Source organism: Teleopsis dalmanni, chromosome X, assembly GCF_002237135.1.
Source record: "Teleopsis dalmanni isolate 2A chromosome X, ASM223713v2, whole genome shotgun sequence".
Lineage (NCBI taxonomy): Eukaryota > Metazoa > Arthropoda > Insecta > Diptera > Diopsidae > Teleopsis > Teleopsis dalmanni.
The window spans coordinates 1,263,613-1,335,701 of NC_051848.1; the positions used below are offsets into that span (position 1 = coordinate 1,263,613).

Genomic DNA, 72,089 nt, shown 5'->3' on the forward strand with positions numbered 1-72,089 from the left:
AAGAGGAAGGTTAACAAAACATATTCTGTATTTATTATCATTTAAAATTATTCGAGCATAATTGAACACTTAAGATTTTAAGGGTATTAAAATATGTTTTAGGTAAAAATCAGCTGTGTAAATAATTTGACACAATATCTTTCGACAATGCGAAGTGACATCTCACTACTCTGTCACTACGCAGATCTTGTCGGAAAGCCTTTATCTATTTCAGGATCCCTCAACTTCAAGTGCCAAACTTGTTTCCCGGTATGATATACGTCTTCTTAGGAGAGCTAGTATGAGTTCCCGGAATTTTGGAATCTAAATAAGTCCACGCACGGAACGTACTTTGAAAGAAAAATCTACTCTGGAGACTGACAACATTGTTATGATAAGAGAGATAACTGAGCTTTGTAGTTTTTAACATCTTTTTTAGTGAGTAAAATAATTGTTTACTGGATTGCCAAATATTAATTCAGTTAATAATTATCTTTTCCACCAATCCAAATAAAATAACAGCAAATTTTTCGTTTGGCATCGTCTTTAGTCGTAGGAGTTACATTTTTCTTAATAAAGCAGATAACATTTGCTGTTATGCAGTGGTACTTCTTGAGATACTACTATTAAAGATGGTGTGTTTAATAAACTAGCTTTATGTAAATGACATAGGCATCATATTGTTAAACATATATATCTATATATCTATCTATCTAGTTAGATTTCTCTTCGTTCATACATTGTGTTATTACTGAACGGCTTTAACCGCTACATATTTTTCTAAAGCTTTTACTTGTTCCATTTAGCCTTTATACGACTCTTAATAAAATAATGAATTTGAATGACAACAATACCTTATATGGAAAATAAATGCAATAAATTTGAAGTGCCATGATATTAGTCACATAAATGTATTTATATATCTGAAAAGCTTTTATTGGTATATTTGTATACATTCTATACCATATATCAAATATTTTTCCAGATTCAAGTTTTGTTTTCTCACAGGTAAAAACAAAATGTGCAGTCATTTAAAACATTTCGTTGGTTACAGAGATTTCTTTATTTTTATTTAATAATATATTATAATATCGAAAACTTCAAAATGTGCACATATCAAATGAAATGCAAAATTAGCAGTTTCTAAATATATATTAACAAAATCACACTCACTTGAATTCAGCATGTTTGATGTAAATTTGGATAAATTTTTTAATTTAATCCACATATCCTACCAATAAAATATTTGCTCTTGAAAGTTTTTCTCATACTAATAAATACTAAAATAAAAACTTGAACTGCGGATCGCGCTATTTTACTAGTACAGGTAAGTAGGAAAAAAAGTCAGAAATATTAATCTCTTTATCATCTTCACCACCTTTGTCTTTATTTTCAGGGGTTAGTATTTTGTCCTTTCGGTTCCCTGAATCCAATTCATTTCTCTTAACCTGCTGAAAGTAAATTAATTCACAAAACATATTATATGTGTTTGCCGTAAAACAATTTACTTGTGTACCTCTTCTTGTTTCTCCCCCTTATTTCCTTCTATAACCTTTTTAATTGTGCCATTGTTGATACTTAATAATTTTTGACGTTCATCTGCATTAATCAATGGAGTTTGACTTGCTTTTCCATAACGCTTTTTATCATTTTCAACTGACGTTCTTGCAGTTTGATTTTTTTTGCAAATGTCCTCATTGACATTTTCAACATCGCAGTCTAGCTGGTTCTTTTGAATTTCTTCTTCCTCGTGCTAAAAAAAAAGTTCATTGCATTTTAATATTAATAAAATATTTTTTGTTATTACTTCTTGTTTTTCTCCCTTATTTTTATCTAGAATCTCCTCTTTCATTGTGCCGTTTTGGATCTTTAATAATTCTTGACGTACATCTGTAGTGATTTTTGGATCCGTATTCCCATGCGCCTTTTTGTCGTTTCCCACTCTCATTGCTGTTACTGGACATTTTTTTGCGAATGCCTTCTTTGACTTTTTCAGCCTCTAAGTTCAATTGGTTCTCCTGAATGCCTTCCTAAATAAGGTTTACATGAAAAATTTTACAAATTATATCATTCATAGTGATTGTTATAAAATATTTACTTTATGTACTTTATGTACTTTATGTTTCTCCCAGAGTTTTAACATATTTGCGTACCCATGAGCGGCTCATTTTGGTTCATTCTGCTCACGGCTCATGAGCCGGCAAAATACTCTTTTCATACGATGGCTCACGCTCACGAGCGAGCCCAACTACAGAGCTCATGCTTACGAGCAAGAGCCGTCATTAAGTTATAAATGGGCTTACGCTCGTGAGCAAGAGTATGAGCCCAATTTAAGATTTTATTATTATTTTGTTTTTGTGAAAACGTCATTAGAAAAGATTTAAAATATTAATAACCTTGAACTAATTATAATATGGAAATAATCAAAGTTCTTATAATAAACAATAAATATATTTGTATTGTTTATTTGTGGAAAATAATATTTTATAAATTTGTTTTTCAAATTGAAATGATTGTTTTAATATAAATAATAATAAGCTAAGTTAATTTCAAATTATATATTTTCACATATAACGTTTATAAAAATAAATAAAGCAAATAAACTAATAAATCGCTTTTTATTAAACAGTTGAGCTCGTGAGACCTCATGAGCAGCTCTTCAATATGAGCAACTTGAAGGCTCACGCTGGTGGGCAGCTCTTCAATAAGAGCCAATTTTGGGCTTACGCTCATGAGCCAATTTTGGGCTCACATAAGAATTGGGTCTTGCTCATGACCTTGAGCAGCTCAAGCTCAAGTACGAACCCTGGTTTCATCTCCTCATATGCTCTTAAAATTATATTAAATTTCACATTACCGAATACTACCTGATGTATGTCAATACTGACCTTTGGTGCTTGCTGAGACTTTGCGTGTGCCTTTTTATCACTTACCTTTTCAAGTTTCTCATGAACATTCCCTTTGACTTCTCCGATCTTTGCACCCAACTGGACTTTTTTTGTTTGTCCCTCATGTTGCTTAAATTAAAATAAATCACAAAATATATCATTATATATTGATTGTCATAAAATATTTTTATTTTGTACCTCTGCTTCTTTATTCTCTTTAATTCCAACTAAGTCCTTCCCATCAGCAAATCATTTTCGACGTACATTTTTGGTGATCCTTGCTTTTTGTCGCTCTGTGCTGTAGTTCGACGGACAAAAAAATTTTTGTTTTAAAATGAACTGGTTACCTATTTTTACAAACTTCGAATTATTCTATAACATACTTGATTCTAATAAAAAGATAATTAAATTAATAATGTTTTTTACTCCACATTATTATTCTAAATACTGTACATTAATATAATACGTATATAACAATAAATACATACATTTGACAAAAATGTAGACTATAATTTTCAAGAATTTTGTTCGAGCAATTCTGTTCAGTGGTGTGTGTAAGGCATTTTAGGCATATCATGGGTTTAGCTTTTGTTATATTTTTTCTATTTCATGCGGGGTTGCCAACAGTAGGATTTTAAGTGATATAAACGATCACTTCAAACATATACTTCCTTAAGTTTTTTTTCTATGTACAAAATTAAATTTATTTTGGATTTGTGACGCTAATGCCTTTTTGCTCTTGACTTCTACTTGGGTTACCTTTTTTTCGTTGATTTTAGTGCCTATTTTAAGTACAAATTCGCATTTCCAGCTGTGGTTTAATGTATGCGAGTACAAATAATAAATATATACTGCGAAATTATTATCAACACAGTGTTAAAATTATTCAAAATCTTATGGAGCAGAAAATAGAAAGTAGAAAACTGATAGCAGAAAGCGGGAAACAGAGAGTAGAGAGTAAAAAGCATTAAGAAAAAATTTGCTTAAGCTCCCGTTTCGCTGTCAATATATCGCAAAGACTACGAATAATTTATTAAATTCACAATATTTTGACAAATTTTTTTGCTGGAGCAGTGAGCGCTGCATGATATGCCATGCCCCTCCTCATACTCTTTGTCAGTTTGGTTGTGTTCCGTACTTAGTTTGCTCGCTTGGTTTGAAATTTGATTTTGTTGCAATTTCATTTTATACTTTTGTGCTGTTTTAAAACGTAAAATAAAATAAAAAAGAATATAAAGACATAAGCAAAAAGCTTAAAATTTTAATTTTTTGTGTCAAATTGTTTTGTATTTTTTTTCGGTTTCTGTTTTTGCTTCTGAATTGAAAATTATTGGAATGAAATTTGAAATTTGTTTGCGTTTTAATTTTTAACATTTATTAATTATGTTATTAATAATAATTTATGGCCTTAATTGTCATAAATTTGCTAAAGAGCAACAACAACGAATTTGCCTGAAAATATGCAGGATTTAAATTCATTAGTTGTGTTGATCTAAAATGCCTTCGCGAAGTCTCGTCTCGTTGTTTGCCCCTGTTTACTACATATGTACGCAATATATTTAAAGATATATATATATATATATATATATATGATAACGTGTGCCTATGTGCATGGGCATGTATGGTGATTGAGTAAAGTTTGCCGTGTGTGTCAATGCAATTAAATTGCGCCTAAGTGCAGGCAAAATAAATTGCAAATTCATGTTTTGCATATTCAATTTCAATTTGAAATTCAAATTCAATTTTGTAGAATAATTTGCATATAATGAAATCGATTTTCGAGCGATTGCAGGAACAATTATTAAAAATAATTTCATTTTATCAATGCATAATTAATGCTGCTGAGCAAATAAAAGGAATAGCAAAACAACAACAACAATAAATACAAAAATAATATTTGTTATTTCTATAACCGAAAAATTTTTAAATGAAAGGAAAAACTGAATGGCAAATAAAAAAAAATGTATTTAAAAATTGAAACATTATTTAGTATTTATGCTGGCGAGTTTTAAAAGCAAATTAGCAATTGATAACCTTTTTTCAACATTCGTTTTTGAGAGAGATGACCTTTTTTATTAAGAAATTGTGCCTAGTTTGCACAATTTACGCTAAAGTTAATACATGGCAAAAAGCTAAGTTGTTGTATTGTACAATCAACAATTGAAAGTCAACAATAATTGGCTGTTGTTAATCCGGTTGTGATAAAAGTGTTAAAAAAAGTGATTTCCCTGAAAATTACTGAAATATAGTAAAAATTTTTTACAAAATTTTTTATCTATAAATAAAGTGTCAATAAACCATTGAGAGTATAAAGGAGGGTTAAAATTCAATTCAACATTTGTGTATAAACTTAAATTACTTTTAATTTTTATTTTGAAGTGTGGTCACTGAAGCACCTAAAAAAAAGCAGTGAAATATACACATGATTAACAAATAATTTAAGTAATATATAAAATAAAGTATAGAAACTATAATATCTGTGTTAAACAATAATTAAACTATTTGGTTAGCGCTACAGCTACAAGAACAATTATTAAGCAAAAGCGCTCAAAAGTAGACTATATTTATTTTATTTAATTTTTGTTAACTTTTTATTTAAAATCAAGTTAAAATAAAAATATATAAATTCATTTTTTTGCGTTCCTGTGGAATGGGCGGTAGAAGTAGCAAAAGAAACATTTTGTTAACTTCTCCAGAAACTACAAACATCGCCAAAAAAGCTATGCCGAATACTAACAATAATTCAGTATCACAAGATGTCTTCTGATGGACTGTTTTTGACGAGCGCTTGGAAAGTATTTTGGATAACAAACTTGAGAACGTTGTTAAGAAAGATGATCTACAATTATTGAGAGAAAAAATCAACTCATTAAAGCAAGAAAATACTTTACTTAAATAAGAATTATGTTGTAAAAGGCTTATCGGGTGACACTGCTATCGTATGTCTACTGAAAAGGAAATTCAAAAACTGTGCAGTAATGTGCTGAAAGCAAATGTATCTGTGTGAACTGTAAAAAACTACCTGGTAATGGCATTTTTATTGGAATACTTGGGTCAAAATCGCAGGCTACAGATTTTATCCTCTAGGACGAAATTAAATGGTATAAATATTTACATTAATAGAGATTTCACAGTGGAAGAACGGTCCTAAATCTGCGCGCAGTATTTAATGAGCTTGAAAGACTGCATCCTGGTGTTCCATTAGGTCATTACTCGCTTTTTGTTAACAACAAATCTTTCACTTGGAGAGAAAACAAAGTTATTGCTGCTACAACAGGAGATGCGAAAATGATTAACGACTTGCTTATGACAACAATGTTTTAGTGCGATACAAAACAAAATATAAGTATCGTCAGCTGATGGATATCAACCCAGCAAGAAATACCCTGGTCTACACTGCAGGAGACGTTGCCTTGCCGGTGAACTCTAATTAGCAATTATCAGTGTGCCAGGTGCTTTCTTATAACAGAGCTGATTTAAAAAGTAAATTTAATCATAAGAATTTTTTCACTTTTGTTTAACGTACCTATATGATATATTTTTTCTATTTGAAACACATGTACTGGTCGAAAACAAAAATAACTTTACTTATTTCTTTCAAGATTATATATTGTGCTGGGTGGGAGCGTCTAAAATTCATAAGGCTGGCAGAGTGAGTGATGGTTGTCTTTATGGTTATAAAAAATGTTTGGAGAAAATACATTCCTTTAAATGTCTAAACTTTGGTGATAATGTTGTGCTATATTCTTGTGCTAACAAAGTTAACTGTTTCTTCATTCCACGTTATTTAAATTGCACAAAATTGGAGGAAGTTCTTTTAAACTGGAACAATTTTTATACGATTTTAATAAACTTGTTTACTGTATTGTTGGCGACTTAAATGCTCATGTAGTAGATAATCCAGTAAATGATCGTAATTTATTATCTGATTGCCCACTTATTGAGGTAAGAAGAGTATCAAAAGATGTGAAGCCTGACATTAAGAGAAGAAAACTTCTAGGCTTGCTGGAGGACATCGGTGGAGTTATAATTAACGGCAGGTATCAAGGTGATGAATATGGGGAATTTACATATGTGGGATCAAATGGATCAACTGTTGTTGATTTCTGTGTCTGTTCATTTCAGTTACTTACATACTTAAGCTCCTACTGATCACATACTGCTGGTTATTGAGTTTCGTTTTCCATAAAGTTTAAAAGTAATTCCGAATAACGTACAAGCTCCGAAAAAAATGCGTTGGAAAGAATATTGTACAGGTAGATACATAGAACGTGTAGACAACTTGTTCTGATTATATTAGTACTAATATGCAGATTGATTTTAAATTGGATGTATTTCTTGAAAAAGTTCGCGATGCGTGGGGAAATTAGGCATTGAATAAGCATTTTGGACTCAAAAATGAATGGTTTCCAGCGTACTTCTTACTTTGCACTCAGATCTTGATATGTATACCTCTGCCGTAATAAAAAACTTCAAAGGCAATTAAAAAATATTGAAGCACTTAATACTGTTAAAAATGCTTCTGAATGGTGGAATCTAGCAAAAAATTTGAACAACAGTCCCCTCAAAGTAGCTACTTCTCTACAATGTGAAGACTTTTGTATTCACTGATTGTCCCTGCTTACATGTAATTCCGACCTTCCATATATCTCTTGGTGTCTTCTGCCTTTTTTTAATTCTCTCCTCGACTTTCCTTATGAACTTCGTAAACTCCACCTTTTGCTTGCAAACACCAAATCTAATAAAGCTCCAGGTAATCACAGCATTCTTTATGAGTTCTAAATAAACGATTCTCCTGGTTTCCTCAACAAGTAACTTACGCTATATAATTATATATTTCTTCAAGGTGTCATAATATTTACTGGTATACTACTTTCGCGTATGAATAGCTGGGTGGGGCTCAATAATATCTTAAATGAATACCAAGCTGGATTTCGCAGATCTTACTCAACTGTTGATAACATTTTTAGTCTGACCTTTATATACACTAAAATTTAAGTAACAATAACCAATATATGCCTTTTTTGTGAATTTTTGATGTGCATTTGACACTATACCTAGGAAAGCCTTATTTTTCAAATTAGCTATTATAGGTTTGTCTCATAAGTTTTTGACCACGCTAATGAAATTAAACTCGAACACAGGCAGTTGCGTAAGGGACGGTAATCTTGTGTCTTCTTCATTGAACATTAGTCAAGGTCTGCTCAGCCTGATTTTGTTCTCTCTATACTTAAATGATCTGCATGACTTTTTAACGGGTGGATTACCTATTAATTTAACACATATAAAAGTGCTTTTGTATGCTAACGAAGTGGTTCTACTTGCGGACTCACCTGATATATTGCAAATTATGATGGATGATCTATTGAGGTATTGTTCACAATGGGGTCTTATTGCGAACTAGATAAATCTAAGATAATGACTTTCAGAAAAGGTCATGGAGTAAGTAATTCGTTGTCGTGGAAATTTAGGGAAAGGCAAGTAGAAATTGTCAATGAATATAAATACTTTGGAATATTAATTACGTATAACCTTTCCTACAATAAACGTTTGATCTCTAAACTCTCTTTAGGTAAAAGTCAATTAACTCCACGTGGCCAAAGTACTTGTCTAATCTTAAAATAACTTTCATAAATAAATTGAAATTTTTATACGCGGCAGCACGTTCGATTGTACTTTATGGTGTCCAAGTTTGGGGTTATAAACACTATAATTAAGTGGAAAAACTTTTTAGATTTTTTATAAAAAAGATACTAGTTCTATCCACTAATACCACAAACTATATGCTCCACATAGAAACGGGTTTGCCGACGCAGTTCTTAAACACAATACAAACACATTTCGCCTATGTAAGAAAATCTTCTTAATCTCCGCTCCACAAGGTTTCCTTGAATATTAGCTGAATTTATAATTAGTAAAAGCATATATTGGGCCAAAGATTGGGAAAATATATGTTTAGAACTAGGTATTTCAATAACAGGTTTTCGGAGACTGAATCTTGAACTATTGCACAATAATATTATAACTTTATACAAACGGAGTGAACACAACTTCTTTGTTGTGAATGCTAGGTCGGCATCTCATGACATGTCATGATGACATGTACCCACAACAAATGGCATTATGCATAATTTTTATTTCGAAAACACTCAGCACATATTGAGCCTACTTTTTAAATGTAGAGGCGATCTTTTTAATCTAAACGGTAGATAATTTAATATATCTGAACGTGATTGTTATTTGTGTAATCGTCATAAAATAGAAAATATATGTCATATTATTAGTGAGTATCCAATTTTCAGAGAACATATTATTTTTTTTGATAAAGCACTTCTTTCCCAAGAAGAAGTGAAAGTCTTGTTAAATAATAGCAATATTTATAACCTGTACAAATTTCAAGTTAAAGAAGATTAATTATTGATCGACTTATATAAATAATAATGTTAATAGTATGCACCACTTTTTGTATACCAATCTGACGCACAACAAATATAACATATTATTGTCAATTTAGATTTTAAGTACAATTCTTTAATTTTTATAAGCGCTGTATGAATGTTTTTGAATCAATAAATAATAATAAAATAATAATAATAATAAATTAACAATAATAACAAAAATAAATAAAATTGCGCAAAAAGTATTATTTCACAGGATATTAAAATGATATCCTGACATGTGTACGAGCAAACATGGCAAACACAGCAAATATTGTTAGCAATAATCAGTATTTGCGTAACAGATTAAATGATATCCTTCACATAAAACACTCGTACATTTAAAAAAAAAATCAAATTTAAAAAAAAATACTACGTATATAAAAAATAAATGGAACTATTGCACTAACAAAATATATTGAAAAAAAATTATGAAAAATATATAAGTGAAGTTTTAATTCATGACATGTAACTGCAAATATGCGAATTCATATGTTGCTCGGAGGGCTTCAGGCTGATAAAACCAGCGTCAAGCATCGAAAGTGTTTAACAAATTGAAATAAAGCTGACAATAAATTCATAATTCCCAGCAATTTTGCCATTGGGAAAACAATTACCGACTTTAGAAGGACCGATATGCACAAGCAGAAATATTTTCAAATCGAATTGAATTGCACTCATACAATGCCGTGAGTCAATATTTAAAATAAATACGATAATAATGGAAACTGCTGAGGATGTGCATAGCATTTTAAGTCAGTATAGTAAAATCGTTGCTAATTAGAGTCAATAGTTATTTAATTCTGTGTATAAAATTCATTAAAAATATTAAAGCAATCAAGCAGAAAGATTCTGTGTTAGAAGTATCCGGAGTTTATTATTTAAAGAACATTAGAAAGCATAAAGTATATTGCTTATCCATGTTAAGTAGTATTATGTTGTTTCTTCTTCTGGTATAAAAAAGTTCGGTGTTAATTTATATATATACATGTACATGTTCTCAGGTTTTCTACGGAAGATGGCAATTGTAGCGATTTCTATGTGCTAAACAGTTTGAGACGGAAGACAATGTTTGCACAAAATGGGATATACATATGTCTGTCATTGCCACCTTTAATTATTATATTGATATTTGACTTCGACAATCCTTCCAATGATTTAGTAAGACTTTTATTAATTAAATATTTATGTCATCCACAACATATTCGATCTAAACTCCTTTTATATTACATTATACATTTTTCTCATTAAAATTTCGAAAACTAATTTCAGCTCTGAAAAAGATTTTTTTAAAAACAATAAACAAATTTTTATGTAATTTTTGTACCGTTTGTTGAAATAAGCGGATTATAACACAAATCTTTTTAAACCTAAGTATTATAGTTCAGGTACTTAAAGAAATACACCAAATTTAATTTTTCTATTTATTATAGTTTTTGAGATATTTAAAAAAAATGTGAAACTAAAAAAAAAATTTTGACTATATTTGGACCCAAATTTGAAAAAGTTTCCGTAAGCCGTTTGGGCTGCTACATTCAAATATGTTATATGGGTCATTCTTTTACAAACCGGACACCTTTTTGACCTCATCACCTCCGAGAGAAAAATAAGAGAATATAAAAAAGTCTATGCTTGGACTACTTTGTTTACAGAAAAAAGTTGACTATAAGTAAAAGAAACTATAAACAGCTTAAGTAAAAAATGTTCTAAATATGTATATATAAAAAATAAAAAAATATTAGTTTCCGTAAAAAAACTTTCGTTACATTCTTCGTTATAGGAACGTTAGCTACAGAGGAATCTTCGCTACAAGAGCGTTGCACAGTGTGCCAGAATTAAAATTTTGTCGATTCAAATGCGATTTTTTAGAACCAGAAGAGATATTCAAATAAAATTTTTCTTTAATGCAGTTTCTGAGAAAAACTGCATATGGGTCATTCTTTTACAAACCGGACGGATTTTGGCAAAAAATGACCTCATCACCTCCGATTTGGCTGAGCTCCTTTCATAAAATAAGAAGACCCGTATCTCGGGAAAAAATTTTGTAATTTTTTTCCTAGGAGATATGGACCCATGGGGTTTTGAGAATTGGCATTGTAGACACATTTTCAAATGGCTATATTTCAAGTTCTATAAAAAGTAGAAACTTGAAATTTATTGCGTTTTAAAGATAATTGGTTGAACTTTTAAGAAATTGTTTAAACAATTAAGATTGTTTATATTTAAGTACTAATATTAACCGTTAAATTTCAAAAAAAAAGATATCTCAAAACGGTACGCAACATTTTTCATTTTTTATATTTTATTTGAATTCAGTTTTAAATTTTACTAAGAAATAAAAATTTTCATGATGGCACCGATTTTTATAAATTTTTTAAATTTTTTTTTTCTCATAAAACACATCAAACACATGCGTGCTATATTTACATTGAATGAATTTTCAAAAAATATACCACAAATATTCTTATATAATATTTTTGATTTCTATTAGTAATAAAATTGTACATAAAACTCAAAAATTTCAGGACGATATTGTCGTTGGAAGTACTTTTAAAAAATTTATTTATCCTTCACATCACACGATTTTTCAGTAAAAAAAAAACAGAGGAATACGTCAATTTTTCATTTTTACTTTTAATTCCGATTAAACAATAAATTCTTCTTCGAAAATAAATATTTCCAGTGTGATATTGCTTCCAGAAGTAATTTAAAAAAAATTAATTTATCAGCTAGTGTGGAACTAATTAATTTTTAAACTCATCAATATAAGAAAAAGTTCATAAAACGGTTTAATTATGTTAAAATTCATAATTTAAAAATAGAGATGATGCGGAACTAATTTAAAATGTGAATATTGTGTCACTTTTCTTGGAAAATTGATTCAAGGGTATTATGGTGCGTATGAGTAACATGAAGGACACCTGAAAAATTAATTTTTTTAAATTACTTCTGGAAGCAATATCACACTGGAAATATTTATTTTCGAAGAAGAATTTATTGTTTAATCGGAATTAAAAGTAAAAATGAAAAATTTGTGTGACGTATTCCTCTGTTTTTTTTTTACTGAAAAATCGTGTGATGTGAAGGATAAATAAATTTTTTAAAAGTACTTCCAACGACAATATCGTCCTGAAATTTTTGAGTTTTATGTACAATTTTATTACTAATTGAAATCAAAAATATTATATAAGAATATTTGTGGTATATTTTTTGAAAATTCATTCAATGTAAATATAGCACGCATGTGTTTGATGTGTTTTATGAGAAAAAAAAAAATTTAAAAAATTTATAAAAATCGGTGCCATCATGAAAATTTTTATTTCTTAGTAAAATTTAAAACTAAATTCAAATAAAATATAAAAAATGAAAAATGTTGCGTACCGTTTTGAGATATCTTTTTTTTTGAAATTTAACGGTTAATATTAGTACTTAAATATAAACAATCTTAATTGTTTAAACAATTTCTTAAAAGTTCAACCAATTATCTTTAAAACGCAATAAATTTCAAGTTTCTACTTTTTATAGAACTTGAAATATAGCCATTTGAAAATGTGTCTACAATGCCAATTCTCAAAACCCCATGGGTCCATATCTCCTAGGAAAAAAATTACAAAATTTTTTCCCGAGATACGGGTCTTCTTATTTTATGAAAGGAGCTCAGCCAAATCGGAGGTGATGAGGTCATTTTTTGCCAAAATCCGTCCGGTTTGTAAAAGAATGACCCATATGCAGTTTTTCTCAGAAACTGCATTAAAGAAAAATTTTATTTGAATATCTCTTCTGGTTCTAAAAAATCGCATTTGAATCGACAAAATTTTAATTCTGGCACACTGTGCAACGCTCTTGTAGCGAAGATTCCTCTGTAGCTAACGTTCCTATAACGAAGAATGTAACGAAAGTTTTTTTACGGAAACTAATATTTTTTTATTTTTTATATATACATATTTAGAACATTTTTTACTTAAGCTGTTTATAGTTTCTTTTACTTATAGTCAACTTTTTTCTGTAAACAAAGTAGTCCAAGCATAGACTTTTTTATATTCTCTTATTTTTCTCTCTTATTTGTACTGAGCTCTTTTCTGTAAATGAAGTTCTCCAAGCATAGACTTTTTTTATAAATAATAAATTTTAATAATAATTAGAAGTTATTAAAACAATAAATTATTTTAATAACTTTTTTTCAATGAATTTAATTAAGTTAAATGTATTTTTTGAAAATAAATTATTTGTCCTATATATATTTTTAATATATACTCCAAATATGAATTACATGTTCATTACATATTACATATTAACATAATAATTTAGTAAGTAATATTAACAATATAAAAATATTATTCAAGATCACTGTATACCAACGCAAATCGCACTGCGGTATAGAAAATATTCAAGCCTTTGCAAGAACCCACAATAATATTTTGTAAAAATAAAATATCTTTCAGTTTCTCTAAATCTGAACAGAGAGAGAGAGAGTATAATTAAAACCAAACAACCTCCTTTCAAAATTAATTTATATATTTACGACTATATGCACATGCATAAGCCACTTCTTAATCAAGTTTTAATTATTGTATGACAGAGTTTCTTAATCGATTTTAATTACTTATATTAAGTGATAATGTGTATACTTAGTGAAAGAGCTCACATCTTATCTGAGTGCGCCCGTTACGCATTGTTAGCATCCTGTACTTCATTTTAGGATACACAATGCACATGTGCTAATATTATGCGTACTGCATATCCTTCATATATATTATTAGAGGACATGCAGTACAGTTTAAATTGCTATTTATTTTCTTAGTTATACCCAACATTAAATCGCTACAGTCGAGTCATTGCTGATGTTGAAAGGGTATTGAGCAATATCGTTAAAGACAATAATACAAAAAAGGTGTTCACGAACTGGCGTAATGTCCTATTTGTATTTTAATAGAAGTTTATAAAAATAATTAATAAGATATACCTTCACAAATCTTTATGTACGCTTGGCTGTCTGAGAAGATTAAAACTGCATGGATCAGGACCCATTTTGCTGCATAATAAACTGCCACTCTGTTTGTCTGAAAGACTGCAATTGTCAATTTGTCGGTAAAAAGCAAGCTATTTAAGCATCACAAAATAATTGGTTTATTTAGTACACTTACTTCCTTTAAAGGCAGTTGCTAATCAATTGGGATGGTTATAATATCCCAATACTCTACATTGGGATATGTTTTGTGAATGTTGTTATTTTATTTCTCACAAGTTTTCGATATTGTTCTACCAAAAATGCTACTGTTTGTTACACTTATGGATTTTTAAAATCCAATTAACGAAAAGTCCAGCTGCTATTCAGTTGATTTTATATCAAAATGTGCTTATATATTTTATATTGAGTTTATATTGAGCTGCATTTATCTACAAACAGATGAATGCTTAGATAACAGATCCTTGCTTAGAACAGCGTTTTATGAAAATCGACTTTCATGTAAAACTTATGTTCTTATAACTTTAAACAAATATAACGTTCTGAACTTCAATTTCTTATATTCTTTTTAAACTTGAAATTACTTAATAAAAATAATGGAAATTATAAGTTCAGAGTACTTAAGGCGCTTTTACATTACAGTTTACAAGACATGGAATGAAAAGAATTGGAAAAATAAAAATTGCATCGAATTAAAACCAGTAAATAAATAAAAATTCAGGGGTTCAAACCTCTCAAATGTAAGAAAATATCAAAGAAAATATTAAGCACACACACGGATATATAAAAAATAAGTGAACTCACATGTATTTTTAAAACTATACATAAGATATTCGTTTTAACATGTACATATACAAAATATTTATGTATGAACATATATGGTAGAATAATATCATTATATATCACACGGAATTCTATGAAAGTAGAAAAGTTCGTTTCGTAGATTTACTCGTTGAAATTTATGCCATTTTAGGCAATTGGATTGATAAAAAATTCCATTTAGAAACGTAATGTATACGTTTCAACATTATCTTTAAGCAGCCTTGATATGCTTCACTTAACCTTATTTATGGGAAACGGAAATACTTGTAAATACCCACATCAATGTCGTATGCGGCACGATAACCCCTCCTCCGTCGTTGATATTCAAGGTGAAAACTTTTTTTCCGGTACGCGTAACAGGGAGGCATGGGAAATGCTTTCGCAGATGAAACACAAAATTCGAAATACAAAATCAATGAAAAATAAAATTAATATTTAAACATTATTAATATTACAAGTATAAATATATAATATGAAGAGGCGAATTTCTAAAAAAAACCCAACAAAAGACGCAAATGCTTGAGAAGCTATCATGTGGATTTGAACCCTCATAAAATAGAGTAAAAACTAATAAAAAAACTTTAAATGAAGTATTAGGGTAAAAGCAACCTTTTTTAAAATTATTTATTTTATCTTGAAATATAAAAAAACATAAAATTAAAATTAAAATTAAAAGAAAATTGTTCCATCACCGGAAACAGTCGAAGTTCAATCAAGCACGAAATTCTTTCTGCACTTGAGACGCTTTTCACCAAAACCCTTCGGCAATAATCATTTAAGGATCCTACAATTGTTTTCTTAAATATCCGAAATATTCGCAGTTTTTGTCACTAAACAAAATTAAAATAAAAAAGCAAAAAAAATGTATTTGACGTTTGTCCGAATTATATTAACATTTTGTATTCAGCTTAGGACTCATTAAAATTGCAATAACAGGGGAGGGCTGCTATAGGTGAACAACAACCATTACTGTTTTTTATTATGACTTTCATAATTACAATATTTTTAGCTTTTGAGTAATAACGATAATCTATTTTCGATGCTAATTAAATATTTGATTTGTATTTATAATTAACGTAGTATTAAGTTTTTATCAGCATTTAAAACTTGTGGTTGATCATAACGAAACTGGGATGCGCTATTTTCTTTACAATACAGATTATCATTAAATCATTGCAAAAACAAAAAAAAGTAGAAAATTTAATTATGTATTCATATGTGAACAAAGTAGTGGAAGCGAATAGTATCCTAAACGTGTTAAAAATATAGATCAAGAACCCACCATTTAGCCAGAATCACTCAGTATTAGCTATTAAAACAGTTATATAGTTATTATAAAAATAATATAGAAAATACATGTGCAGTTTCAGTTTTGAAATAATTTTTTGATTTGACTATTTTTAAATAATTTTAATAAACACTAGCTTCATAAGCAATGCATAAGGTCTCATTGATTGATTAATTATTACTTGCTCTTGTTTTATTATTATTATTACTTTATCTTGTTATCAAAATCAAACGTTTTAGGGTTTTTTAAAGAATTCAGAAGAATTGATCTTCTTTTATTTTTACTATCTTAAAAATACATATATTTTATAGAGAGAGTATGGAATTCCTCTACTACTAGAGAGTATAGTAAGAAGGCATGGTATTATGCCCTTAGTAAAATTGATTTACTGTTGGATACTTATTTGATTATTGCTACCATTACCTCTACACTGGCGAAAATATTCAACTAGAAGTATAACTTAGTTCCTGACTTTGCGTGGAAGACAAATGTTTTCTACTAACCTGATAGAAACACTTTGCAACTGAGCAATAGTACTCCATCGCAATTGCCGAAACTGTTTGCATGGTAGTTCGGCAGTGCTCGGAAGGACTTGTACTCTATTAAACACGCTAATTACTGGTTTTTAAATAAGACCCAATAATTCTGAATAACTTCTACAGAAGAATATTTCAATTAAAATTCCGTAGCAATATTCTTTAGTGTATTACTCTATTTTATGTGCAATACTAAGTATATGATCCAAAAAATAAATTATTTGGAAAGCCATTACTTTTCATTTTATAAATACGCTTAAGTGGATTATAATCGCTAAGGATATTTTCTTTGGTCTTGTTAAATCAATGTTAGAAGATTTGGGGTTTTTTAAAGAAGTTCACAACTTTCGCTACCTTAAGAATACATATATTCCATAGAAAGAGTGAGGAATTCTTATACTACTACTAAAAAGTAGTAGTATTCTTCTACTTTTAAGAACATAATATTCAAACTGTTTTTTTTGATATTTCTTGGTGTTTATATTAAAATCATGAAAGTAAAGATTATATTATGTGTCTCTTCCAGTGAATTTTATATAAAAGTCTAAACTTTTCTGATTACAATATAAGATACCGATACCAATCTCTTCAAAAAATGAAACTCCAAATACAGTAATAAGTCGAAGCTTAAAAAAAATTAAACTAATCTCAACGAAAATTAGAAAAAACAGAAGAGATACCATCACATGCTATAATTGTTAAAGATCTTTATTAAAAAATTTTCTGATTTTAAAAATCTTGATTTGAGAAGATTATTAATATTAAGTATGGATGAAATACCTAAATTTGCTAATTTAGGAATTTCCAACGTAGGAGAAATGTGAATACTGAAGCTATAATAAATGCGAAATATAAGGATATCTGCATGAAAAAAAGAAGAAGAATGAAAAGAAGACTGAGCGAAAAAAAGTATTCCCAAAACTTAAATATATTGAATACTATTAATATTATAAACACTGCAATCTTTTCTTAAAATCTTAGAGATATTTTAGAAATCTTTCCTTTATCAACATCAACGCAATTTGTTTTAATCCAACAATTTGTTCTACTTATCAAAATCGTATGCAACAAATACTTGATTCAGGATCTGCAAATTGTTAGGATTGAATTCCTGCAAGTGGAATAATTGCCACTTTAATAAATTTTAGTCTTTTTGGCTCGTCATCTATAATTCGTTATAATTGAAATAATTTTTCGTAGATGCTAAGAACAAATTTATTTTTAATGAATTTTTGTGAAAAATCATCTAAAAATTTTGTTATCACTTCGGGTTGAAACGGTGCCCGGATCGTAGAGAGAAGAAAAAGACAATAAACAAAGCGAAAAGTTTATTTAGTGATTAACGTCGGGCATGCCGCACCCGAAGCAGTGAACGCGTGTGTAGTTCTGCTTGTCACGTCGAGAGCGCGGGTTTGAAAAGAATGTTCGTCGAATTAATTTTCTATTCATTACTAGCTGTAGCCACCTCCCTGGGATCACTCTACATTTACTTAACATGGAATTTTAAATACTGGCAAAAAAGTAGCTTACGCATCGCAAAGCCCCTAACATTTTTGGGCACATATCCCAGCATTATGACACGCAAGCGGAACATGGTTTACGACATCCATGACGTATATTTGTAAGTCTTCATTTTCGAAAATATCTTGTTTAGTTTCAAAATACAATATTTACAATAATTACAATAATATATAGTGATTATACATACATATATATGTGCGCTTGTATAAAGCAATAAGTTCAGTGTTTGTGCACTTTTCAGGAATTATAAATCAAATAATCGTGCCGTGGGCGTTTTTGTGACACGCAAGCCAGAGATTTTGATTTTGGATCCGAATTTGGCACACGAAATTTTAGTTAAAAATTTTCGTTTGTATCGGGACACGTTGACGAGCTCATGGGTGAGTAGCTGAATATACAAACAACTGCCACATGTGCATATTCCCTTAAACATATATTGATTATGTGATTTATTTCAGTGAAATCAGTTATCCACCTCTCGCCCTCATCCACCCAATTCTCCATATGCAAATATAGACCAGCTTTTATAAAAGTAAAAACAAATCTCACTTGAGGCTATTTTGCCTACAACGAGCTTATATTGTATTTTGACAAGGACTCGTATTTTCGGTAAAATATCAAATTGCTTCATTTATTGCGGTCCTTTTTGGAGTGTGCTCTCAGCCCTGTCCCAAAAGCACGAAAAAACTTTGAAAATTGAAATTAAAAAAATGTTAATTTATAATAACTCAGTTAAAATTTAAAATTTTTTTTTAATTAATTCAATGAAAATGTCTGTGCTTTAAGCCAAAAACTCAAAGACGAGAACTGAGTTTAAATTCTGTAACTATAAAATTCATTGTAGGGATTCAATTGACAGAGGAACTTTTTAAATTTGGACTTTTATCTGATTGAGTGTATGGCTGGCGTCTTAGAAAAATTCTTACTTTGTCATTAAAGCTGTTATAAATAGTCATAAATATTCTCTATTCGATGCAAATAGATTACAAAACATAAGTTTATTTACTTCTTTGATAAAATATTTATAAATAACCTAGCTTCATGTACTTGTACAGACAAATAAATTTCATTTCAAAGTAACTAAGAGTCTTTTATATGTAATCAAAAATTGGGACAACTTTAAAAAAACTATGGGCAGTCCTTAAAAATATGAGGAATGAGTAATCTAAATCGTTGGGAAAGTTATCCTTAAGGATGTTGGTCCAAGCTTTTTGGATGATTTGTTCACAAAAGGGCTTCCTTCCTTCCGGAAACTTATTGGAATTTTTTGAAAGTTGCACTAAATGAAATCAGAAGAATATGAGGAATTGAAATGTTGCTCACACAAAATATTTATGTTTTCGAAAACTTTCTGAAGTCAAGTATGTCTTTATTATGACACATAATGATGTATTTAACATAAATTTGATGATACAAATCTTCAAATAAATCCCAAATGGATACTTTTAATTCAGGTTTATTAGTGGCTTTTTCTGTTAGTTTTATCTCATAATCGAGAGTGTTGCCAGCAACTTTCGTTTGCCACTCGCGCTATAAAATCAATTATACGCATTTTAATTACGTATACTGCGGTCAAAAAAAGTATTCGGCATTAAATAAATTTTTGTGAAATGTTGTAATAACAACAAAAAGAAAAACAAAAATGAAACAAATAAATAATGCAATTTTCAACAGTTGTATTCTGTTTATTTGTTTTTTTTGTTTGTACTCCAAAAATTTAAAAATAAAATAACAAGAAAAGCTATTCTATTGCGGAACACCAAAAATAGAGCAAAAAAGTATTCGTAATTTAAGCAACAGATTGCAGTTTTGCTAACAATAACTAAAATTTAATATTTTGTTATACGTCCATTCGGCTTTGGCATTCATTAAAGTAATTTTGCTGTCATAGCTGGATCCATATTAGCCCATTCGTCCATTAGAATCTGTTGCATCTGTTGCTTGTTTGAAAAGCTGTGTTTTCTTAATTTGGACTCCAAATGACCCGAAAGATGTTCTATATAGGTTGTGTCTGAACTTTTCGGAGATGTTTTTATCACTTTTCGGCAGTTATATAACAACCAAAGCTTAGTGTTTAACGCAAAATGCTTTGTATCATTATCCTGATAAAACAAAAAATTATTCCCAATGCACAGTTTTTCTTCATTTCATCTCAAGTTCTAATTTTATATATCGATATATAACTTATGATCCATCATTCCACTTATTACTTTGATATTTCACACACCAGATGCCGCCATACATCCCTAAATCATAACATCGCCACCACCATGTGTAACAGTCGCAACTGTATTGTGTACTTTCAGCTCCGTATTTTGCTTTCGATATACAATTACCTTCCCATCGCATCCAAAAAGGTTGAATTTACTCTCATCAGCAAAATCTCACAGTTTGCAGATTGTAGCCTTTTGAGTCTATTGATTTTGTTTACACATGGTTTCTTTCGTACACTTTTTCCTCTATAAACATAAATTTTAAGTGAATTTCGAATAGTCTTTTCCCAAATATTACTAAACGTTATTACAAAAAAATTTTTTTGAGATTTTGTTTTGAGATTTTTTTGAATTTGGCGTACTAACCACCGCTCATTCGCTTTGGAAAGTGCTTTAGGTCGGTCGGATCTTTGATTGTTTCGACCGATTTTGTTTCTTTACATTTTTTAATTATAGATTGAATGTAGTTCTTGGTGTATTTACTATTTCCCCAATTTTTTTTAACTTAAGTCATTTCTATAACGTTAAATTACAAATACTTTAACTTCTTCATAGAAAATAAAAAAAATGGGCCACTCTTTGCTTTATTTTTGGTGTTCCGCGATAGAATTGCTTTTTTTGTTATTTTATTTTTAAATTTTTGGAGTGCAAACAACAAAAACAAATAAACAGAATACAAAAGTTGAAAACTGCATTATTTTTTATATCAATTTTTTTGTTTCGTTTTGTTGTTATTATAACATTTCACAAAAATTTCGTTAATTACGAATACTTTTTTTGACCGCTATATTACTATTAATGTAACGTAACAGTTATATATTCAAAAAGAGTCATTTTAATTTATTTTTTATTTTTCCAGTTTCGCAATAAATTTTGGACAAATATGGACCTTATAATTACAGGAAGTAACTAAGAACTTAGTCTAACTACATAAGATTTCTATGTACATATCGTGATTTCTAGCAATGTATTTTAATTCACTAAAAGATTTTTTGATTTCTTTGTTGATGCATCTGCGCCAAGTCATTATAATCCGACCTTTGCTTCTGTAAAGTTAAAGGCGCTATTTCATCAGAGTTTTAACGAAAAGTATATCCGATCTATTGTACTTTCTGCGCATTATCTCTTTCTCGATCGGTTTTTGATTTGGCATTTGCCATAAACGTTCATTAGATTTAGTACGCGGCCACCAAATGCCAACAATACGACGCAGACATGCTTCCGAGATATTTTCTTGTATCTGGGAAAAGTTTAATGAAATTACAGCGATAATTAGATGGTGGTCGCTTCCAATGTCAGCGTTACGCTTACTGCGTACATCGCAAACAATGTTAAAGAACTTTCTTGACACGCATATGTGATCAATTTGAGTTTCTACATCGCTAGTCGGCGATGTAGAAACTAGTTTTATGGTTTATCTTATAAGAGAATGCTGAACTGCCAATTCTCAGGTTATGATTATTGCACAGCTCCAAAAGCAATTCTCCGTTTTTCGATTTGGGTCCTATTGCGTGCTTCCCTAAAACTCTTTAAAAATGTGGTTTATCTGGGCCTAATTGAGTTTTGAAATATTGTTGTTTTGAACCATAGTCAGTGTGTGGTCTAGCTGACTGTAAAAGTTTTCTTTGACCACTAGTTCGTTGTCTTCTGGCACGATGGTTATTTTATGATATTTTACATCGTCCGGGCAGTTAAAATTCTTTCTGAGATAACTTCTCATGATAAAAATAAATTCGCAATTGTTTTTAATAGGTATATACCAACATCTCTATAGTGTGGGTCGGCTTCAGTAGGCATGCCTGAATAGATAAGAAGTATCCTTTTGTTGTTGCGGTGCTCTCCATTTCCAATCCATCGGACTTCACTGAGTCCTACTGTATCAATTCTGAATCTATCGCACTCTGCAGCAAGTTGAGCAAATTGACCGGTCTGACACAAAGTACGAACGTTCTATTTTACGAATCTAGTCCTGCGATTGCTTATAGGAGTCAACGTATTTCCATTGTTAGTTATCCGATTTTTGTTTTCATTTTTTGTAGATACTCGAATAGTAGATCTTTTTACGGCGAAATATGTTTTATTAGCTCTTATTTGCTTAGTCCGGTGGTAGGGGTGCTATCTTCATTTCGATTTAGATCTGATAGCTGGCTCTGGAACTCGCCAGGTCAACGACGATGCTACTGATATTTCCTTTAGATAGGAAATTGTAGGGCGTAGATATACCGCCACATACTCGGTCGTCAGAGCGTCATTTCATTGGTAACAGGGAGAGCCACGGAAAGGTGCAGATTGACAGTAACCCAGACAGACTTTTAAATCGTGGGCTATAATCCCACATTTTGTTTACTAAATCCTGAAATATTTAAATATGTATAGGTCGTTCCAAATACTACCCCGTCAAAGGCTGTGTGTGTGTTATTCTTGTTGAATTTAGATAGTGCTTTGCTTATTTATGAATTGCCTAGATAGTTGAAAAAAGATACTGTTATTAAGATACTGACGCCAAACAAATACCTATATCAACACCAGATCTATTCAAAACATCAGATACACTTAATAGGTGGTCTCTCTAATTACAGGTAGCAATTATGGGTATGAAGATGAAGAACGTATTGTGTAACAAATATCTTCCACATATTTGTTACACTTAATAGAGAACACTTAATAGAAGTTGCGTTCTGTATCACAACTTCGTTATCCTCAAAAAAAAATGTAAAAATTGGGCTTATCATACCTTCAAACGATTTGCCACAAAATTGCTTACGTTGATTTTTTTTGGTGACTGTCGTAAAACGACAGTTATTTACGAATTTTTAAGGTTCTATATGAGATATTTTTGTTTGTAATAATTTTTATCACTAAAGGAAATTCGATGTGAAAAATTATGATGCAAACTTTGCCAGTTAGGCACCTAATTAGATGAATTAGTAAAATAGCCAACCTAAAACTAAGCATTTAATGCTTTAAATGTTAGTATTATTTTATATATATCTCTGCCACAGTGCTGCCAAATTATGACTGTGAAATGGATAAGCATTTAAAATTAGATTGTAACGGCGAATTAGTGTACGACATAGAAAAGTTATTAAAATAGGTTTTTAAATATCAAAAAGAACTATCCATATCAAATAATCATTAGGGAATATAAAAACAATTTTTTGACTTCGTATTAATTAAATACGACACGTATATTAAAAATATGTTAATCTCATTTATTTATATTGATTCATATCACCCATTAAATGCTTCTTTATTAAACTCTAACCTCACAGACTGCAACTCACAGAAACCAGTATTAGGATTGATATTTTGCTGAAAAGGTCGTAAAAAATATTTTTGCAAAAGTCTTATCAATGAGGAAAATCACTCGTATTTATTATTGAGTAGATGCAATTCAAAACGTTTGATAATAGAAGACACCATGCAGTGATAACAAAATATAGAAGTCATTTAAATAATTTTAATTATTTAAATTAATTTTTTTTATTTGAATGATAGCATAGCGCAACCAAAGAAAACACTTCACAGAGTCACTTCGCTTGTAGGCATTGGAAGTCATCAAACTAGATTTGCAGCAGAGATAGATAAGCCTCAAAATTAGCATAAATACAGCATTGACCCTCGCTGCGATAAGCGTTTCGATTTTTAGAATAAATATTTTTGGAGCAGATTTTGATGACACGATTTAAAAAGTTGTGAAATGATTGAAGAGCGAAAGGCGAAACACATTTCTACAGAAAAAACTGGTTGGTGTCAACTATTTAGCAGTATTGTTAGAATAAATTAATCGTGTCTCTTCTGATCACATTGCTACCTTACAATGAGTTCTAAAAAAAAATTATTCATATTCTTTTATAAAAATATACATATATTTTCTGTAGTAGTCTTGCAAGTCTGTAGTAGATTTTAATGTGTCCTAAAGAATTGATAATGATTTCACACAAAAGATTGATGAACTTTAAAAAGAAATAAGCATTGAATTCTTAGAAATTTTTAGGGTTTATAGTCACAAGGGATTTTTTATCAGTTTGGATGTAATTTTAGTGAAACATTGAGCTACTCAGAATTGCTACTGTAAAAAAAAGTATATTATGTATAAAGCCTCAAAATTATTTAATAAAGCGCACAAATCCCCAAGTCCAAAACAAATAAAAGATAAGTTCCTTTAAGCAAGTACATAACTTGTTTAAATAATCCTTTAATCTCACCATCGGATTTCGGTTTTATATAAATTTCCTTCTTCGATGCGTCTACTTCACATATGTCCTCATTAGATCATTTCACTGTAGACATAACCTTCCCCTAAGTCCTATTCTAATAACTGCAGTTTCGAACATATTTTTGTTCCGCATTGTCTTCCATCTACACTGCATCTACAATTCTTCATCTACAGTTAAGAGGAAGGAATGTTCTATAAGCCATATTAAGTTGTGATTAATTTTATGTATTTGACATTTCATTTTTATGTGATAATTATATCTTTGCTGTGTAATAATTTAATTGCTGCTTTATCACTTTGTTTCATGCAGAGTTCCTATTTTTACATCAATGCCTAACTTAGTTGTTGCTTTTATGCCAGTTCCAAAATACTTATATTCTTTGACAACTTTGAGAATATACGTAAAAGAGTCTGCAACTAGTTCAATGTCTCAATGTTGACAATTTCTATTTCTTTTTCTAGTTTCTCCCTCTGGACAGAACAAAGGTTGTAATTAATCCATTTAAGTAATCGCTCTGTTTCATTTTCTACTTTCCTTTAGTTTGCCATGTAAAACTAGTATTATCAAACTGAGTCAAATATGCATTGAAAATTAATCTCACAGGTTAAATCCTTTAAATACGGAAATATTGGTTATGTGAGTAGTCTATAGAATTCTTAACATCCATCAATATATCAGACCTATACCCTATTAAGATTCTTTGATCATATATATTTTAGATGCAGATGCAGCTATTGGCATATAAACATATTGAGTAATCGAAGTTCTTCAATCTAATGATCTTTCTACATTTCCTTATTCTTTTGAATTTTGTGAGAGAAGATTATTCTTTTACAATAATGGAAATGTTTGTTAAAAGCTCTAAGTAATTTTTCCGGTTATATCGTAGTCACATCTACTTCATTAACGCATGTTGATTGATTTAGACCTGTTGATCTCTGAGCCATAATATCGATTGATAGATAATTAATAAATGAGCGATTACGTATAGTCATTCCGATTAGACTTCTGATAGCAGTCAGTTTATATTCTGTTTTGCATTCACCTTAAGTTTAGTTTTGTCAATTATCATCTGCTCAAAAAGTACTCGGATTTTGTAAATAAAACACACAAATTTAAATTTTATTCCAAATTTATTTTATCTCCTTTAAAATATGCTCCTTCTGAAGCGATACACATATGCCAACGCTTAACCCAATCTTCCACACACTTTTCGTAGGCCCGTGAAGGTATGGCTTTTAGTTCCTTCAGCGAATTCTCTTTTACCGATCCAATCGACTCAAAACGCTTACCACGGGACAATATGAGTTTCAGAAACAGAAAAAAGTCGCACGGATCCAGATCTGGCGAATATGGTGCCCGAGCGATGAAAAAGTTTGAAAAAGTTCTATTACTTAAGGAGTAGTTAACAAACAACAAAATCCGGATACTTTTTGAGTAGAAGGTATTTAACGAGGGCAATAAAGTTTACATCTAATGATAATGAAGTCGCTGTTCATGAGTGTGGCACATGATCAGTTCTACAAAGAAATTAAAGCGATCACAGCACAAGGCTCCATCTTGTCTGATGCTTTGTATGATTCTAAAATAATCAGAGTGATTTGAGCTTACTTTTATAAAAGTACTTATGCTTTGCATCAGTCAGATATCAGAAATTGAAAAATCTATTATATTCATAAAGCAATTAAAAATATCTGCGAATATAAAAATTAAGTTATTTTTCGATGATAGCAAAAGACACAATTAATGGAACGCGATATTTTTTTTTTAGATAAATAATCACCAAGCAGATAAATATGCAACTCGAAATCCTTTTTGGTGCGTTGGAGATAATTGGAAGAACCTTCGAACTGATGCAATGGGAGGCATTACGCAAAGCAAAGTATAATTCGTTTTTTAAATAAGATTTATTTTTTTAAATATAATTTTAATTAATATTGGTTTTAAATGAAAGTAAAATCTATATTAGTAGAATATTATATTATAGGAAGAAATTTTAAGTTTAATACTACTTGAGTTAGATATAGAGGTGTTTTGATCAGTGCAAAATATTGATTAAAAATAAGTATTTTCATCGGAATTCTTAAAATCTTATTATATATATGTAATCGATAGTGAGTGTTAGTGGAATGTATATGCTTTGGATTAATATCTTCATATGAAATATTGAACTGAAATACCTTCCAATGAAAGCAAAATGCTAAGACAAGACTATTATTATAAGTTTTTTCACTTTGTCTTTTTTATTATCATGAAAATAAATAATTTAAAACTCCTTTATAATTTTTTAGTTAAAACAATCGTATACAATATGGCAAAGCAGTTGCAAAAAACTTTTAAAAGTGATGGAGGATAAAGTGGGTAACTCAGGCACAAATATCATTGAAACCAGAGATGTAAGTACAAGTATATTCATTTTAAAGACATAAGTTTTTTATAAACTATTTACTTTTATGACTTAAGATGTTTGAAACTTTACTTTATTGCTAAGTGAATATATAATGAGTTTATAAAATTAGAAAAGAACAAAACTTTTTAAACTTTTAATTTCTGGTGCTATATATCTTTATTGAGTTATTAAATTTCTAAATATTTTGTTAAGGAACACAACTTCAATGTATAGCATTTCTATCCACTACCAATTAAATTTTGTGCTCAAAGCTAAATCTTTTCTAAGAGGAAGTGCAATACGTTTCTAGACTTCATGTCTTTTATTTGAGGCGTTTCAACATTTCTTTTTAGGTTAAAGCAATCTAGAGTTGCCTTCTATAAATTCACAAATTTAGAAGTACAGCTTTTCTGTGTTCCAATATTGTCCTTTAACGTACATTATGATTGCAGCTTTGTTTTCGTTTTACGGCCGATGTTATGTGTAACTACATTTGGGGAATTGATGTCGGCACACTGACCAATCCGACCGAAGTCAGCCATGTTGTGGGAATGACAGATAAATGGATTATGTACACCTACAAAACACGTGTCTACTCATTAATGGCGACCGTAACACCCGTAGTGCGTGTAATATGGCCATTTACGCTCTTCCCAAAGGAAACGGATGATTTTTTTTCAAAGCTAACACGAGATGCAGTGCAAATTCGACAACAGCAACCAGCAAACACTGAGCGGCCAGATTTTCTTAATTACATGCTGCAGCTGCAGGAACGCAAAGGCATTAGCCACGACGATATGGTCGGACATTCGCTGACAATGCTGCTAGATGGCTATGAAACTGTAGCGATTGCTCTCATGCACACATTATATTATGTAAGTTGAGTTTTGGCAAACAAAAGATAATAGAGTGAAATTCGTTAAGAATTTTAATTTATTTTATTTATGCACACGAAACTAATTTTAGCTGGCGAAATACCCGAAAGTGCAACAAAAATTACGCGATGAGTTAATGACGAACATGTACAATACTAAAGTTGGGTTCTCCTATGAGGAGCTTATGAATTTGCCGTACTTGGATCAGTGTGTACATGGTAAGTGTCAGTGCAGAGCTACAGGGACATTGCATCAAGTTCAGTGCTTGGTTTTTGTTTTCTTACTTTGGGATTTTACTAATAACATTATATTTTTGTTTAGAGACCTTGCGATTAGTCACTTTACTGCCAAATATACCACGCATCTGCACAGAAGACACCACATTACAGCTTTCACCGGAGCAAAGCGTCGACATTCCTAAGGGTATGGTTGTGACAGTGCCAGTGTATTCATTACATCACGATAAGGATTATTTTCCACAACCAAACGAATACGTACCGGAACGCTTTGATAATGGCGCTCACCTCGAATTGACAAAGCGGGGTATATACTTGCCCTTTAGTGATGGACCACGCATTTGCATTGGTAAGTTTTATCTCCAAGCGTTCAATTTTCATAAAGTGAAACGAATTTTTCCTTATGATGTAAATGCGATGTGCAGGTGCTCGCTTGGCTTTGATGACTGCAAAAATTGCTTTAGCTGAAATTATTTTGCAGTATGAAATCAACAGTTGTGCGCTTACCCAAGAGGATCAAAGCACAAATGTCAAGTCTTTTATATTGTGCCTTGATGGCGATATTATGCTGGAATATAAAAGCTTAACTAAATACCAAGGCTTTTTGAAGTAAACATATGTTGTTTTAGATGTTAGAAGCAATCACTCAAAATTTTAATTCAAGTATAAATTGATAAAAAATTGCAAAAATATTTTATCTATTAGAAGTGTTTTATGAATTCAATTTTACTACTACTATTAAATTATGTGTATTTATATTAAAAAATAAAACGAAATATATTAAACACCGTGTGTAAGTCGGGACTGTAATAGTTTACCGAAATAAATCACTACTAATCTAATATATACTAATAATATAATATAGTATACATATATGGTTCATGCGAAGGTTTATAATATATCCTCGAAGTACGGTTTTAGCGGTTTTATGTCTCGGGTAGATAATAACCCAAAAGCACTCATGAACAGTCGCCTTAACTATTGCAGTTGCCTCAAAATTCTGGTACATTCTACATAAAGACCGCATTTATTCGCGACAGTCTTTTCAACTTAACCTAAAATATATTCCCATAAACATTTTTTGTCTTCTAGTTTTATTTTGTTTTTGTACAAAAAAACAATATAGAAACCATAACCGAAAGTACCTCTTTACCTGCGCCAATTTTTTTCACTGTTTGTATGAAATTACAAAAACAATTACCTTACATGCAAAATGCATTTTAAATTTTCGTTTATAAAAATATCTGGCAATTATTTGTGCATTTTAAAATTAAAAGTAGAATGTAAGAGTTATTTGTGCGTGGAAATATAAGAGGCAAAGGCAAATAATAATAATTATTTTTAATAAATGTAATGTAGCAAATTTAATTATTATTTTTTGAGTTTTAATTTAAAACTTGAAACATGAGGTCTCAATTTGAGTATCTGTGGTTTAACAAATGCCGTTCACAACGACTTTTAAAATTTTTGGATAAAATCTCAGTAGGATTTATAATTTTGATATTACTATTATTTGAATATGAAAGGTTGACTGATTGTCTTTGAAGATTTAAGGATATTATTTTTGGAAAGCTATTCTTTGCTAATATAGCTATGTTCCAATAATGACTATGCACAAGTCCCAATAATGACTACCTCAATAGTTAGTAGATGATATGCATAAAGTAAAAAAAAAAAATAAAGAATGAAATGAATAAGGTATAGAATATAGTTTATAACGTGAAGACTGTGTATTTCCTTCTTTGATGAAATTGTTGTGATTGAGTAAGACAAAAGTCTTGAATTCACCAGCAGCAAGCTGATTAATAAGATAATAAGCCTAAAACTTATTATGGTTTTGCAAGGCTTGATGATTACTTCTATTTGTGACAATTTGACCTGCAAATGCAGAAGTCTATAAATAAAAACTGAATCACGAAGTGCACAACACTTTATAAATTGCATTATTATTAAATAAACAATGTTAGTACCAAGCATTTGGTCTTATTATATATAATATACTTTAAATGCGTAAAAGTTGAATTTAAGAACTTAAATTAAATAAATAATATGTAACAATATTTTTAGCGTAGAATAAATTCCACCTTAGATAAATTTTTTTTATTTCTATAAATTTAAAATAAATAATAAATTATTTTTGTATAACTGAACTATTTATTTTTTTAAATTATTAAATTATTTAATTATTGTAATTATAACCATAAACTTGCACTATTTTAAGTGATATTACTTTCACATATCTTAAGGCGCCTGAAGATGAAACATCGCGTAAGCATCGTTTAAATGCACGCATGCTTTAATTTTATAGTATAATTGTTGTTATTTTCTGGGGCGCGTTTAAAATAATGTGGACAAGTTTGATGTGTAATAGCAAGCGACGACATCGATTGCTGACAGCAATCGATGGTGTGTAAAGGGCGCTTTAAGTGTTTTATGTGTCAAGTCCACTTCAGTTGAAGTGTGAGTATAAAGTCATATGAACTGTGCTCATTCTTTTAATCTAACGAAATTGCATATTTCTATTTATTGCTTTTTTTGGACACATTCTTGCTTTTAAATTCATCTAAAAAAACCCATTAAATTAAAAAAAAATATTGGAAAAAGGGAAGACAACGAAGCAACTACAAGTACAAACACAAGAAAGACTTTCTTTTATTGTTTTTTGATTGCAATTTTACTGCCTAGGATATGTTGGTAAACTTTTGTCAATTTCTGCTTTTTATTTTGTACGCAAACTTAAATGACATATACTTCTATACTCCTACTCTCTACTTTCTACTCATTACACCTCCAGCAAGGCAAGTAAGGTCGACCAGACCTCACCAACCACGACTACACTAAGTTGCATGTTGAGTGTTTCACAAGTAAATTTCCACACTTAACAAGACAGGATAAGACAAAAGTTAGCATAGGAGAGACCTGTAAGGAATTTGAAACTTTTTAATGACAAAGTTTATAGCTGCGACACTTACGAAACTGTGCCACTTAATGCAAAGGTAAAAGCAGTGAACAAAAAAATTGGAAAAAGAAAATTGAAGCCGGGAAAAAATTCAACTTGAAAGACATAAAAACGGACGAAAACTTTCAATTGCATTTTTTCGCTCTAATACCAAGGATTAAACTTTAACTGAAGGATTAAATAGCAAATAAGATTTCATTTAAGATCTTTTTGATAACTTTTGGAATGGTGAATTTAATACTACTTAAATTATTATGAGAAGCGTTTACGGCAATTGTTCTTGCTGTTGTTACGTGTTATTTTTAGTGTAATGTATCGCAAGTTACTAATTTCTTTGAACAACAACCAAAGCAACAACAACAGTGACATAATTAAACACTTATGTCACTAATTAAACACTTATGTCGTGTATACGTAAGTAGGAACCGGCTGCGTCAAACCAATTATGTCAATGGTTTTCCTAACAGTCCATCCAACAAAAATAAATATGCACTTTTAATTTTGGCACATCAATCTTTATTAACTAAACTGTTGGAACAGCTGGTATCGCCGCTTTTGATGTGTCTGATGCCGACTTATTTGTTGCTGTTTTGGATCCTACAGTTGCTACTGCTGCTGTTGTTGCTGTCGCTATTGATGATGTTGTTGCTGTTTCAACTTCACTTTTTATTCATATATTTCTTATTATTTATACTTGTAATTTCAACAATTCTTAATAATGTAACTCGATTACAGATACTCGAATACAAGTATGCTTTAAACACTGTTGTCCTTTTTTATTATTTTTAAAAACTTTATCCTTCTGATACCGTATAATTAAAGTAAGGAATTAAATGTACTTTCTTTAATAAATAAATTTCTTCTGACAACCGTGAATATACTTGCACGTCAATTTTCGGACTTTCTGAACACCAATCACGAGACAGAATGCACACGCAACTCGACTTTCAACTTGCAACTCACTACTGACAACTGATTGGTTCGGAAACTCCCACCCATGTTTTCACCTTTGGGAACAGTGAAAACATTGATCATGTGCGTAATGCGTGTTCGGAAATTTCCATTGATTTTCTGCCATTTCGCTGACAATATTTGGTACTTGCAATTCTGCATAAAATAAATATTAAATTCAGTGGATGAACTCAATAATATTTTGCAACAACGTTTCTGCGTAATTTGCAGAATTGACTTTAACATTAACCTTATTTTACATTACATTACACACCACCAAAAATGGTTTGTAAAGTTACATAATATTTATGTTAATATATCTAGCTAGACTAGATACACAACACCTTGAGACCAGTTGCAACGGCTGAATAGAAACTAATTCATTAAAAGATGTTGAGTCGTAATCTGTTAAATCAACTAAAAATCGTTTAAACCATAGAAAACTCCAAACTTTTAAAATTCCCAAAAAATTGCTTCATTTCATCCCCCTCCTCCTCCTACCATACCCACCTGCCAAAGGTTTTTTAGCGATTTTCACGCGCGGCTTTTTCGGCTTGTTGAAAAGTTTTCAGTTGTGCCCGGCAATACAATTTCCAATTAGCAATTAAAATCTATAAAAACCAAAATAATTATTAAGAATAACTAAAAACAGCACACAAGGTTGCGGCATATCCTGCTCCTGCTCACGGGATCCCTTTGCTCCACTATTTTTCCTTTGCTACAATCATAATCGTTATCGGCGAGGCAGAAGTGCTCTCACTGTTTACTTCAGTGAAGTACGTGTACTTCAAAAGTTTTGACTCACAAAATCAAAAAAACTCAAATAAAATCCAAATTGTATTTTAAAGCGCTGCTAATAGCGGGGAGGCATATGGTTTTAAGTTATATTAAGTGGGGCGCCTTCTCTGCAGAAAATTTCAACAGAAAATTTGGTTTTGAAAGGAGTTAACCAAAATGCAAGTTATCTGCGCAAATCGTTTGCGGAGTAGCATTCGGCTTTAATCGAGGAAAATGATAATTGCATTCCATTCTTTAAATAGGACCCAGTATTATGTGTCGATTAAGTTAAATTATCTCTGCATTCTTTGGAACTAATAGACTTAAATGTGCTCAAATGGTTCCGCACTAGAAGCAAACGATATATTTTTTATTAATTCTTTGTCCAACATTAACATTCAATTACGCTAGAAACTGATTTCTACCACCACATTGAGGTAGCACTGAGGTAGAAGCTGAGGAACAAAGGACAATACATCACATCTTAAATCTCACATGTGCAATGGAAGTGGTTAGAGATGAATAGATTAGTAAATCATTAGCAAAAAAATTGCAAGAGTGTGAAATGACATTAAGCAATCGAAATATGAAATTATATAAACTTTATAAAATTATATAAAGATGTAATTAATTAAAATTTTCTTTATTTTAACAACAAAATCTAATAGATAAAACTCATTCTGAATCAAACTACTTTAATTTATAAATATTACCTTGATATATGTGTATATGTAAATTAAATGGTGATATCTTTCATTAAGAAGTGATGAAAAATAATAGACTTATTCAATATGTAAAAGGCTTTTATTGCTTAATTATTTATTCCATTTCTTCTTTTATTTGATCAAATTTAGAACTAAGGTTTTTGTTTGTTTGCTTGAATTGATGCTGATAGATCCTGTAGCTGCTTTTGTAAAACATCAGAGCCATCATTCAACATTTCTGAAGCTTTAGACAAAATATTCTGTAATTGCATAAAATTAAAAAAAAAGGAATATATAACTGTACTGAATTTTGACCATATTTGATGAAAAGGTTTCAATTGTAAAAAATATCGGAAAAGAAATTCTACTTTACACAGAACCTCTTAGAATAACGATGTAGTTCTCATCGAGGATAATTGGAACAGTCAAAAATTGGAATGGGAATGACATTGTTGGAAAATTTCAAAAGCGAAGGATAAATTCAAGCATGAAAGGCACTTTGATATTAAGATGTTTAAAAAATGTTTTAAGTCTGAATCTTTATAATGAAATATATACATAGGAGATGTTTATACGCCCTGTTCTATTATTCTCTCCTATTACATGCAATGGAAACATTCGCTGTTACTAACAATATCATTCAGAATTCTTTAAGTGTTTAATTCACGGCATCTTGGTAACGTCCAGAAAGTAACAACATTTAGTAAGTAAAGACGAAAGAAATGAAAGAGGATACTTTAAAACATTATATCTAAAATCATAGTAAGACAATGCACCCAACAACAGACAGAACACAGGATGGAACTCTAATGTCGTGTAATTAATGCCACATTTCGTGATCCTTAATAATTCAATTTAAATATTTCATAAAAAAGAAAAATAATGCGTCATATATATCATTTTACATGATAATGCTTACTTTGTATTGTGTAGAATATGCTGTATTAGCAGAACACTAAATGAAGAACCCGAAGTACATTTTATTGAAATTGAGTTACCACATGTCTTAGTTTTCAAAACCAGTAGTGGTTCAAGCATCTAATAAAAATTAATTAGAGAATGTAAGGCGAAAATCGTTGGACAAATCGACTTATTGATATTAACCTCATCTGAGGTGCCAGTCATAGTCACAAAAGATACGTATATATTAAAAAGGCAGATATTTTTGCGAATTTTAAATTTTTCATTTGGTAGACTTTGACATCATACAATAAAATCAGAACCAAACTGTTCATTTCAGTTTTTCCAAGACACTGCTGCCCATAGCTTCACTGAAGAGGAGCTGCTTATTTGGTTTAAGACTTTTTGTAGAAATTATGAACATTTTGATAAGAAAAAAAAGGTTGTGCACGTAAATTGTGGCTGTCTGGTTTTGATGAACAAATACAACATGTTTTTGCAGATTAACTTTTTTGAAGTGTTTGACTGCTCCTGAGTAAGGAGCAAAGGTTACTTAGATTAAATTTAATAGAATAAATACAGTTAACTTAAACAAATTTCGTATAAAGATTGCGGATTTAAAACAGTGATTAATCATTAATTATGAGAAGTGAAAAGGTGTTTGCTGCTCAGCTACATTAACTAACTAATCCATCAACTAATCTCTAGCCAGCCTTTATTGAACCGAAGGAGTTTTGTGTTCGTAAATCGAGAGATATTGTTAAATTTGTCAATAGTGGAGTTTTCCAGTGGCTTAGAACAATCTTTTTAGTAATCTATCTCAAGGTCTTAATGTATTTAATGTTTAATATCCATTGTATCCAATTACTGGATCCACAAAAAGGGAATATAATCCATACCTTTTTTTTAGTTAATTAACTTTTATTTTAAAACTTTTTTTGACTTTTTAGAAATATTGAGATCCTACCCATTATTAAGACCTTAAACACAAGTTTCTGTGGATCCGATATTATCAAACAGGAATCTCACACAATTGGGTAATATCTAACTTACCGCAAATTCTTCTTGTTTAAGAGCAGTTGGCAGTTGTTTAAAAATTTTATTAAGTAAATCGTTTTCGTCACTGGTTGCTGATACTTCAGACATAGCAAACTATAAAGAAATTAATGCAGTATTATCAGTTCAGAAATATCCATTTTAGGAATTTGATAAAAAAAAAATTGTGGTTACCTCTGCAATGTAAATGACAATGAAAAGCCCAAGCAAAATTTTCAGCAAAGTAGACATATTTGATTTTTCTAGTTAAATAATATTAGATTTCAAAAAAAATGGCATAAAACTTAGTTTTTCATTACTTACATTCTATTAGTTGCTCGAAAAAGATTGTAAATTGAACTGAAAAATTTATTTCAGATTTTAATTTTTATTGCAATTTTTTTAACACTCAAAGACCTTTGCGTGATTGATAAGATTTTGAAGCAAAACTTATGTAAGCATTGATTTGTGTTTTCTATGCTTTAGACTTTTTGTTACTGAAAAATAATATGCAATCAATTATCAATAGTCAACAAATTTACAAATTTATTTGCATTCGAGTGGCACTATTTAAATTCGCAATTGGCAGACTAATCCAAAACTGATAATAAATGGCCTTATTTGTTAAAGTGCGAATAGTTCACATTGTCTGTGAGAACGAATCCGTATCCGACAGATTATAGCTGCAATCGCTGACAGAGGATAAGTGAAATAACATCCGCCGAAGCGATTCAGATAATAAGTAATTTTTGCATTCCTCCTTCCATGGATTCCAGAATGATGAATTAGCCTTGTTGTTAAAATAAATAAAGTAAATTTTCAGTACCCTACATACAAAGTTGGTTAAGTGTGTTAATAGTTTGATATTTTTTTTGTTTAAATGTATTTTATTTGATTAAATAAATTTTATAAAAGTAACTAGCTAATAGCATTGACAGACGGTAGCTAAATTATCATTAATGGGCTAAATTATAATTTATTTGCTCATTTAGCAGTTTTAAATGATCATTTATGGTCTTTAAATGACCGAATTTAACCCAATTTATTCATTATTTATTCATTATTTATCGATATATTTTTATATATTTTATATTTTTTTTATATAATTTTTATTTAATTAAAGCAAGTTTCTTTAATTTTTCTTGCTTATCCATTTTGAATTTAAAATTCTTTCTTTTGCTTTTTCAATAACAAAAAATATATGATACAGCAACTTCTTAATGATAATTTATACCGTCTGTCAGGGTATTTTTAAAATGATCATTTAAGGCTGCTTAATGATAATTTAGTCCGCTCGTCTGTCAATGCTATAACCATAATAATAATAAGCTAACAAATCATTTTAAACCGCAATTATGAAGAATTTAATCAGGAATCACGCAAAGTTTATTTATCACGCATTTTGGAATCGTTGCGACCAAAGGTCACAAGGTTTTAGACGCTTAAGGCGACTTGTTGGCTCTATTGACGCCAGTTAGTTAGCTTCATCATTCGGATGAGAGTACAGTCGCTGCAGGTGCATTGTTGCATTTCTCTGTATTTCTACCATCATCGTATTAATCCCTAGATCGCGATGTAGATCAGAGTTCCTAACGTACCATGGAGCATTTGCCACACCCCTTAATACAGCGTTTAGGAATTTTTGTATGATTTTAACATGCGTGCTGCTAGCGCATCCCCAGAGCTGAAGACCATATGTCCAAATTGGTTTCAATATTTGTTTGTAAATTATAAGCTTGTTATAAAGTGACAGTTTCGACTTCGTTCCAATAAGTCCTTTTATTAATCTGTATTTTATATTAAGTTTATTTCTCTTTTTTTACATATTCATTCCATCTCAGCTTTGCATCCAATACCGTACCGAGGTACTTAGCCGTATTAGAATGTGGAATTTGATTTCCATCAATGAAGAGGGGCATAAATCTGATATTTCGGTTTGTAAAGTTGACGTGAACTGATTTATAGTGGTTAAGTTTTATTTTCCACTTTTCAGCCCAAGCGATAATGTCATTGACAGAAGACTGCAGACGCCTGGCTGCTGTTAGTTCATCATCTCCAATCGCTAGAACAGCTGTATCGTCAGCAAACGTCGCTGTAAACGTCGCTGAGCTCGTTGGCAAATCATGTGTGTATATTAAATATAACAAAGGACCAAGTACACTGCCTTGGGGTACCCCAGCGTTGATTTTTTGGAGTTCACTGTAATCGTTTCCATGCTTAACACGGAAGTAACGATTGGTCAAATAAGAAGAAACCATATCGAAATACTTCAACGGAAAAATGTCTCTTATTTTTGTTAGTTGACCTGTATGCCAAACTTTGTCGAAAGCCTGGGATACGTCTAAGAATACTGCTGAACAGACTTTCTATTTCAATCGTAGAACAGCATTGAAGATGTTAGTAACTTTAACTATGCAGTTAGCTGGGATTTCTCTAAAAAGTTCTGCAGTTATGAGATCATATCCTGGTGTTTTTTTTAGCTTAAGTTCGTTCTTTATTATCATCATTACTTCAAGCTCGCTAGTTGGCGGCAAATTGTTTATGCTATTAGTACCCAGATTACAAGTTTCAACACCATTCTCACTACCAGAAATAGAGAATACTTTTGTTAAATGTTCAGAAAAAAGTTCAGCTTTTTCTTTATCACTATTGGCCCATTGGCTAGTGAAGGTCTTTATTGGTGCGTTATGAGAGGCTGGACGTTTTATATTTCGAGTGCATTTCCACAAGGAGTAATCTGTGCTGCGATCATTGGTCAAATCAGACAAGTATGAATGGAATTGGTTATTTTTAAAGCGGTTAATCTCAGAGGTAAGTTCTTTAGTCAGCCTATTTAAATTTGCTTTATCTGCTGGGGATCTCGAGTGTTGCCACTTTTTCCTCATTTTTCGTTTTTTTTGTAGTAGTTCTAATGTGGCTGTCTTCGATTTTAAGATTGTATGTCGAGACTTGCTTTATAATGAAGAAAGCAAGGAGGTCTGGTATCTTTTCTATATCAGTTGGTCAATACGTAGTGTAGTATCATATTAACCATGACCACACACAATACGTTGTGTGCGATATTTAATGTGTCACACCAAATCGAAACACTCAAATATCAAGCATGACCGAAAAACCTAAATTGTCATATATGAAATAATTTATGAGTCAGAAATTTGACTCGTCTATTTTGTCATTCCTTTATGACAAAATATTTGTATGCATATTTAATTGTTCTAATATGCATTTGACAATTTGGATTACGGCATGCTCAGCACATGAATTTGTGTTAAGTGTTTCACAGATCATATTGCAAGCGATCGTGCATGCAATATGATTTGCCCTCAATACAGTTGGTTACCAGATGTGTGCCACTGTGAAATATAATATAACTAAAAAAAAATGTATATAAGTTATTTTTGTAAAACATTATATACGTCTAATTTGGGTTAACCAATTAGACGATAGTAATATAAGTATCAACCAATAGAATCATTACATAAGATTCTATTGGAAATTAGTTGTAAGAAACTATGTTAGGTTTAAGAAAGAAATTTAAATAAAAGACAGTCTTAACATGACGAGCAAAACGGAAAGTTGTTTTATTTATTAATACAAAAATATAACGACATTTAATAAAATATAAACTTATTTTTACAGTAGGGTTTCTGGATGACATGCATTCACAGCCAGTTTGCTGTATTGCTTTTAGAAGTCTCTCCCCTTGGTTGTATGCTTTTCATTGAAGTCACCGCCGTTTGTGTTGCTGTTTGTAAGCTGTTTGTATTGTTCTGTTTTAATTTTGTGCCTTGCGGGCTGTAGACGGAAGTAAATTGTTATTAACATTGCAGATCAAGCGTAATGGTTATCGCCAGAAATTCTTCTCTGGAGATTATTTTCGATACGTAATACTTATAAGATTTCCGAATTAAAATTTCACTTCCTTCTCGAGCACAATTACTGGGATGTACTACGTGATGAAACTCGTAGTTTTTAAATTTTAGGTATGAATGATGTGTGAAATGCGTTTCAGTAATAAGGCAAACATCTATTTCTCTGGCTGCTAAAACAAGTTCAAGCTCTCTAAAATGTTTGAGTAGACCATTAGAGTTCCAAAGCATTATTTTTAGTAAACTTGACATTATTAATTAAGTTATCTGTTTTTGTTCCAACTTAGTAAGCCTCTTATCTAACATTTTATAGTAGCTTTCTTGTAGAGTTAATTTTTCTAACATTTGGTTAAGAATTTTGTGATTTTCATCAGGTTGGGGGTTGGATCGCACCATTTCAGCGAACGTTGGATTATTTTTGTTAGAAGGCTTTAAGTTTTTGTTGATCTAGCCAGATGGTTTATTTTATGTTGATTTTTGACCATCGCTTTATTTCGCTGGAGATTTTTATTCTTTTCTTGAATTATTTTATTTTTTTTTTAAGCTCTTAAGCCACTATACAACTTCTGTAATTGGCCGAATGTTCTTCTCCGCAGTTGCAGCATTTAGGTTGTTGCTGATCAGGCTTTTTGAGTTCTATTGTCTTATGGTTGCCGGCACATTTAACACATCGTGCTATTTTGCCACAATAGTTTTGAGTGTGACCATATTCTTGACATCTTTTACATTGTGGTATTTGTCTCGACCGCTTTATTGTTTCTATTTTAATTACACAATTCAATATAGTTTTGATTTCGTGTATTTTCTTAATATCTTCGGACGCACCAAATGTGGGCATAAACATGTCGAGTGGCTCTTTTGAGCCACTTATTCACCGCATTTAGAATGTTCAATCCTTTCCCTTGCAGATCAGTTACAATCTCAGACGGGTCACATGACTTTGGAAGGTGTTTAGCTATTACTTTTATCGGACGCAGTTGTTTATTTTCATAAGAATACCAAGCAATTTTTTGCGTAGATAGTGCTTTTGTTATTGATCTGTAGTCATTAACCTCAGATGTACTGATTTTGTACAAAGTACTATTTAAAAGTTTGATAGAAAATTCTTCTTTACAGCTGTTTTTAGTAATGAGAAGGAAATCTGAGTAGTTCATGCCTTCTGAGACCATAATTGTCGGTGAACGTGATGGTTTTTGGTCTGATGACACATTCTTATTTGCAAAGAATGATGCCATATTGTTGTCCTCGAGTCAGGAGAGCGTTCATTTCGTTTCTTTCGTAAGTTCATCTTCATCAGTTTCATATACAATTGGATTGTGCACATGTTTAGATTTTTGGGTAACAGATAATGGAGAACCTGTAAGCAACACTATGCTGTCCACATATCAGCAGATTGTGTATGTGTAATAAATACCAAATAAACAAATATCAGACGAATATGTTTTGTTTTGTTTTTTGTTTTTGATTTGCCGCTCGGAATATTATGAAAATATAGTCAATAAATAGAATAACACCGCGGGCGTGATATTTCGGCACTTTCGGCAAATTCTTTAACTAGTTATAATATTAAATTAGATTTTTTAATATTTTCGAATTTAATGTCGAGTTTTTTCTCAGGTTTCACTTCGAAAAACACGGAACGCACCACGAACGTGACTTACTTTTTCAAACGCAACAGATTGATTTGATGAAAATCAATCTAAAGAAGAGGCTACTTTTACACATTGTTTGTGAATTTTAAAAAAACGTCAAACTAAAAATATCCGTCTGTCCATCAATCCTTCTAATTTATTTGAAATTTATTTACAATTGCTAAATTGAAAGCAGCGTTTTATTTTTGTAGAAAACGTTAGTTTTAAGTTCAATTTATACTTTATTTAAAAAAATTATAATTTGAATTTAATGGAAGTTGAGATAACATAATTTAAAAAAAAATCACCAAGAAAAAATAATTTGATATTCAAACACGCGTGCTGCTCGTTCGGGACTTGAAAGGCAAGAGAGCTCAATCGAAAAACTAGTTTAGTAGGGAAGCTAAAAAACTGTATATAATGTACAAGGTTGACGAAAGTCAACATTGGGTTGCAAATTAACAATAAAAAAGTGAGCAGCATGCGCATTTTAAGTGTACAGTATGAATTAGATAAATTAGATAAATATTAATAATAGTAAATTAAAATAATATTAAATAAATCTCTCAACACCGACCGCGTTGAATCACTGAGCTATGTTCAATGTATGCAATATCAGTAGACAGGCAGCATCGCCAACTTGTGCACAGGTCGCCGCACCACTCCACTGCTTATTTTGACGTTAACAACTCGTATTTTATTGTCGTGCCCGAGCTTCCATTGTTGAGGAGGAAGATTGTCTTCGTGGACGACGACTAGTTGCGAGGTTCGGTTGTTCCATCTCAGTATGTAGTCTTTCGACCAGCACTGCCAGCATCTTCGTTTGACTTCGCGCAAGAGTCGCCATCTCTTTAAAGAGTTCATCTCGTTGTCTGTTACGTCGAGCGCGGATCCTTGCGGCAGCGTGAGCAGAGAACCCCCTATTAGCAGGTGCGCTGGAGTTAGAGCCTCGAGGTTGTTCAGATCTTGACTTAGCGTTGAACTTGGCCGCGAATTCAACACTGCTTTGATCTCTACGAGCACGGTGTGAAGTTCTTTGTGAGTGAGCAGAGCATTGTTGGTGGTGCGTAACAGAAGGCGCTTTGCCGATTTGACGGCTGCTTCCGACAGACCGCCGAAGTGTGGCGTATGATACCAATTCTTTCTTCTGGTTGTTGAATGCGTCTGCCAGCTCTCGAAGTTTTCGGTCAGCCCCCACAAAATTCGTTGCGTTGTCGCAATATATCTTCTTTAGGAGTCCGCGCCTTCCGGAGAACCTCTTAAGACAAGAAATAAAACAATCAGTTGTTAAATTTGTAACTAATTCTAAATGCACTGCCATTCACGTGAAACAAACAAACACAGCAATATACATTTTTACTGGTGGTCTTCCACGAATTTTCAGAGTAGTATTTACAGGGCCACAGAGATCGACACCGCATATTACAAATGGTCGTGATGCAGTTACTCGATCTGATGGTAAATTCCCCATTATTTGAGTAAGAAGCCTTGGTTTATAACGAAAACAATGAACCGTGAGGTTCGACTACACGCTTTCTTTCCATTTATTAGCCAAATTTTTTCACGAAGTATCGCTTCAAGGGCCTTCGGGCCAACATGACAATTGGTTAAATGAAGAAACCGTAGATATATTTCGACAAAGTGTGAGTTTTTTGATAAAAGAAGTGGACATTTAGAGTCGTAGGAGATCGGTGCGTTTAGAAGGCGACCACCTACACAGAGCAGTCTGCAACGTTGAGTTCTATTTTCAACTACATGAATAAATGGAATTAATTTTTCAAGTCCGAGTGATAACGTTTGAGATCCTTCAATTTAACAAATTTCGTCTGAAAAGTCGCGCATTTGAATGAATTCAATAACTGTTAGGAATGACCAATTCAATTCCTTTGCAGTTGGTACTATAGAAGCAATTATTTCGCTGCCTCTGCGAAAGAATCTCCTTTTGTGTAGGACTATTGCTTTAGAATTGTGTCAGCTATAATATTTTTATCGTCCTCAACTGCAAGTAGTGCAACGGTTAGTTTTCGTTTTTCTGACTTTTCTTGTTCTGGAGATGATGTAAAGTGCTTATTTTGCGGCCATTCGATCATGTCAAAGAGCAAATATGACGGGCCACGAAACCAAATTGAGTGAATCAACTTATCTACATTGCACCCTCTGGAGACTAAGTCTGCAGGATTTATCTTTGATGGAACGTGTCTCCAAACAATTTTGCTCGTCCCAAGAATGGACGATGTCTGCAACTCTGTTTGCAACAAATGTTGCTAGAGTGGATGGGTGAGTTTTAATCCAATGAAGTGTAATTTCAGAGTCCGTCCAAAAATAAATAAAATAAACATCCCCGATTTCGCAAGTAATTAACGACTGAATTCGAGACCATAAAGGGCACACAGCTCTAATCTGGGTAATAATTTTGTTCTCAAAGGAGCAACCTTAGATTTGGCAGTTAACAAATCAGAATGAATTCCATTCGTATCATGGATTCGGACATAGCCGTATGCTCTTATTGACGCATCGGCGAAACCGTGAATATCGCATTTTATATTTGAATGAATATGGATATACCGCGGAATGGAAATAGAGTCCATCTGAGTCAGGTTACTTTTAAATGCTTGCCAGCTAGAATCGAGATACATAGGAATTGACTTATCCCAATCAAGCTTCTGAAGCCAAAGTTCTTGCAATAAAATTTTTGCCTTAGTCACTATTGGGCATACTAGTCCGAGGGGATTGAAGAGTCAAGCTGATACTGATAGTATATTTCTTTTTGTTGCTCGCTTAAGAATGATACTTAAGCGTATCATTCTGGGTAATCCACTGGACACCTAGTACCTTTGTAGAATCATTATTATTAGCATTTAGGAAAAAGTCTGCCGAGTCATACGTTGAATGGTTTGAAAATCATTTCGCTAATTTAAGTCCTGCCGAATCAAGAATTTCAGTACATTCGGTACGATTTGTTTCCAATTTTTTCAGACTGTAGGCACCAGTCAATAGGTCATCGACATAGAAGTCATGTTGGATAACCCTTGCTCCAACTGAATGAGAGTTCTTGTACAGATCACTTAAGTAGTTTAAGCAACATGTTGCCAAGAAAGGAGCAGGTAAAGTATCATATGTCACTGTGATCAGTTTATAAACGCTAATCTGATCCATAGGTTTTTCCCTTCAGAGAATAAGTTGGAAACAGGTTTAGGAAACATGGAGCGGCAAGTGGAACATTTGAAGGAATGTTCCAGTTATTCATTGACAAAGTCTTGGTCGGTTGGTAGGTAGATATTAAATGCATTATCCTAAAATCCGTCGAGAAATTATGAGAATTGAAGCGGGATATCACAGTAGTATTCAATCTGTGCTTCATTGTAGAATTTACTTTACCAATGCTAATTAAGTTTAGTGTATCAGAGTCCCTTCTTAATTGAAGTCTCTGCGCAAGTTCTTCTGTTTTGAAATTAACCTGAGAACCTGAGTCCAACAGTGGTCTAGCTAACTGGTACTCTCCAGATTTACCTTGTATAGTGACTACCGCTGTAGCTAAGATGATGTGGTCATCACTCGATGAGGTGTGGTTTCCAAAGGCACGAGAAGTTGGTACATTAATAGGTTGTCCATGAGTCGGAACTGAACCTGGTTGATCTAAATGGGTAGAGTATTGATGCAAGAGAGTATGATGCGATCGGTTGCATACACGGCACGTGATGCCTTATATTTTGACACAGTATGCCCTCTTTTTAAACAATTCATGCATGACGAAGACGATTTAATGAACGTAAACCGTTCAGAAACTAATAGAGCAGCAAAAGCGGAGCATGAATTTATTATGTGTTCTTTCGAATTACAGAAGAAATATCTACTTTCCTCTTGCGAACTATTTTTTTTGGACATAAGTGAAGATTTTGCATTCTTACTTTGCCAGTTGTCCTGTTTTGGCCTGTTCGATCGAGATCTTGACGTGGAAGCTTCATCAGCAGATATGTGCTGATATCGTTTATTTAAAGCAGCCACCCAATCAGACCATAGTGACAGCTTGTCTTAATCTAACTGCTCTTCCCATTTGAACTTAGTAGCGGCATCGACCCTTGACATAACTAAGTGAATCAGAATAGCATTTGAAATGTTCTTATCATTTCCTACAGATAATAGGGATTGATATACATATGGCAGAAACAGTATCTATGATGTTGCGCAATGTAGAAGCAGATGGCTTATTCATTTCTGGAAGTTCAAAAAGCTGCGAGATACTATCAAAAAATATTAAACAAGTATTGTTATAAACTCTTTTTAAACTAGCTAATGCTTTTGGATTATTTATTTCAGTGAGTTGAAATGCGTTAATTGTACCAAGAGCTTCATCAGATAAACATGAAATAAGGTGGTTGAATTTTAAATATCTGCTAGCGAATGATCATTATGCACTAAGCTTTCGAAAAGGCTTATGAAGTTTTTGTATTCAGAATGTTTCTCGCTAAATTTAGGTAAACGCATTCTTGGCAGCCTGGAATGATGATGGCTGCATTCATGTGAAGTGTCAGGGATACTAGACTTGCGATTTTTACCTTACGCCTGTAAGAACAATGATTTTGAAGTAAAACAGATTTCTTCTAGATCTGGTCGAAAGCCATCAGTCTCGTTGATACACTCTATTTTTTGCTGACAAGTCATAGCCTGTTTAATATATGAATTCAGAATGTCTAACTTACATTCCAGTTCTAAAGGGTTTGAAGCAACAGTTCGTTCCGATATAATTTTTTTAATACGCAGGATACTGGGCACTACAGTTTCTCGCTGCAGTATTAATTTATCCAAATCTACACATTTTTGTGGAGATGGTTGTCGCTTTTTAGTTGACATAGTGAAATACAATTTAGCAGAATTTCGAACAAAGTAGATCAATGAAACAAAAAAAAAACGATAATAATATTGGAATATTGTTGAGCGACGGTTGTAGGTAAATTCCAACCAAAGTGAACGCGAGAAATTTGCGAAAACGAAAGATGCACTCACTTTGTTTATAATTGCACCTGCAAACTACTCAATTATTTATATTAAATAATTGGATTTACCGATTTATACGTTTAGTAAACGCAACCCTAGCTTAGTAAATTTGTTTCACGATTTGCATTATCTATAGAACTATTAATTTATAAAATAAATTATGAAAGCGCAAATAATTACCAGTGCAAAAGTTATTTAAAATACTTTTCTTGACTATTAAGTTTAGTCAGCATGACCTGGTACAACAATTTAATTATTTGCACTTTCTTACCTCGCAAACGGCAGTGGTGTAACAGTTATCACTGCAGCAACAATCTGCAGTAGCAGCGACGTCTGGGGCAGTTGCCTTATTATTTTTCATCGATTGTATAGCTTTCTTAACTTCATCTTTAGTTATATATATTCCAGTTGGCATACTTGTATAATAAATGTCATTATTTAGCCTACTGCTATCAGAAAAAACGTTTTCAATATATGTTTTCCAAACTCGTTTCTTTTCATTTATGTCCAAAACTATTTCGTTGTCATTACTAATGAGAAATGCAGTGGAAATTTTACGGTAAATTCCCGCAGTCTGTTTCAGTTTTTTGTGTAGATTGAAATCATCATGTAGTTATTGTAATCGTTCAATTTCTTAGCATTACTTATTTACCCAAACTGTTTTTGCTATACGGATTTTTTTCCTAATGTCTCTATTTAATTGCCAATATAGATCTTGTTGTGTATTCTTATACTGACAACATTTATTCATCAATTTCACTATATCTTCGGAAATTTAATGATTTTTTATTTCTTTCCTACATGATCCAAGAGTATTTTTTGATGTGGATATAAGCGTTGTCTTGAGTTGTTCCTATATGGTATTTGGGTTCCTAGAATCAATACTACTAATGCGCTGATTTTTTAATAAACATTTTATGTCATCATTTCTTAGCTTTTCTAAGTTGAGTTTAAGTCTTGGTTTCTTTTTGCGATTTGATTCTAGTCTTATACAAATTTTCTCTATTAGAAGATTATGATGGTACGTCTGTCCCATGGTAAATTGTGACTTTCTTAACTGAAGAGTAGAAACGATCATTAATTAGGACGAAGTCTATTTGATTTCTGATAATGTTTTCAGGAGTGTCAGATGGAGATTTCTATGTATATAGCCTACGAGGTGGTAGATTGAACAAAGTATTTGGAATCTTTAATTTGTATTCTTCACAAAATTGTATTAGTCGATCTCCTCTCTCATTTCTAGTCCATAATGGCCCACAACCCCTTGAACTTCTCCTCTTCTAACATTTGCATTCAAATCTCCTTGAATGATGTTTATTTCATGTGATTTGGTGAGTCACATAAGTTCATTTAATTCAGTGTATGCGTCCACAGTTGGCGTATATAATTGAATAATATTTATTATAAATGGTTTGGCATTTATTTTTACCATTATGGACCTATTGGATTTGGGAATGACAAATTTTGCAATATTCTTTTTCATTAGAATGCCTTTTTTATTACGATGATTTTTGTTTTGATTGCCAGAGTACTAAACCTTTGTATTTTGAAAAAAGAATTCTCCACAGTTGGGCCACTATGTTTCGCTTACACCAAGTATATCTATATTGTGTTTCTTCATTTCTGAAATTATGTTAGCTAATTTTCCAGCTTCATATAAGCTTCTAGTATTCCATGTTCCAATGTTTCTTAACATCCCCGGGGATTGTTGGCACCCTCATAATGCCGGAGACTGAGGGCCATGATTGTGGTTGTACTTCCATTGTTGCATGATATGCTAGGATATGTACTTCAATGCTTCCCCATTTACCTCTGACAACAGACACTGAACCGCTGTGGATTGCCTTTAGCTGCGATATTCACTGTCGACCTTACCGGCTACGCTACCGCCGGCATCGCTCTTCAGATCACCTTATCTACTAAGCTCCTTCATCGCGTCCAGATAGAAATCCCCGAAGGAGAGGGTTTGACTACCTAAACCTTTATTTCAGATCTGGAAACCTAATGGATGTAATAATATGTCATCTAATTCAAACTGTGAAAACATTTAGTACGTTGTCAAACTTAATTTTTTATGCTTCTAGCCAGAAAATATGCCGGGAACCTTTTTATATCAGACAGGGTGAGAAGCACTCAACCCAGTATTTTTTAACTGATTCATATTAAAATTGAATAGCTAGAAAGCATGAACTATCTGCCTCCAATCAAGGAAAATGTTGTGCTTTACTGTAATTGTAAGAACAAACTAACTTCTTTGAAATATTGTGTCATAAGTTTGTGACAGTTCTCTGTCACACTCTTAATTGTGCACCAATATATTCCACAACAACGCCGCAGAACCTCTGGGTCAAAATTTACACTAACTTCAATTTAATTTAGGAAGCGTTTTTGTATCACAGGATCAATTTTGGTCTCAAATCAGGAGTACTACGAATTTTTTATCTTAGCGAAATCCTATGTTTATGCGATATAGTAGCACAGATATTTATGTTAACAAATAGTCTCAGATTAAACAAGAAATTTTGATTAGTTAGACTTTCATGACTTATTTACGTCATACTGCCATGCTGTGAATTTTCACCCTGAAAAATTCAAATGTATCTGAAATTATCACGAAAATCCCTATTCATAAAAAATACTCAGCCCTTTTTCTGAAAATGTGTTGTGATGCAAATCTTATCAAGTCCACAATTCATCACTTGTTTAGATTTAATAAATATTTTTTTATTATTAAAAAACTGTTTAATTAATTACAATTCACTTCTTCATTGTGTGTAAATCAAATTTTTTGCTGAGTTCTGCATTTCACTTCTTTATACAATTCAAGGATTCTTTTGAAAACTTCTTGTGCTTTTCACTTGTTTATCGTTTATCGTTTATGTTATTTGTATTATTAGTTATCAAATCCCTTATCATAAAATATTATTTTCATAGCAAAATTGTCCACTCATTTCAACAATTTCCATTTATTTTAGCATATCAACAGCTCAGAGCAAGAAGCTTCAGTAAATAAATTTATATTGTTCGCACACAGATAGCGTCATGTCATAGCCTGTGCTGCATCCTTTTGTAGCAGCGTTCATAAAAGCATTTTTCGTATCCTTTTTACACTTGAAGTATCAGTTACTTTTTGTTCGTTTTTGATTTTTTATTCATTTGAATAATCGCTATTGATTTATTATTTTATCTTTTAAATACTCTCTTGCCGGCATTAACGCTCAACTGCAACGTCAGCTGTACTATTCATGGACGACAAAGGGGGAATTAGGTATAAAATGCTGCTCGTACAATTATACGAGTACAATTGTAAAGGAAGTTTGCAGAACTTTTAAACAAATTTTTTATATTTTCGTTGTAATTTAGTAGTTTTTTGATCTTTTTTGAAAAATCCTGCAGTTAGTTAAATATTCCAGTGCTGAAAAATGTTCAATATAATGTTCAATTAAAACAAATAATGTTACGTGAGAAAATGCATTTCTTTGTATTTATAATAGCACAAAAAAAAATTAAAAAAGAAATTAAATTTATGTAGTTATTTCCTTGTGAAATACAATTGTCATAGCAATCAGAGTATTAATCTATAAAAAATTTTTTTCTTAGGATCTTCCTACCCAAACCTTTTCATGCCAGACTAGAGTAGTACGATTATACTTGGTTATAAACAATCAAGCCTTTCATTATATATTTTTTCATACTAGTTTTCGGTCTGTCGTCAAAACTCAATATCTGGTATCCCTCGGGTCTATCCGAGACGCTGGTACAATTAATGTTTTTCTTATGAGCACTCTATTTAACAACACGGAAAAAATCTTTATTGGATTCAATCCAAATCTAGTTGCGAAGATATTTGTTATGAAATATTGAAATAATGCGAATAATCCTACGAATATGTATTGTGTTCGGATTTGGATTAAGTAAGGCTGTAATTTAGTTTTTATTGAGGAAAAATTGAAAAAAAATAAATATATTGCACTGTCTATATACGTAGTCCTTTTACGTAAAACTAAATGAATATGTTGTGCTTAAGCCAGACAAAAAAAATCATACTGATGCACCTCAGCCCATCTATATAATCGATTACAGTATGTAACATATTCATAATGGGTAGTGACAATGTATTCATATTTAGTATAATTTAAGAGTGAATTTGATGAGTTAATTTCAACACCGATTTAAAGTGTGTTTAGTTAATTGAGTTTATGTTACACCATCGAGTTTGAAAGTGTCAGTGATTCATGCTTTTAAGCTGATATGATAGTGTGAGCTCATAAAATCTACAGAATACAGTAATATAGCACCAGTATGGTACAGTGGTGTGAATATGTTCTAATATAAGCATATATAAATTATTTATTTTATTTATTCGCAGTTTTTATATAATTATTTAATTATCGTTCAGTGAGAAGCTCGTTCAGTGAAAAGCTCGTTCAGTCATAACTTATATAAGTATTCTACATACTTTAAATACTGAGATAAAATTGAGAGAAGATTAACATATTTCACATAAGTTATAAGCTACAAACAGATTAAGACCAACGAAAAAGTTCTGCCTTAATCTTTTAGAAAAAGCGGTATTAAATAGTAAATACATGCAGAAATAAACTGCAAACTTTGCTTTGCTGCTGAATCAAATAAGAAAAGGAATGAAATTCAATATTAGCGAATGTCTAGTAAGATTCGATCAGTAAGTATGGAAATCTTAACCATTATTTCACTTGTCATTAAAACACAAATAAAATGATATAACAAAATAAGATATTGCTGTAATCATAAAGTATTTACTAACACATTATGGGCTGTATAATAATTGATACGTTACTTAAACAATAATTCAACACATTTTTTTTTTAATTTAATCGAATATTAAACCATAATTTGAGTGGTGCAATAATAACATAACTAACGAATTATTACGAGTGATTTTTAGAATGTCAATAGATTTATTACGTTGACATATAAAACTTAATGCCCTTTCAAAGCAATTTGAACCCTTAATGCAGCCTAGGATTCTTTTTAAGAGAAGGCTCTGTAGTTACCAGGATTTTAGCAAAAGTTTTTGCATTAAGTTTTGAATGTGCATGATTTAGACAATGACACAAAAAATGTTAAGCATTCTTTGTATTCTTCACAGCAGTAACAAAAGTTGATAAAAAATTTAAACGAAAAAATGTTTATTCCTTAGAATGAATATCTCGCCAACAGCAACTCATCCTCCCCATATCTTTTATAATAACAACTTCACGTGTGTTCGTAATCGCTGCATATATTCGTACATCAGAGGGGATCCATTTCATCTTGACTCTCCGACAACTGTTAACTTTTGCCTTACGATCACTCTTTCAATTTAACAGAATCCAATTTATTTCCACAGAATTTGATGAATTTCTTATTTCCAAACTGAAGCAAACTAATAAAAAATATTCTTTTTTAACTTCCAGATTTTTACAGCATTTTTAATAACCACTATTTCATACACAGAGTCAATAGTATGAAAAAAATCATTTCAAATTATAATCAAGCAAATAAAATGTCAAGAAGTACAAGTAATAAATATTCTGCAATTTACTATGTCAAAAAATGAGTAGAAATTCGAAAAACTTTTTAGCCTTCCACAAAAATAACACGAAAAACACATGAACGAAAATGAAAAATATTACTAAAAAGATTGTAAAAACTGAGAATTGTATGCTTGTGTGGAACAAATCAATTCAAAATTCCATTATTAAAACTCAGTAAAAATAAAAACGAAAATAAAAGTTCCGAGCACGACGTATGGCAACCAACTGGCAATTTAATCAAAAAATATTTATTTTAGTTGGCCTCAAACAATCTTTTGGAAAATTTGCAAATAAAAATTAAAAAACTGTGTCAAGTGTGGACGTATAAGAGCAGATAACATTAATTTCTGTTTATTTAGCAAATAAAATAAACTATTGAGATAAATGTTACTCATACGTCAAGTTGTGCCAGGTCAAGTGTGCTTCAAGTAAGTACTCAACGTTTCATTTTTTCATTTTTTCATATTTTTAATTTTTTTTTTGGTTTTTTTTGTGTGAAAATTGAAATAAAATACGAAAAATAGGAGACTGAAAACTAGAAATTAAGTGCAGAATATAAAATAATAAAAAACTGCAGTGAAATGAATACAAGGACAATAAAAAAGGATGAAATTGAGTTCACTTGCAGATAATTTTAGGATTAAAACAGTTAATAGAGGAAAAAGTAAGCCAATGAAAAATATTTAAATAAATACTGGTGGACTTAAAATACTTAATTTGATACTTTAAAGAAGAAATGATGTGTAATGTCATAAACTGAGATTATTTGACGTTGATTATAGTTGCAACAAAAATTACAATTTAGGAAGAAGGACCCTTAAGTGAATAAACACCTAACGAATTTCCGTCAATAAAATTGTGGGCAAATTGTCAGGAAAGGCACAACCTCGTTGCTTGTAGGTTCAAAACCATTCTGTGGCTTGGGAGAAGATAAGTCATTGAAAAGAGAGAAGAAAAATAAAACACTACTGGCATTACTGACCAGAGTAAACACAATCGAAGTCGTTTAGGGATTACAACTAAGTAAAAATAATTCAAGAACTCTTTCATAAATTAAAACTTATTGTTGATGATAGATATACCTTTTGATCAAAAAAGAACTAGAATTTTAATTTTTGAATTCCCGCGCTTACTCAATCGGCAAATTTTTTTTATTTTCACGCTGGCAACACTATTATACACATTCTGTCAAAGATTATCGCATGTCATGCTATTAGTTTTTGTTTGGCGTCTATACAAAAAGTCGAAAAATATTCGTGCGGCGAACAACGTGCGTGGATCAAATTTTGTGTTGCAAATGGATTCCAGTGTGCCGAAACTGTTAAAAAATGTTAAAAAAGGTCTTTGGTGATTTGTGTGTTTTTTTTTTTTTTTTTTTTTTTTTTTTTTTAACGAGGACTCAAAAGCATCGAAAGCCTAAGTCAGTGCGAAACTTTAATCCGCTAAAAACATGTCCTCATGTCCGGACGGAGAGTCCCTCCTGGAACTACCGTTAGGTATTACGTCAGAAAGGCGTCCTGAGCATTAGCTCAAATCGTTAGTTATGTCGTCTGAGTTCGTAACTGTCCTATTTCTTGAGGTGAGACCTCAGTTGTGGCGCGTTCGCTGGCACGACGTCGTTCAATGGCTCTAAGTTGAGTCATGATCCTAGCAGCAGCGGTCGATATCAATCGCCAAATATCCGGCGAGTTAAGCATTTTTAAAATTAAATTTCCCGGGCAAATAGGCTCGCCAATAGCCTCACTTATCTCTGCTCTGACTTCGTTAAAACGTGGACAAGAGAAAAGAACGTGGTTTGCATCCTCAGCGACGCCTTCACAGCTAGGACAAAACGGATCTTCTTCGTGTTTGAAACGATGAAGGTACTGTTTAAAGACTCCATGTCCGGTTAGGATCTGAGTGAGATGGAAATCTACCTCACCATGCGACCTGTGTACCCACACATCAAGATTTGGGATCAGGGTATATGTCCACCTTCCTTTCATCGAGTCATTCCACCGTTGTTGCCATGTAATCATGGAAATGCTTCGTGCCTCATCCTTCGACAATCTACTGTGCCAGATCTCTCGAAGTTCGTAGGCCAACAGATCAAGCGGCGGCATGCCTGCTATAACGCATGCAGCATCGTCCGATACAGTGCGGAAAGCACTGATTACACGTAGCGCGCTTAGCCGGTACGTGCTTTTTGCGCCTGCAGCGTATGATCTCGTTCGCATAGCAGAAGCCCAGATGGGAGCTGCGTACAATATTACCGAGCTGGTGACTCTTGCCAGGAGTTTACGCTTGGTGGATCGTATACCCGAGGTGTTTGCCATGAGTCGTGAGAGGGCAACAGTGACTTTAGTCGCCTTCTCATTTACCGCCCTTAGATGGTCTCTGAAAGTAATCCTGGTATCTATGATAACACCCAGGTACCGCAGGGATGACTTCGATGTAATTTCAAAACCACCGCTTGAAAACGAGAAGACTTCCCGTTTTTTCCGTGTACTGAGTAGCACAGCTTCCGTTTTTTGAACCGCCAGTTTCAGTCCGTTTTCACAAAGCCAACTGGTTACCTTATCAACAGCTGCTGAGCACCGCTCCGTGATTTCCTCTATCGTTTTCGCAACGACAACGATTGCAAGGTCATCAGCGTAGGCCACGCTTGTGCAATTCTCTGGAAGGATGACTTTTAGTACACCATCGTACATCGCATTCCACAATGCAGGACCAAGTACGGAGCCTTGCGGAACACCACAAGTAACCGTGTACTGCTTGATTCCATCGTCAGTCTGGACCTGAAGCCATCTACCACTAAAGTAGTTGTGCACCATTCTCCTGAGGTACCATGGGACCCCAAATTCATTGAGTGCTTGTGATATCTTCGACCAATTAGCTGTGTTAAAAGCGTTTTTGACATCTAGCGTCACCATCGCACAGTACTCTTTGGTACCTCCTTTCCATCGTTCTCCGCTAGTGGCCGCGCGGGCTATTTTGACAACTATGTCAATGGCGTGAAGCGTAGACTTGCCTCTTCGGAAACCGAATTGCCGCTCACTAAGTCCTCCATGGCGTTCCAGATATTCGTGCAAGCGGTTGACCATGATAGACTCAAGGGTTTTCCCGAGTTCATCCAACAAGCATATTGGTCGGTACGCTGTTGGATCCTGCGGTTGTTTTCCTGGTTTAGGAAGCAGGACCAGATTTTGCTTTTTCCAAGGGCTTGGAAAAACTCCTTCTTCCAGACATTTTGTAAACAAGTTTGCGAATACATTTGGATCAGCTTTAATTGCTGCAATGACAGCAACACTAGGAATGCCGTCTGGGCCAGGTGCCTTGTTGTTCTTCATACGCTTCATAGCAGCATTTATCTCATTGACTGAGACCTGAGGTATTGTAACCAATCGAGGTCGGGGATCAAAGAAAAACTCCCTGTCGTCCATCGAAGGAAATAGCGTAGTAACTATACGCTCAATTACCAGCGGATCCATAGGTTGGGGTGCTCTATTGCCCCGAATCGAGCACATTACCACCTTATAGGCATTCCCCCAGGGGTCAGCTTCAGCACTCTGACATAATTCCCTGAAAGAGCGCTGCTTGCTCTGCTTAATCTCCTTCTTCAAAGCCTTGCGGCATTCTACGTAGTTGTCGTGAAACTGTTGCCAATTTGCGCAGTTACGGTTTCGTTGAGCGACGCGCCTTGCTCTGATGCAGTCGCCTCTTAAACGAGCGATCTCTTCAGTCCACCAATAGGCTGGTTTTCTAGCTGGTCTACATGACGCTCGGGGCATTGCCGCGTCGCACGCTGCAATTAGTTTGGAGGTCACCGCCTGCGCCATGCTAGCAGCAGACTCTGGGTACTCCACGTTATCGCTCCAGACCAGTTTGAAGATATCCTCATCGAAGAGTCGATGTTTCCATCTACGTTTTAAGCAGATATTTCTACTACGCACTGGTGGTGTGCAGAGTTCGACGATAATTGCGCGATGATCGCTATGCAAATAGATGTCTCCAACTGACCATTTCATACTTTGTGCTATCGTGTCGTGAGCAAATGTCAAGTCGATGGCAGACCGATTCCGGCCTGCTTCGAATGTATGTTCGCCAGTGTTCAGAAGCACAACATCTAGTTGAGAGAACCATTCCATGAGCACTCTTCCTCTAGCGTTGGTGTGATTGCTACCCCAGGAAGTAGACCAAGCGTTGAAGTCGCCAGCCAGGATAAGCGGAGACTTGCCCCTGGCTTCTGTCACGATTTCGGAGAGTAGCTGCTCAAATTCCTGTAAGTACAGACTAGGAGGAGCATAACAAGAGAACAAAAATATCTCATCTACCTTGACCCAGGTAAAAAAACGTCGGCTGACTGTAGTAGAGCATTGAAAGGCCCTGCCATTTGCGGACCATATTGCCGCTTTACCGGAGGAGTCTGAAATCCACGAGGAGTTTCCTACATCATGATATTGTTCACACAGTAGAGCTATATCCATATTTCGCTCGTAAGCCGATTGGAAAAGCAGGTCCTGTGCCGTCCTGCAGTGATTCAGATTGATTTGCATAATCCTCATTTGCGCACTTTGTCTACCGCCTTCTTGAACTCTGGACAGCGAGCGTTTCCAACAGCGTCCTTGCCTCCACATAGAATACATTTGCTGTCCTTGCTGCATGCAGCAGCAAAATGGCCTTCCTCACCACATCTTCGGCAAGACTTACTACGATCTTCCGGGAATTTACAGTTTGCAGCTATGTGACCAAAACGCCAGCATTTTATACAGCGTTTCGGCTCCACACATTCCATGATTCGGCAGATTGACCAGCCGATGCGAATTTTCCCAGTGTTTAGCAATTTATCGGCATCTGACGCCGCGAGCTTTACAAACGCTATTTGTAAGCCCCGTTGCTTACCGCCCACCATACGGACATTGCCTTTCTCCAAGTTATTTATGCCACTTCCCAGACGAAGAGCTTCGCAAATCTCTTGTTCAGACGTGATTTCATCCAGGTCTTTGATCACCACCGTCTTGCTGTGAGTCAGTGCTGCCACACGTACTGAGTCACCAAGCACGCTAATCACTGCTGATTGAAAGCCCACCGTGTTACTTTCTGAAGCCTTTTTAAGCTCTAGCAGCAATTCATTTTTGGCGGTCCTGCGCACGCGCTTGACCGAGTTGCCGAGGTCCTTAAGCGATTTGTCCATTCTTATGGTCCTAAGGATATCTGCGTAACTTTTCTCCGCAGTAGATGCGATGATGATTGCATCTGGCTTGGACCGCAAGCGCTGCTTCTTTGGTGATTTGTGTGTGTCAATGTGTGTGTGTCAATGTGTGTGCAACCACGAGTATACGAATGGTTTAAAAGGTTCAAAGACAGTCGTACAAGCTTGGACCATGATGAGATCCCTGGCCGTCCAACAACATCTGTTACTGAAGAAAATATTGAGTCGGCGAAGCAGATCGTGTTTAAAAATCGTTGCGAACCGATTAGAGAGATTGCAGTATTGTTGAGCATTTCATATGGATCGGCTGAACACATTTTAAATAATATTTTGGGTTTGAAAAGCTGAATTTCATTCAAAAAAAATCGTAGTTTTTGGCCAAAAATTCTACCAATATCATCAACCAAGCAACGTACTCGGATAAATTTACCGATTGGATAAGTGCGGGAATTCAAAAATTAAAAATTAAAGTTCTTTTTTGATCACTAGGTATAGGTCCTAATGTGCTCAGGAGGTATGTTTGGTGAAACAAAGTACTTAATTTTAATTAAATATATGATTTTTCAAATATTTACATCCCTAGAATTTTTGTCTGAGCATTAATAACCAAATAGAGTACGCGAATCGGTTAGTCGCTTCATAATGCTACATAATAATTTCATGCACGTATGTAAGCATATTAAGAATAATTTTGTTGGAATATATGGAATATAATCTATGATATAAATGGGCGCAGCTACTGTTCGTACCGCTAATGACGATGCAATTCGCTTTCACTTGAAAATGTTTTTGCGATACTGGAATTGGCAGTTCGTTGACTGCCAATTACGGACCTTCAAGCTAAAACCACTTAACTGAGGATTTCTCCATATGGAGTTCTAATTACAAATATAAGTCTTGAATTTGTTGCTATTAATCCCAGGCTTTGGTCCACACTTCGAAAGATATTTAAATGAAAAATGCTGCAATTTCATGATATATCCAGATAAAGTGGAGTGCAGCATACATCGCATGCAATAGTGCAAATAATTGGACACATTTGCACATTTGCACATTTCCACAGTAACACAAACACACTCACAAACACAAAACCAAATCCAACAGTGGACAATAGCTTAATTGATGCCAAAGCTTCGCAGAAGCCGGCAGGAAGAGCAGGACTGTGCTGAAAAAAAGATTACAAACGAAATTTCGTTGTTTGTCAAGCAAATTATATAAACAGGCGCACACACCCAAGTGACTATGAAGGCACACGGAGCAACTGAGCGAAGCTCACATAACGTTCCTTTCAATTGATCAAGAAAAGTTTTGTTTTTCCAATTGGAAATTTCTACAAGCACACATCCTCGTACACGCATTTTAGTCCTGTGCAGCCACTAACGAGTACTACGTGCTGTATTTTGTATGCGGGACTATAGATGTGCAGCAATGTCATTGCATTACATTACTAATGGTTCGAAAATACCTAGCTACACGGACACACAAACCGACACAAATAAATTCACATGTATTTATTGATATGTGTTTGCATGCCCAAAAAATTGACATGATTGCGGAAAAGTCTGCCTGCCTGACCTACCTTCTGCCCATTTGTCAAATTTTGAACTACGCTTTCTGCAAAACGCACTGTAGTGCTGACAATGCTGACAATATTGGCCTCTTGTACATAGGCATGGCCTGGCGTTTGTGATTGCTGTGTATGTGGTATCACTGTGTTAGAGCTTTAGCCTATTTCGCTGCTCGATTTGGTTTGCATTGTGCGTCTACTATTTCCTGGCATTTATCTTCTTCATGTCATTTGGATTCGAAGCAATCATGGAGGCAATTTTCCAAATGTCCTTATCGCTGAGTAATTGTTTTCGTACTTTGTTTGTAATATTTAAAAATTTTTTTTTTATTTTCGATTCTCGATTTTGTTTTATTTCCCTTTTTACGTGTCTTTCTCGTTTGCAGGAGTGACGCAAATTGTATATACTTTCAAATCGCAATTTGTGCTGATCCAATTTTTTAATTTACGTGAGGGTTTGTACTATAGATCAAATAAAAGTTTTTTTTTCATCAATTTTCGCTGCGCAACTTTTCATCCTTAATGGAACGTCGAAAGATTTTATTACTCTAAACTCAACGAGTTCAACAAATCACGGCGCTTGAATCTGCTTCAAGGCAATTGTAAAATATTTTATTGAGTCACTGAGATTAGTGGCTGGAAATTAGTCATCTTTGGTTTAAGCAGAGATTGAACGAGCATTCACGTGAATAATTTAAGGAAAACGACTTGCATTATAGAATTTCTACGGGCTTATATTTTGTATTATTTATAATATTTGAAACTCTTATTTGAAATATTATGTACGTCCATAAAGTCTTTAATGCATTTACCTTAGTAACAATTGGGATTGGGCCGTATTTATAAATTAATTTCGTGTTACATGTAATAGACAGAATGCTCCAACTTAAATAACATCCAGTTCTCAGAGAAACAACCTTAATATCTTATTAGTTTCATTTAGGTCACTAAGTGGTTGTATATAGCATAATACAATTGGATAGTGAACTCCTTTTATGGTAAATATTTAATGAATTGATGTAGGTTAATAACATATTTTTGTTTTAATTTTAATTTTTCAAGTAAGTTAACACCAATGCAACAAATGCCTACGTAATCTTCTAGAAGACGCAATCCAATGCATCGTTAACATCATCAATTGCATGCTTAGGCTTGGCGAATTTCCAAAGGCCTAGACGATGGCCTCGGTCGTAGTGTTTCCTAAACCGGACAAGAATCCTTCATTTTCGCAGAACTGGCGTCCTATCAGCCTACTCCCAACTATGGGGAAATTGGCAGAATGAGTAGTCCTGACTAGGCTTGAAATAGCGGTGAATGCCCTAAATATACTTTCTGACGAACAATTCGGGTTAAGTATTTTTATTAAATATAATTTTTAATTTTGAATTAAAATTTGTACAATTTTATATAATACTGTTTTGATTTGCACTTTAAATTTAAAAAAAATAATTTCTAAAAAAAGATTTTTCTGACTTGTCAATAGAAACCGCTATTTTGGGCAAATTTGGAAAATGGCGAATAACTTCTGAAATTTTTATTTGATTTTTATGTTAAGCCACTCGAAATGTTTGTGTTAAAACAGTCTTTAACATTAATCAAGAAAAAAATTGTTTTTAAATATTTTTGTGTGAGTCCCATCACATTGAAAATCGAAAAAGTTGAAAAAAGCGTAAAAAAAACATTTTTAATCTGTACATTTTCAGCTATAGCAGCGAAACTAAATAAGTGACATTAATGTTATGTACCTTTAATTTGATATATCACACACTACTATGGTAACTTTAAAAATAAAGTTACGGGGCCATATGTAGGGTGATGTTTTAAGAAAAGTCAAAATAACGGATTTTCGCAAATAACTCGAAAACGGTACACAGGAAAAACAAAATTGTTGTGATTTTCGAATTTTACAGAAAATTTCCCTATAGGAAATATAAGTCTCGTCTTTGAAAATTTTTGGCTGTAAACTAGTGTTATTAGCAATTTTGTCATCTACGTACCTATAATCATAAATTGCTTTTATATTTCAATATTTTGAAAAATACAGCAAGTGTGATAAATAATTGGTTCTAACAGCAATTAAAACAGGATTTATTCTAAATAAGAACTTGAAAAATCCCAACACAAGTGAGTATGATATCCTTGTTTTGCTTAAAACCTGTCGACTTTCTCTTCTTTTGTATAAGGAGTATATTTTTTAGTTTCCAGCATTACTACAAAGGCAACCCACAGAAACAGCAACATAAAATTTTTTGAACAGTAATTAAACTCTAATTTTTATTGATATAAAATAAAATAGAACTAAATGCTTTGACCAAATAATTAATTGTTCTTTAAAACTGCATAAACGTATACGTAAGAATAATTTATATGATTTTTTCAATGCATGATACATTAATGCATAAGGAGTCAAGATCTTCAAGATATCAATTTTCCATTCACTTGACAAAAAATTTTATTATCTAAATCAAATATAAGATTGTTGCTGTGGGTTAACTCTAGTAAATATGTGAAATTAGCTAAAATTGAATTAAATTAAGTTTAATAATTTCATCCATTACATACTAGAAACTTCTTGAAGTGTCAGCCACTAACGTATTCACTAAATAAGTTAAAATTTCTTCTCTTCTACATGTTTTTCAAAATTTCTCAAATTATTTGTGAGATAAGTGACAAAACCTGGAATTTGAGCATTGAAAGTTTGTGCAGCCTTGGCTATTTGTGAATAAACACGATTAGTCATCGCTTCTAGTTGGACAGGCACGAGTTCTAAGCCTGGCACTTGCAGTCCGAATAAATTATATACGGACTATAAACTAATTAAATAAAATTCGATTATTTCCAAAGACCACTGATGAAGAGTACTTGGCAATACTCGAAACAGCGTTGTATGGTCAGCCAAATTTCAATAAATTAAAAATAAAAAAAAAAAAATAAAAAAAAATTTTTTTGTCTTTGTCCTTTCTTTGTTATTCGAGTCCAAATAGTTTCTTTCGTCATAAAAAGACACGCCATTATCGGCAAGAAAAAATTAACCTTATTTTTGAATTAGTTGGAAGCTTCTTATCCAATGAATCAATGATATATATAAATAAAAATATGTACATACAATATAAATGCACAAACTATTTTCTATAATTAATAATATCTGACCGTTCACCTGAAACAAGATTCTAGCTTCAGGCATCCCTGAAGCTATGTGTATATAAAATAAAATATTCAAATTAAAATATATCAAATTAAAAGCTGCATTTATTTTGCGCCAAAAAAAAACTGTGCGCAAAAAATTTCTCCCCTCATGTCTATTAACCTGAGGCCTCTTATCAACTTTGTGAGACCTGGCATCTCATTTGCCTTTGCAGCTAAAATCTCTACTCTTAAACCCACTTCGCTGCCTAAGGCAGTCAAACCTACCCCCAAACCCTCCCTAATCCGTGCTCCTGAGTTTAATTCTTTTTTGCCTTATATTCAGGAAATCTTCGCCTTTGCTGCAAGCATTAAACAGCAGTACAGCCTTCTGTCCCCCTCTGACAAGAAAGCCTTTCTTATCCAGAAAATCCTTGAGCTGGCATTGAGATGAATGATTATTTTCATAAATGTCAATTTAATACACTCCAACATCAGACATTTCAACTGGATGACTAGCAGCTCAGTCACCCTTATTCCTAGTGTGGTAGCTTCCTAGGTTCCGACTCGTATCAACAATATCATTGACTTTTTCATAGCGGATAATCGCCTCCTCCTCTGCCTCGATGATCCGCGTGTCATTAACGGCGTATCGGACCACCAAGCGGTAAGGCTTGCGCTTTACGACTGCATAGTTATTCGTTACTCTTGATCATCTCCTTCTTCAGCTGAGCATCTCCGAATACAGGAACATGACTCCTGCAGAGATCAATTTTGCTGCCGATGCTGTTGAAGCATTTTCGCCTCCACAATTGATGAGCATGATCCGAAGGTGCGTGTTCGCAAATTTTATGAAGTTCCACTTGATGTTTATACCCTCCACCTCATTAAACTGAGGAAATCGCTTCGCCGCAGTACTTATCATCTTAGACAGATACCCTCAACGCAAGCCCATGCGTATCAAGCCATTCTTAAGAACCTGGACACCATAATTGCCCAGAGAGTCAACCAAGTCAGCTTCAATTCCTTTAGTGCCAAACTTCGGGCCACCCAGTGCCGGTCTGACAAGTTTAGTACGATCAGGCAAATCTGTGGATTCAATTGGTCTATTTCTGATCTTCGTTATGGCAATGCCATAGCTTATGATGACCTAGATAAGGTCAACGTCTTTGGTGAAGTGTTTGTGATTAATCACCGTCTTACGGCTGGCCTATGCGAGCATCTCTTTACTTCTACTACGAACTCCGTAGTCCAATATCTTTTGCCCAAATGGAGAGAATCCGCCTGTTTGAGCGGAAATTTCTTCGGGATTGCACCAACTATAAGCGCAAGTCTGACGGCACGCACTTTTCCATCTCTGTCCTTTACGACAATGCCAAGATCATTCGCCAAGAGAAACTTTTCTCATTAGTGAAGTTTATTGCCTTGTTTATAATAATAAAAAAATTAGTAGCAGAAATTATGTGAAATTATATTAGTTAAGTTATTCACAAAAGGAGTGTTGATCTACTAAATAAAATCAACTTTGGCATTGTTGACGAAGATCTACAACATGATGCTCATTAAATATTATCAAACGCAAAATTAGGAAGCCGACAGCTTGTTTTTTTTTTGTGAAAAAAGTATTAAGCAGGATATAAATACCACGTTTATTTCAAATTATATATTGTAGTATATCATGTAATTTATATATTATGCAAATACGTCTAAAAATTGATTACTAGCTTACTATATATATATTATATATATATATTATATATATAGGAATGGTGCCCAGACACACTATTGACACACAACCCTTTGTCAGGGCAACAGTGACTTAAAGATGGTAAATGGCAACACTGACAGAAAATGACAACGAACGACAGACAGAACGAACGAGAACAGTACGAAAGAAGCAATGCGGCGTTGAATATGTTATGTCGTGCGCGAATGGTGTAAAGAAAGCAATTAGTTTTGTGTAGTTCATCGTATAATAAATATAATAAAGAATGTTTTAATTAAGTTAAATAAATTGTAAATTGTGTATACCTAGTAACGGAATCGGTGGATAAAATCACATGTATATATGTTCATGTGATGAAAGTATTACGAAAAATTTTTCAAATACTAATGGATCTTAAGAAACATATACGTTTATTCGCATTAAAGTTCTTTGATACCCAAAATCCAAAATGATCTTCAGATAATGGAAATAATAAGTAATGACTCTGATAGAACTCTATACAATGTTTTGAAATCATCTATATATGGTCACTGTAAGTGAAGATTGCGTGTTTCCTTCTTCGCAGTAATGTTGATTTTGCATCTGATTTCGTACAATAAATACCTATATGTTTTATATGATATTAGACGTATTTATTACATTAAAAATATTTCAGAAATCTGGTAAAAATTGCCATGGCATAGACATGAACTATCTGTAAATTTATGAAATACTTCTATTTCTTTTAAATTGCATAAATTAAATGACAAGATGAGACTATCTGCAACAAGTCAAAACAAATATAATGATAAGTGTATCATATGTGCTACAGAAATTTCCTTACGTGTAAAAGGTTCGCTACCGCCATTTACTCGGGTCTACTTGAAGGCAAGTGCTGCTTTGTTCTTAATCATTACAACATGTGAAAATCGTGTCTTGTAAAAATAACGTATTTATTTATTTTACTAAATCGAATATGTAATGTCTTAAAATTTGTTTTGTCGATTGCGATCAACTTTTGAGAAAGTTATGTGAAGAACTTCAGATCTTTAACGATGACCACAGAATTGTGTCAGTTTAATTTTTGCAGATGGATTTATAATAATTTAATCAAAGGAAGGGACTATGAGAAAGTTTAATATTGAAAGTTGATTACATCTGATATACTTGCACTATTTAAAATATTCAATTAAAACATCATAGACTTTATTTCCAGTGTCTGATTTGGTGTTCAATCCCTTGGTATGAAAGAAAGATTATTTGTGAAAAGAAAACGGACACATCAGTTATAACACATATTTGCCTAACTTTTTTTGAATCCCTTTGCCGGCCGTTATGTTTTCTCCTGCTTCCACTTTTAAAGGCTTTTGTTTTCACTATTGAAAAAATAGTGTTCACTTCACTGCTGTTCAATTCAGAAAGCAAAAAAATTTTACTGAAAACTGTGAGACTCTGCTTCATTATACGTATGCTTAAGAGGGCTATCAGCCTGACAGTTCAACAGACTGAATGTTTGCCTTAAATACTGCATTTATACTGCAGCCATTGCAATGCCAGTCGGTGTTCATGAGTTTCTGTCTCTCTGGCAGTCTTGCTAACTGTCATTGAAGCTTTTTGTCACAGTTTACAATTTTTTTCTGTATATTCGGAGCATTGCCATTAAGGCTTAAATTACACTTGTAATAGTTTCCATTTCACCCTTCTTTCTTCCTTTCACCTTACTTTAATGCAGTACGTATTATCGTTCCATTACCTTACCGCCGTTCATACGATAATGACATGTACTTCCCTGTATCCTTCTGCTCCTCTCGTCCAGCGAACGAAGTGTGTCAAATGTAAATGAAAAAGCGAATTTTGTTGGGTACTGACACTATTTCATGTTGATTAACGTTGATGACTTGTCATTTACAATATGCAGAAAATTGTTACTGAACACATATCGGTAATGAGGTGTAAGACTCATGTATATATGGGTTCTTTTAGACGCACGGGTGCGTGTGCAGAAATGACAATGTATAATTTTTAATAACTTTTTATGCTGTATTGTCAGCAACAAATAGACGAGTACACCTGTGAAATGTAATGAGTCTATTTATGTCTTTGTGCACTATTGTACAGTCTTAAAATGTTTTCTGTTTTCTACTGTTTTTAGTAGATAGGGTTATAGTTTTATTTAGAACCCCTTTTACTTAAGTTTGAAGTATTGTTAAATCAATTTTAGCATCTGTAAGGTAGAGAAATCCTTTTTCTTCACAGTATGTATTAGACCTTATCTACCGTCGTACTGTGTGCCAAAACAAAAATAAGCTGTTCATAATTTGATACTTTCTGAAGCAGTAGAGATATGGAAATGAAATACTTGCCGTCCTATGATAGGCAAGTGGGTGTAGTAAAAGAATGGGTATTTGTGGATCAGACGTTTGAGTATAATGAGTGATAACTTCGTTGTTTTTCAACCGATTTGCTTTAAATTTTAAATATAAAAATATGTATTTATAAAATGATAAATGTCATTATATTATTATTATTAGAATGAATGAAGATCGTATTTAGCGTGATTTTTAAGTGATTTCTGAGTTCTAAAATAAGTATAAAACATAGAGTGCGAAGGCAAATTTTTTGTTTTTGTGAAGCTTTATCATTTGGCTATTAGCTGGAAAAATTTCATAAAAAAACTCGGATACATTTCTTGGGTATCGCAGATAGAAATGAAAATCATAAAAAATGACCGATGTTTTATATTTTGGTACACCAAATTTCAAATTTTATCCTATAATAGTTTTTGTAATTACCGAAATATGAAAACTGACCATGGTTGGACCCAAATTTAGGGAAATTCCAGTAGGACGATTGGGTCTATATTTAAAGAAAATTTAATTTCAATGTCTCTACCAGTTCAGAAAACATTTTGAATTTTGATCGGCTAATTTCTGTTTTGCCACTCTGTGCGTCGTTTCAGAGTTATAAAGTCAAAAAGAGCCTAGTTTTGTAGCTTTTTTTATTCTACGAATATTTCTTGTAAGTTATAAGTATACTCGGTTAAGTTTATAACTGCTCTTTAAGTCACCACTGCTACTGTGTCAGTATTCAACTAAAAGTTCAATTAATTTCTATCTTTATGCCTTTTGGTCTTGGCAGTTGATTTAAACTCTTCTTAGGTTTTGTATAAAGAAATGAATAGAATTTTATAATTTATATATGTGAGTATTGGGTATTTTTTTTTTGTATTTACTTTTAATAGAACAAAAATTTATAAATATTATTAATGTTATAATTCTTTCCTACACTTTACACTTAATGAATCAAATGTCAAAATTGAAGCTTTTCCTGAACTTCACAAAAATTAAGAAAAAATGTGGAAAATTGAAGAAAATTTGGAGTTTTAGTTTAGCCACTGAACTGTGGTTATCAATTCCTATTATATTTAATGTACAACCATTCTTATCTTCCGTCAAACTCAATATACGTGTATATACTGTCGAATGCACAACCCAACAGATAAAAGGAAACATTTCTTAGCAACCTCCAACTTAAAACTTATTAATTTTTATCGATAAATTCACTTCGTGAAAAGTACTCAATATATCAAATGATAAAAAAAGGAAAATAAGGAAAGGAAAAAAAGTTAAAATAACATAAAAAATATCCTTAAAAAAAGAAGGAAAAAATGTTTTAAAGTTAAATGGATACGTTTTATAATGAAATCGTTGAAGTGAATTGTAGTAGCAGGAAACCAATTGCAATTACAAGTGGAATCAGGATAAAAATATATCTCCTCGTTTGTAGAAAATATTAAGTAATTCAATTAAAAAGCTTTTAGCAAAAATTATTTATTTACTTTTTCGCTTTTGTTGCACGTTCTGTTATACGGGCTTTTTCCTCTTCCCTTGATTACATCGAACCATATTCGCATAGACTGCTTACTACTCACCTGCTAGCAACTCTTCGTTCAAGCAACGTTACAGTCTTGTTTTGAATTGAAAACACACCGAAGCTTTAATAAGATTTGCAACGACTTTAAAACATTGGCTTCCGCGTTACTAATACGCTGTGTAAGTCCGAGAATTATGTACGATTTTAGCTCTTTTAAAATCATTACTTTTTCATAAAAAATGTTGAAAAAACATGTAATGAGCAATTACACAACATTTATGGACAATATACAGCAGATATCAGCTACAAACGTTTAATATGCGAGAAGGTAGTAAGAAGTACATTTCTGTAATGTGCTTTTGTGGCACATTAACATTAACATTCATTAACAGAATTGCTGCCCCAAGTAACATTAAAAAATTATACAAAATTATTACTTCATTTGAGTTTTATAAAAATGAAAGAAGAGTTTTCACGTTTTAAATTGATTACGTGTTGAGAAAAAGTTGTACAACAGTACAGCTGATATATTACTGTTTTCGACTGTAGCTGGCTAAGACAGATTTTGTGTTTCGTAGTAAATAGGTAGGTAGTTAAATCGGAAAACAGTTGGGTTCTTCCCAAATAACTAAAAAAGTCACTTTGATCGGCAAGTTTTAGCAAACAATAGCAACTCAGACTTTTTAATTTATATTGTTCATGGTTTTATTGTTAATTAATATTTTTAAACATTTTTTCATTTACCCAACTAATTGAATTAAGGGGCATTAATGATTTTTTTCAGTTTTCATTTTCTGAAAATTCGATGTCCCTCATTGGAAGCGAAAGGATAGAAAGAGCGTTTATTGCATATTATTAAACTATTTTATTTAAGAGGTTACTTTTCTGTCATAAGGTAAAGACATTGTTTTCAATAGATAACCATAGATAATAACATAGAGAACCGTTTAGTTAATACAATGTTACCATTTCATAATCCATTATATGCAGTTTACTTTGAAATTGAATTTTTTATAAAAAGCTTTCGTCTTTATGAAGTTGTAGTTCTAACAAGTATGTTCTTTTATTTATAACTACTTAAATATAACTTATTAGCAGTAATTTTAACATTTAACTTATTTATCGCTTTAATATTGTGTAACTTGATAACTATAGATTATTTAAAACAATAACTTGTAGTGGTTTATTACATTACTTCTCATGTCTTCCGAATAACTACGACGAAGACTAATGGCGGGAGATGCGGCTATTGCTATCTCTTTTCTGCATTGTTGACAGCTCTTTATATACATTTTTGGTGCTGCCACAAACTTATTTTAAACCATAAAATTAAGTTATGGATACTTAGTCTACTGAAAAGTAGTGTATTTTGTTATTATTTTTTTTTCAAAAAGGTCACACTGTATATTTGACTATACCTTTCCAATTTTCAATTATACCATATTCTAATATCAGCGAGAATGAACAATCAGAGAATGCGCAATCAATACAGTCGTTCTTTTCTGAAATGTTAGTTGAATGACAAAATATTATATAATCGCCATTTCATCATTATATCTAAAAAGTTTACTTAGACATAAGTGCCAGCAAATCTTTTTAAAGGAATAGTTTATGCTCTAAATTTAACTTTTTAAAGAAGTAGACTAGAAAATTAAAAATATGATTTGATTAAAAATTAAGTAAATATGTAAAGAAAAGAAAAAAAAGTTTATTGTAAACTAAACCGAAGAAAATTTTTATTTTGCAATTATACTTTTATTTTAAAACACTCTTTTCTCTTTAAAATCACTTAAACTTTCTTTCTTTGCATAATGTCTGATAAACGTCTAGTCTTAAACATCACTTCCGAGTAAGTTGCATTTGATGTAAATACAAATTATTGTTACTATAATTGTATATTGAATAGAAGCAAGGAATTTCGTTATAAGCCGAAATGTAAAAATACTGGAGTTAATACTCTTATAAATATGCAAAACACTGATTTTTATAATGCCTTTGGTTCGGAGGATAATGGTGCTCTGGAACCCAACACTTCGAATCCCATTTCATCTATACTTTTTGCTTCCATTGATAAAACCGGTCAAAAGTATCCAATACGTGCTGAAAAGTGCGTTGGCACGCAAAATACTGCTGCTGAATTTGGTACGGGAGATACTGTCATCACTTCTGGTAAAATACTTGACGGCTCTTTAGAAGTTTGCTGCAGGTCTACTACGCTCCGTACTAGTAGCAGCGGCCTCCTCCAGGTAGGTTTAAAGGAATTTAGTGAAATTAATGAATCTCTTTTATCAGCTGCTAAATGTGAAGCAAATACCGATGAGGGTTGCATCCATTCTGAATGCATACCTTTCTTAAACAATGCCATGTCAGTAATAAGTTCCTCATTAGTTTTGTCTTCTACAACTCAAGATTCAAAATGTAATGAAAGTAGTTTAACTCCTTCTACATCCACATGCTACCCAAGTTTTGAACAGATTTATTCTAATGAATCACAACCATCATCGGAGAAGTTGTCGCCTCTTATTTTAGATATGAATTCTGATATTTCTAGTACTCAGGCTGGAAAAGACAATGGAATCCTTTTATCAACTCCAACTGCGGTTAATTATCCAAGTTTTGGAGAACTATTGGCAGCTGACTACGATATCACATTAGAGGACTTAGCAATTCTTAAAGCTCAAGGTTCAGAAAACAGTGAAAGCTCTTTACCTTTTACTATTTTAAATTACCCAAGCTTTGAAGAGCTGTATCCTGATGAGAGCGAGTTTACAGATGAAGAGTGTGCATCCCCTTTGTTTGATAAGAATTTAGTTAACGAAGATGAAGGGGCACCACCACGTAAAAAGTGATAAATTAACTTGATATAGAAAAATGTTTTTTAAAGTTATGGCTATCGAAATTAAACTACTTTGATATTGATAATAAACCAACAAATATTTTGTGCTTTATACTTAATATATTTTGTAACTATAATGGCTAAAACCGATCTATTTCAACTAAGTTTTATTTTGTTTTATTTAGTAATCATTAAAAGTTTTAGGTTCAAAATATATAAACTATTTAAGAGTGAATATGAATACCCATCAGATCCATCTTAAAAATAAAAGCAAACCTGGGCCCTGTTGCACCAACACTTTTCACTTTGCATTTTGCAAAACTTATGAGTGACTCTTTTTTGCAAAGTAAAAGTGAAAAGCGTTGCACCAAAGACTTAACATAATTTACTTTGCACTTTGCAAATAAAAATTTCATTGCAAAGTCTTTGCATAAAATGCAAAGCAAAGCGTTGCACCAAAAAATTAGATTACTTTCATTTTGTATTGGTTTTTGAAAGCATTTCGATTCTGTATGTATACTTGTTTTTTGTTTGTTTGATATTTTGATGCTATGAGTACATGATTTATGCATATTTTTGTTTAAAATAAAAGTTTTTAAAATAATATTTTTTTTAATAAATTTTATTATTATAATTTTTAATATTTGTATAATTTTAGTACAATTATATGTTATACATTAATACAAAACACAAAATTTTTGTATATGATTTCTTTTATTGACATTGAATCGTAGATAAAGAAGTTGTGTATATCCATAGAGACAATTTTTATGCTTTTAATTTATTTTGCTATAATGAAAGAATTTATATGTAAAGAGTATGGGTATGAGGTGTTTTAATAACAATTATATTGAAAAACAAAGTTAACAAATATAATAAGTTGCTTTTATATAAAAATTTAGTTGAAAATCTGTCATTATTATTTAATTTTAAAATATTATAAGTTATTAAAGTATAGTTTACTTGTCGCTGTGTATTATCGTAATAGAAAAGAAACCTACGCATAAAGGGCCTAAATTACTGATTTTATTTAGAACATTTCTCTCAATTTATACAAAATTACCTTATAACTAACTTAACTAATTTTACTAATTTTAGTGGACTGTATTATTTTTAATTACATTTCAAACAAGGTTCAAAAAACGACGCAAGTCCAGGCATTTGTGATTTTTTCTTCTATTGTCTTTAGATATATATTTTTATTATCATAATTAGATACGGATAATTAGATATTTAAAAATTTCACAATGTTAGCTATTATAGGAAATTTTTTACCCATGTTTTTTCTTAGTTCATAATTCGGAAAATTTGAACGATAACAGACTTATAATAATAATAAACTGATCATTATAATAAATAAGTGTTCATGCTTGAACAATAATTCACAGAAAATATTTATATTAAATGTATTATAAAGTTTTTTTAGAAACTGAAGTCTTTAATTCACAATTTAAAAGTATTGTCCGGTAATATATCCCTTTAATTATTGCAGCTAAATTTATTTCAAAAACAGCAATAATATTTGCTTAAACTAATTTTCTATTTCTATTTTTTTAAAACTATTTTTATTTATTTATTAATGATTTCTTTCATTTTACGCATTTTGTCTTTTATTAATATACATAAGAAACTTTTGTTTTGTGTAAAGCAATCATTTGCAAAATTTGCAGGGTGAATTAATCATTTGCAATTTTTTTGTAAAGTTTTGCATTTTACTTTTGCAAAGCGCAAAGTAAAAAGTATTGGTGCAACAGAAATTGCAAAGAAACCAGTTCTTTGTCAAATATTTCACTTTTCTTTTCATACTTTACTTTTCATTGAAAAGTACATTGGTGCAATGCTTTGCATTTTTAGAGTGTTTTCAAAACTTTGCATAACTCAATTCTCAAATTAATGCTTTATGTACTGAATGAGAGAAAAATGCTCAAAAACTCATAAAAATTTGCAAAGTGCAAAGTGAAAAGTGTTGGTGCAACAGAACTCTGATTTAAAGTTGATGACAAATCTATGAAGATTTTCACATATTTCATAACTTCATCTTTTAC

At 32.2% G+C, this 72,089-nt stretch overlaps 4 protein-coding genes across 7 annotated transcripts; 2 read left to right on the forward strand and 2 right to left on the reverse strand.

Moving 5' to 3' along the window:
* Nucleotides 1-1,121: 1,121 nt before the first annotated feature.
* Nucleotides 1,122-3,188, reverse strand: LOC119662183. Of its 2 annotated transcripts, none has more exons than XM_038071750.1 (5): nucleotides 3,066-3,188; nucleotides 2,913-2,996; nucleotides 1,787-2,009; nucleotides 1,496-1,732; nucleotides 1,122-1,427 (listed from the first exon to the last, which is right to left on the reverse strand). In XM_038071750.1, the coding sequence occupies exons 3-5, from the start codon at nucleotides 1,925-1,927 to the stop codon at nucleotides 1,290-1,292; spliced, it is 516 nt and encodes a 171-aa protein (XP_037927678.1). In that variant the 5' UTR covers nucleotides 1,928-2,009; nucleotides 2,913-2,996; nucleotides 3,066-3,188; the 3' UTR covers nucleotides 1,122-1,289. The 2 variants fall into 2 exon arrangements, with proteins under 2 accessions (XP_037927678.1, XP_037927677.1); XM_038071749.1 differs by having other exon boundaries at nucleotides 1,122-1,430.
* A 15,005-nt stretch (nucleotides 3,189-18,193) lies between these two features.
* Nucleotides 18,194-29,058, forward strand: LOC119689468 (probable cytochrome P450 309a2). Of its 2 annotated transcripts, XM_038104301.1 has the most exons (8): nucleotides 18,194-18,537; nucleotides 18,679-18,817; nucleotides 26,642-26,752; nucleotides 27,162-27,266; nucleotides 27,712-28,134; nucleotides 28,226-28,352; nucleotides 28,456-28,719; nucleotides 28,796-29,058. In XM_038104301.1, the coding sequence occupies exons 1-8, from the start codon at nucleotides 18,338-18,340 to the stop codon at nucleotides 28,981-28,983; spliced, it is 1,557 nt and encodes a 518-aa protein (XP_037960229.1). In that variant the 5' UTR covers nucleotides 18,194-18,337; the 3' UTR covers nucleotides 28,984-29,058. The 2 variants fall into 2 exon arrangements, with proteins under 2 accessions (XP_037960229.1, XP_037960230.1); XM_038104302.1 differs by lacking the exon at nucleotides 26,642-26,752.
* A 27,231-nt stretch (nucleotides 29,059-56,289) lies between these two features.
* On the reverse strand, nucleotides 56,290-56,922 carry LOC119687328 (cellular nucleic acid-binding protein-like). The gene has a single exon (XM_038101604.1). It carries the CDS (start codon nucleotides 56,920-56,922, stop codon nucleotides 56,290-56,292), a length of 633 nt encoding a protein of 210 aa, XP_037957532.1.
* A 12,016-nt stretch (nucleotides 56,923-68,938) lies between these two features.
* Nucleotides 68,939-70,208, forward strand: LOC119689361. Of its 2 annotated transcripts, none has more exons than XM_038104181.1 (2): nucleotides 68,939-69,057; nucleotides 69,115-70,208. In XM_038104181.1, exons 1-2 carry the CDS (start codon nucleotides 69,020-69,022, stop codon nucleotides 70,055-70,057), a joined length of 981 nt encoding a protein of 326 aa, XP_037960109.1. In that variant the 5' UTR covers nucleotides 68,939-69,019; the 3' UTR covers nucleotides 70,058-70,208. The 2 variants fall into 2 exon arrangements, with proteins under 2 accessions (XP_037960109.1, XP_037960110.1); XM_038104182.1 differs by having other exon boundaries at nucleotides 69,118-70,208.
* The last annotated feature ends 1,881 nt before the right edge of the window (nucleotides 70,209-72,089 follow it).

Coding starts and splice junctions, on each gene's coding strand:
- LOC119662183 (XM_038071749.1), bottom strand. CDS start 1,927: ATGAGAGTGGGAAACGACAAAAAGGCGCATGGGAATACGGATCCAAAA. Junction 1,733..1,786: donor ATAAGGGAGAAAAACAAGAA/GTAATAACAAAA, acceptor CTTTTTTTTTAG/CACGAGGAAGAAGAAATTCA. Junction 1,431..1,495: donor AGGGGGAGAAACAAGAAGAG/GTACACAAGTAA, acceptor ATTTACTTTCAG/CAGGTTAAGAGAAATGAATT.
- LOC119689468 (XM_038104301.1), top strand. CDS start 18,338: ATGTTCGTCGAATTAATTTTCTATTCATTACTAGCTGTAGCCACCTCC. Junction 26,753..27,161: donor GAGGCATTACGCAAAGCAAA/GTATAATTCGTT, acceptor ATAATTTTTTAG/TTAAAACAATCGTATACAAT. Junction 27,267..27,711: donor ATATCATTGAAACCAGAGAT/GTAAGTACAAGT, acceptor TTATGATTGCAG/CTTTGTTTTCGTTTTACGGC.
- LOC119687328 (XM_038101604.1), bottom strand. CDS start 56,922: ATGGACAAATCGCTTAAGGACCTCGGCAACTCGGTCAAGCGCGTGCGC.
- LOC119689361 (XM_038104181.1), top strand. CDS start 69,020: ATGTCTGATAAACGTCTAGTCTTAAACATCACTTCCGA. Junction 69,058..69,114: donor GTCTTAAACATCACTTCCGA/GTAAGTTGCATT, acceptor TATATTGAATAG/AAGCAAGGAATTTCGTTATA.